Raw genomic sequence first — 71104 nt, 5'->3', positions numbered from 1 at the left:
GTGGATTGGGGTGGAGTTTGGCCCCAGGGAACCGAATGAGAAGCATTTAGGGTGGAAATTAGTGAAGCCAGATGATAAAAAGAAAGGAAGTCTGAACAGCATGATCTGTCCCTAAGGGAATTGGGCTTCGTTAAGAGGTGCTGGCTTTCTGCTCTGCAGAGGTCTGGAGGCAGAGGCTGTCTCCTCAGCAAAGACAGGATTCCCACCCAGCTGTTATGTGTTGAAATTGATGCCAGTTGAGGTCTCCCTCGGTTCTGTAGCTGAACAGCTCTAATGTTAGAGATTGTTAGGGCTAAAAAAGAATTGTAAATTCCATCTTGTCCAGCCCCTTCATTGTATAGATGAAGAAACCGAGGCCAGGAAAACTCAAATGATTTGTCCAAAGTAACTCCTCACATGTGCCCTCCTTATAGCTTCTAACGATTTGATTTCCTTCCCCTTCATTTTCCTTGCCCTCTCTCCCTACCCTGTTGCCTAGGAGAGAGCTACCAGGAAGTGCCCAGGTTCAACAACATCTGGGAGCTGAAATCTCTCCAAGAAGATGACCTGAGTTTGGAAGGTGTATCTGGTACCTACAGATTTCCAGCCTCTAGCCCAGAGAAGAGCCAGGAAGAGGCTGGTGTGGCCCATGTCGAGGCAGTTGAGGATCAAACCCCTCAAAATTCTGGGAGACCTGAGCCACAGTTGTCTGTCCCTTTTGTCTGGCCTGACCAGGACCCAAGCCCCTCGAGACCAGAATCCCATAGTTACTACCAACCCTTTAAGCATTTGGGGAAGGCAAAGCAATTAGGTGCCAGATGGAACAATGAACAGTCTAGTGTTCCAGAGAAAGGGATTGAGAACGATTCTGGCAGAGACCAGGCCAGTGAGGAGCGGAGACTTATGGAGGTGGAACTGGGCAAATGCATTGAGGATTTTCGCAAAATCAAGATCCCTTGCACTTTCCCTAATAAAAAAAGACCATGGCAGAGTGAGCTTCTCCAAAAATACCATGTCTGAGGACAAAGGGAAATCTCACCTCCTGTTACCACCAATTCCATCCCAATCCAACCTGTTGTTGTATGTAAGGTCTCTGGAATTATCCCCCTCTCTTTTCAATGTCTTCATTGCAGGGGCTAGGCAAGGGGGTCAAGATCTTTTCGGAATGTACTAGTTGATTTCTACATTCCCCGTGGACAGTTTCTGACCTCCGAAACACTGTAGTCATGTTGAAATAAACTCCTCTGCCCCACCCCAAATATGGTGTAATTACTTAGCCTCTTAATGTGATGATATGAATTCTAGAAGGCTAGAGACTGAAGAGATTTTAGAGACAGTTTAGTCTAGCTCTTTTTTTTTTTTTTTTACCAGAAACAGGGAGGAGGAAACAGAGGCCAGAAGAAGGATTATGGAGCTTGGAGATCATCTAATTCAATCCCCTGATTTTATATAGGACCCAAGGTCCTAGGTCCCCTGGCTCTAGGCTCACATGGACCAGGGCCAATTTAGGGGGATGACCTAAAAGATCTTTGGCTTGTACTGGTTCCACCCATAGTTTATTCTGGGAAATCTCCAAATATAGCTCATGGCTAGGGATCCACAAATACAGGCAATGGCTTCCCTCAGGTCCATGTAAAAGTACTTATTGTAACAATGCAGTTGTTGCATATAGCGGATTTTATTTGACCTCAGAAGGAATCTAAAGGAATTATAGGAACCCAGAAACAATGCAGAAACACACAAAGGACTCACAGTTATGAATAATCAATACAGTTCTCCAAACCTCCACAATCAGCACTCAAACCAGGTTTGGACTCCATTCAGAAGGAAAATGAACTTGCTGTCTTTCCTCAGTGGGTTAAGACCAAATATTGCAATGAGTCCCTCTTTCCCACAAGTTCTTAAACAGTCACCCATGAACTCATAATGCCACCCTGTGGTTTATTGTACTCCTGGAAAGGAATTGTACTTTGAGGCCCACCCATCCCCCTTCTATTCCAGTGAGTCACCCTTTCATCCCAGAATGGAAATAGACTTGAGTCTCTCTCTCTCTCCTCTCCTTTCCCCCATCCCCGTCTCTGTCTGTCTGTATCTGTGTCTGTCTCTTTCTCTCTCCCCTCTCCTCTTCTCTATTTTTCTCTGTTGATCTCTATGTTTGTCTCAGCTTGATCTATTTCACACCCATATCTATGTGTCTGTCTATATATATATACTGTATCTTCTATCTTTCTATATGTATTCAACCTCTATCTATCTATCTATCTATCTATCTATCTATCTATCTATCTATCCATCCATCCATCCATCTCCACATCTTTATCAAGCAATTAATACAGGTGTTTGCTAGTAAATTTTTAACAACCAGCCTCACTGGAAAACAAATAAAGAGCACACATACTTAATAAGTTAATCTGCATTATGAAGCCTTTCTCAAGTCTTGTCACTCAATAATGTAATCAAGTCCTGGCTCTCCTATTTCTGATGTGTAAATGCTCGCACCAAATTTCACTTTTGGTTCTCACCAGCCAGAGTTGGCTCCGACAGACCCTTGACTGGAAGCAATAGGGACTGGGTCTGTGATCTCATTGGTCTAGGGAACCCCCCAGGTGAGCCTACTCCCTCTTGAAGTGCAGCTTAACACTTTCTCTGTAACTCAGAGTCTCAGAGACTTGCTGGAGGCCCTGAGAGTTGCAGTGGCAGGGGTTATTCAGCCAGTCTGTGGCAGTAAGAGATAGTGCTGGAATCCAGGTATTCCTGGCTCTGAGGCCAGCTGTCTCACCACTATGTCTTACTCCCTTTCAAGAATTTGACAGAAACGACTGAGAAAACTGGAAGGCCATTTAAATGAAATTAGATTTAGATTAGATCGATGTCTAATATAACGTACCACAGTAAACTCAAAGTGGGCACATGACATGAATATAAAATGGTTACATTATTTAAAAATATTAGAAAAGAATGAGATCAGATCATGAGGTTTCAGAACCTTCTTGGCCAGGGGGAAAATTCTTAACCAAACTTGGGCTAAAGAAGATGGTAAAAGACAAGAGGGATGATTTTGACTGCTGATAGCAGTTCCTTAACAGATGAGCGGAGAGAAGATATAATGCATAAGAATGACCATATGAAAACATCATTTGAATCTCTCATAGTGAAAGAAAAACAAATGAAAACCACTCAGGTTTCAGCACATCCCAGGCAAACTGGCCCCGACTATGGAAGCCGGGACTGGCCGATGCTGGAGGGTCAAGGGCAGACCATGCTGGGGAGGCCAGACGTGGGCCAGCTGCTCCTGATGTCATAGGTGACTCTTTGACCCAATGATCCCACTCATGTCAAGGAAGCCCAACACAGAGATGTAGCCTCATTCTTTGTGACAGCAAAGAACCGAAAACAAAGTGGCTGCCACCCACTAATAGACTGAGGTATAGGAATGTACTAGAATATTGTGCAGATGAGAAATTCAGAGAAACAGCCCCTGCAGGGGCTGACAATGATAACATTTACAGAGAATCACCATGTGCTGGGCACTGTATGTCACTAATATGATCTCCTTCGATCCTCACAACCACCCTGGGAGGTTAGTGCTATTATGATCTCCATGTTCCTACTGAAGAAATTGAGGTAAATAGGGGTTAAGTGACTTGCCCAGGTTGAACTCCAGTGCACTGTGGATTCCCCTAGCTACCAATCCCCTCCATCTGAGGAAGGAACTGAGGCTCCTTGGAAGCCACTGAGTCCAAGGCAGAGAGGTGAGTCGGGGATGAGGTGGTGTCCGAGCCAAGGCAGCTGCCTGGAGTCCTCTCCCTCCTCCTCCTATTCCTTCTCCTCCTCCTCCTGTAGTAATGGGTATTTCCCACCCTCACCCCCTACCCTTTCCTTGCTCTGTCATGCCATGTCTTGCCATGGTGCAGCTCAAGGAACAGACTGTGCACTTGATGGGCAGACCTGGCCACACTCAGTATTGAGTGGAAGGCTAAAGTGAGATCGCCAAGAGCTTTATGAAGTCACAGACAGTAGAAAAAAGCCCTAGCCCTGTGACAGAAGAAATGGATGAGGAAGCCAGATGGAATCTTCCAGGAGGTGACTACGAAATGGCTGTGATATTCTGTGTACTAGCATGAATTTATGTAAAGAGTTGCAAAAAAAAATTTAACCAATTGTCTTGATGTTTAATATTGAAATTATGTTATATATTCCTTTTTTTTTAAAAAAAGGAGCTCAATGGGGGAAGTGTCCCAGTCCAGTTACCATCAACAGAGCCCATGAATACACAGGGCAGCACCTGTCCCAGAATCACAGAATTCCAGGGCTTCAGTCCAAGGTACAGTGAAAGATAATACTGTCTTTGGCATCCCAGGGAGTGGTGGGCTGGGCTGATTCTGGATTCCCAAGGATAGACTCATCTCTAATCTAACTAGGGGGCTTATTAATAGCATAACAGCAGAAGGGGCACAAAGGATACAAGGAGCCCTGTACCCTTTTGGGTTCTATTCTGGGAAAAGAAGCTTCTCACAGAATCCAGAAAACTGGCTCTCTCCATAATTCTAGAGCAATCAGGATCTCTCCTCTTTTGGAGAGAGTCAAGGGAAGGACAGAACACTCAGCCATGGCCACTCTCCTGCAGTCTCCTTTGAAGGGGGGGGGACCAGATGCCAGATCAAACGTTGACCAATACCACACACAGGTCCAAGCTGTCTTCATGGCAGACAGCTGCCATACCTCCATATATGTTCTGTACTTACTCATATGCACACATGGTTCCCCCTCCCCAGAGAAGGTAATCTCCTAGAGGTCAGGGATTGTTTTCTTTGTATCTCCTAGTGCCTAGCACAGTGCCTGGCATGGAGTAGGTGTTTTATAAATGTTTGACTAGGTTTTCAGTTGATTGGTTGATTGGATTAGAAAACCACAGTGCTAAGAGAATTACCCTGGGAAAATATTTTTGTGCTTTTTTTCCTTCTATAGGCAGTAGCAGCCTCAGCAGGAGAGTCAGGGAGAGTAAAGATCCAGGGGAGGGTTCAGACTGGGGACAAGCCAGGGATGAAAGGGCAGAGAAAGCTCCTTCGGATAACCCAAGCAAGCTCCCTGTATTTTTAGAAGATGGAGGATGATGGAGAGTAGATGCTAGTCTCCAGAAGGCATGGCCCATGTCATTTGGAGGCTGCAAAAATTTACTTGTTGCAAAAGTGCTTTCAGAAATGGAAGGAAGCCAGGACTAAGTACCCCAGTGAGGAACAGTCCTCAACTTTTGGGGACTATCTGAGACATTTGCCAGCATCCATACCAAATTGTGTGGGTCACAAGCCTCTCTGAGCTGTACTTAACCCATAATTAGTAGCTAAACTGGGCCATCACAGAGCCTCATTGTCCCAGTTAACATACTCAACCACAGTCAAACCCAAGCCTGGAGAGCTTCCTACTGGGAGGCCAACATGGATGACAGCCTTCTCTTTCTGCCTTCCCCTTCCCAGCAGACAGGCTGACATTATGATAGACTGCGGGCTTGCCTAAATGGGTAAAAAAACACCGCAGAGGAGAATTTATAGAAACAGAGAGAGACCCTTCCCATTCAGCTGGTTTTTTAGGTTGGGAACCTCCTTCCCTCTCTGTTCCACACCCAGATACTCTACCTCATTTCTTGACATCTGGGAGAATGGTTGTTCAGTTTTAATGAGTCGACAACCAACAAACATCAATTAAATGATGCCAAATTCCAAAGATCATCAGTTGACCTTGGGATGGCTAAATGAAGGCAATTATGAAAAGAATCTTCTCAATCAAATTTACCAAGCAGTTATTAAATACCTATGAACTGTAAGGCATCAAATATAGCCAGTGGGGGACGATAGATGAAGCAGATCACAAACATCATCACAGCATTGCTAGGTTTGTTTTTAGCTTTTTTGAATTTATTTTTAAACATTTTTTCTTTTTCAATTTTGAGCTCCACATTCTCTCCCTCTCTTTTACCTCTCCCCACCCATTGAGAAGGCAGACAGTATAACATCAGTTACATTTGTGACATCATGCAAAACAACTCCATATTAGCCATATCACCCAAAATGCAAAAAATAAAGTGAGAAAATTATGCTTCAATTTGCACTCAGAGTTCATTAGTTTTCTCTCTGGAGGTGGGGAGCATTTTTTCGTCATGAATTCTGTGGAACCATTTTGGATCAATGTGTTGATGAGAGGAGCCAAGTCTTTCACAGGTGATCATCATTTAGGATTAGGGATTCTTCTCACTTCCCTTTGCATCAGTTCATGGAGGTCTTGCCGTGCTCTTTTTCTGAAACTACTCCTGTCTTCAGTCCTCATCATGCACAATAGTATTCCATTACATTCATATACCACAACTTGCTCAGTCATTCTCCAATGGATAGACAACCCTCAATTCCCAATTCCTGGCCACTGCAAAAAGACTCTATAAATATTTTTGTACATGTGGGTCCTTTTCCTATTCTTATGATCTCTTTGGGTTACAGACCTAGAAGTGGTATTGCTGGATCAACAGGTATGCACTATATTATAGCCCTTTGGGCATAGTTCCAAATTGTTCTCCAGAATGGTTGGACCAGTTCACTACTCCACCAGCAGGAATGTACCTATTTCCCCTCATTCCCTCAGAAATGTCATGTGTGATAGATGTGAGGTGGTACCTCAGAGTTGTTTTAATTTGCCTTTCTTTAATCAATAGTGATTTAGAGCATTTTGTCATATGATTAAATAGCTTTGATTTCTTCTTTTGCAAACTGTCTTTTCATATCCTTTAATATGGTGGATGGCCCTTAGCAATTGGAGAATAGCTCTTTTTTCCATAAATTTGTAAGAATTTTTGATATTACTTCATTGTTTATGGTACCTTTTTTAAGCAAAATATAGGCCCTCTGATTATCTCTTTTGGTTAGTTCTATTTTTGCTTTTGCTTTGTCCAAGATCATGATTGCTACCTCCTGCCTTTTTTTTTTTTACTTCAACTGAAACATAATAGGTTCTGCTCCAGCCCTTTATTTTAACTCTGTGTGTGACTTTCTATTTTGTGTGTCTCTTGTACATGACATATTATTGAATTCTGGTTTCTAACCTATTCTCTCTGTTTCCATTTCATGGGTAAGCTCATCCCATTCGCATTCACAGTTATGATTAATGTGTATTTCCCTCTATCCTATTTTCTTCTGTTTATCCTTCTTGCTCTCTTTTTACCTTGTCCCTCACAAATCTATTTTGCTTTTAATCTCTCTCCTCCATTTTATCATCCCTCTCTCCAGTATCTTTTATCCCCCTCACTTCCTTTTCCTATATTGGGTAAAGTAGATTTCTATACACAATTAAGTATGTGTTTGTATATGTGTATGCATATATGTATATATATTTTATGTTCTTCCTTCTTTGAATCATTTCTGATGAGAGTAAGTTTCAGATATTGCCTGTCACTTACTCCCCTGCATTTTCCCCTCTACTATAAAAGCTCTTCCTTGCATGTCTCTTTTATGTGAAAAAATGTTTCCCATTCTACCTTTCCTGTCCCCCTTCTCCTAGTGCATCCCTCTTTCTCACTGTTACATTTTTTTTTTGGAGATCATTTCAACATAATCATTTCACACTCATGCCCTCTGTCTATGCAGACTCCTTCTAAGTGCTCTAATAATGACAGAGTTCTTAGGAGTTACATGTATCATCTTCCCATATAGCAATGTAAACAGTTTATTGTTTAACTTTATTATTTTATATTAAATAAAGTTTAACTTTATTATTTTATCTTTCATCTTTATCTTTGTTTGCTTCTCTTAAGTATTGTGTTTGAATGTCCTATTTTCTATTCAGCTCTGATCTTTTCATCAGGAATGCTTGAAAGATCTTGTTTCATTAAATATCCATTTTTTCCCCCTTAAGGATTATACTCAGTTTTGTTGAATAGGTTATTCTTGGTTGTAATACTATCTCCTTTGCCTTCCAGAAGTAAAGCCCTCCACTTGTTTAATGTGGAAATTGTTAAAGCTTATGTGATCCTCACTCTGGCTCCATTATATTTGAATTATTTCTTTCTGGCTGCTTGCAATATTTTCTCCTTGACCTGGCGGCTCTGGAATTTGGCTATAATATTCCTGGGAGTTTTCATTTTGAGATCTCTTTCAGGAGATGGTCAGTAGATTCTTTCAATTTCTATTTTACTCTTTGGATTTAAGATATTATGTTGGTTTTCCTTTATAATTTTGTGAAAGATGATGTTTAGGTTCTTTTCTGATTGTGGCTTTCAGGTAGTCCCATAATTCTTTATTTCTCCTTGATCTGTTTTCCAGGTCAGTTGTTTTTCCAATGACAGATTTCACATTTTCTTTTTTTTTTCATTGATTGTTTCTTGATTTCTCAATTTTCTAATTGTCCATTTCTAATTTTTAGGGAATTATTTTCTTCAGTGACCTTTTCTACTTCTTTTCCCACTTGGCCAATTCTGCTTTTTAAGGAATTCTTAAAAATGTTTTTTGTTATATTTTGAGTTCTGAGTTGTCCATCACATTAGAGAATGCCAACACTTGACTCTCTCTCTCTCTCTCTCTCTTCATATATATACATATACACACATGTATACACACATATATGTGTGTATATATGTATGTATGCATATGTATATATATATGGAACCATACAATACATACTTCCATGTATCAAAGAGGAGGCTCTGGAAATGGATAGCATCTTCCTTCATAAGTCCTTCATAGTTGATATGAATAATCCTATTACTCAGAATAGCTTAGTCATTCACAGTCACTCTTTGAACAATATTGCTTTACAGTATATGAGGTTCTCTTGGTTCTGTTTGTTTCACCTTGCATTATTTCATTCAGGTCTTTCTGAAATGTGCCTGCTCATCATTTATTATAGAACAATAGTATTCCATTAGTCACATACCACAACTTATTCAGCCATTTTCCAATTGATGGGTATGCCCTTAATTTTCAAAGAGAGATGTTATAAACATTTTAGAACATATAGGTTATTTTCTTTTTCTCTGATCACCTTGCGAAACAGGCTTAATAGTGATATCTCTGGGTCAAAAGGTATACACAGTTTTATAACTCTTTGGGTAGAATTGCAGATTGCTCTCCAAAATGGTTGGATCAGTTCACAGTTCCACCAACAGAGTATTAGTGTTCCAATTTTTTCACATCCCCTCCAACATTTTTCTTTTTTTCCCCTCCTATCATTTTAGCTAATTTTATAGGCATGAGATTGTACCTCAAAGTTGTTTTAATTTGCATTTCTCTAATCAATAATGATTTAGAGCATTTTTAAATTTGACTACTTGTAGCTTTGATTTCTTTTTCCAAAAACTGCCTATTCATATCTTTTGACCATTTATCAATTGAGGAACGACTCACATTCTTATAAATCTTGTACATCAGTTCTCTATATATTTGAGATACAAGGTCTTTTTCTCAGAAATTGTCAATAAAAATTTCCCCCAATGTCTGCTTTTCTTCTAATCTTAGCTACATTGGCTTTATTTGTACAATTTTAAAAAATTTAAATAATCCATTTTGTATCCCATAATGCTTTCTATCTTGTTTATTCACAAATTCTTCTTCTACCCATAAATATGATAGCTGACACATTACATGCTTTTCTAATTTACTTATGATATCTCCCTTTATGTCTAGGTCGTGTATCCATTTTGACCTTATTTTGTTATATGGTGCAAGATGTTGGTCTTTGCCTAGTTTCTGCCAGATTGCTTTCTAATTTTCCCAGCAGTTTTTGTCAAATCGTGAATTCTTGTCACAAAAGCTTGAGTCTTTGGATTTATCAAATGCTAGATTACTGTGGTCTTTTACTACGGTATATTATGCACCTAATCTATTACACTATTTCTCAGCCAGTGCCAGATTGATGATTACCACTTTGTAATGCAGTTTGAGATCTGGTACAGTGAAAGCACCTTCCTTCACATTTTTTTCTCCATTGATTCCCTTGATATTCTTGACCTTTTGTTCTTCTAGGTGAATTTTGTCATTGCTTTTTCTAGTTCTATAAAGTATTGTTTGCTAGTTTGGTATGTCAGTGAACAAACTAACTTAGGTAGAATTGTCATTTTTCTTACGTTGGCTTACTAGCCTATCCCCAAGCAATTAATATTTTTCCAATTGTTTAGATATGATCTTATTTGTGTGAACTGTTTTGTAATTGTGCTTATATAGTTCCTGGGTTTGCCTTGGCAGTTAGACATCCAAGTATTTTATATCGTTCACAATTATTTTTAGTAGAATTTCTCTTTCTGTCTCTTACTGCTGAACTTTGTTGGTAATATATAGAAATATTGATGATTTATGAGGGTTATATCCTTGTTAAAGTTTTTAACAATTTAAACTAGTTTTTCAGTTGGTTCTCTGGGTTTCTCTAAGCATAACATCATATCATCTACAAAGAGTGAGAATTTTGTTCCCTTATTGCCTATTCTAATTCCTTTAATTTCTTTTTCTCCTCTTATTTCTATAATTAGCATTTCTAGTACAATGTTGAAGAACAGTGATGATAACAGACACCCTTGCTTCACCCCTGATCTTATTGGGAAGGCTTTTAACTTACCCCCCTTACAGATAATGCTGGCTGATGGTTTTAGATAGATACTACTCATCATTTATATTCCTATGCTTTCTAGTGTTTTTGACAGGAATGGAGGCTATATTTTGTACAAAGTTTTTTCTGCATCTATTGATATGATCATATCATTTCTTTTGTTACTGGCATGGTCAATTAAGCTGATAGTTTTCCTAATATTGAACTAGCTCTCCATTCTTGGTATAAATCCCACCTACTCAAGGTGTACTCTCTTTGTGATATTGCTGTAATCTCCTCGCTAGAATTTTATTTCAATTTTTTTATTTAAAATCAACATTCATTAGGAAATTGGTCTATAGTTTTCTGTTTCTGTTTTGTCTCTTCCTGGTTCAGGTATCAACACCATATCTGCATCATAAAAGGTATTTGGTAGGACTCCTTCTCACCTGTTTTACCAAATGGTTTATATAGTATTGGAATTCATTGTTCTTTGAGTGTTCCTTTTTAGTAGAATTCATGTGTGGTCTTGATGAATTTTCCTAGGGAGCTCATTGATGGCTTGTTCAATTTTTTTCTAAGATAAAATTATTTAAGTATTCTGTTAATCTGAGAAACTTATATTTTTGTAAATATTCATCCATTTCACCTAGGTTGTTAGAGTTATTAGCATATAATTGGGCAAAATAACTCCTAATAAATGCTATACTTTCTTCTTCATTAGTGATGAATTTACACTTTTCATTTGTGATACTGGTGATTCAGCTTTCTTCTTTCTTTCTTTTTTAAAATCAGATTAACCAAGGGTTTATCTATCTTCTTACTTTCTCCCCCCAAACCAGACCCTAGTTTGATTTATTAGTTCAATGGTTTTCTTACAATCAATTTTTATTAATCTCACCTTTGATTTTCAGAATTTCCAATTTGGTGTTTAATTGGTGATTTTAAAGTTGTTCTTTTTCTAGTTGGGTTGCATGTCCAATTTACTGATCTATTCTTTTTCTATTTTATTGATGGAAACATTTAGAGATATAAATTTCCACCTAAGTACTGCTTTAGCTGCATCTCATAAATTTTCTCATATTGTCTCATTGTTGTCATTCCTTTTAAGGAAATTATTGATTATTTCTATGATTTGTTGTTTGACCCACTCGTTCTTTGGGATTAGATTATTTAGTTTCTAATTAATTTTTAGTTTACACACATGTATAACTTATATCAGATTGCTTGCTGTCTCAGGGAGGGGTACAGGAGGGAGTGAGGGATAGAATTCAGAACTCAAAAAAGAACAGATGTTAAAAATTGGTTTCACATGTAATTAGGGAAAATGAAATATTATTTTAAAAACCACTTAAAATTTTAAAATCTATGTTTCCATGACCCTTTATTGAATGTAATTTTTGTATTATATTATGATCTGGAAAGGATGCATTTAATATTTCTGCTTTTCTGCATTTGCTTGTGAGATTTTTTGCCCTACACAAGTATCTATCAGAGCAGCAAGAACTTTGCCAGATTCCAGAGCCTCAGTTTCTCATTTGTCCAGTGAAGAAGTTTGAACTAGATGGGCTGCATACTTGTGACTTCTTCTGGGGTCTCTATAAAGGGGATTACATCACATGCCTGGCTCCAACAGGTTTTCCCCCAGGTCATCTGGGGTTAGACAGGTGAGTGAGTCTTATCAACCAGGAGCTTCCATTATGATGGATCCACATAGAATGGTTTATTTTGATTCCCAAACTCCTAGCCCTGGACCTCCAGCCTTCCACCACAATGATATATATTTTAATTTAGTTCAATTTTATTTTATTTTCAGTCCCAAATTCTCTCCCTTCCTCCCCTCCCCTATTCATTGAGAATGCAATAAATCTCTGCATTAGCCATGATTTGGCAGGTAGACTCTCAAATATTTTATACTGTCTATTGTTATTTTAAATGAAATTTCCCTTTCTATCTCTTCCTACTGGATTTTGTTGGTAATATACAGAAATGCTGAGCATGTAATAGGGAATGGTTAAGAAGAGGAGAATGGTTGGGGGGAAAGATGAGAAGCTCAATTTTGGACAGGCTGAATTTAAGATTTCTGTCTCGAAGACTTAACCTCTGTCTGCCCTAATCCCCTGGAGGAGGAAATGGCAAACCACTCCAGTATCTTTGCCAAGAAAACTCCACGGACAATAAAGTCCACGAGATCACGAAGAGTCGAACACCACTGAACGATTGAACCACATCAACAACAACGAGGCGTCCAGTTTGGCATTCCCAATAGACTGAGAGATTAGGTCTGGCCAAGTTGATCTGAGAGTCATCTGCATAGAGATGCTAATTGAAATCATGGGAACTGATGAGAAGACCAAGTGTCTGGAGAAAACCCCAGGAAGCAAGGGAAGAACTCTGTATTGGGCAGAAACTGCCACAACAGCTGGACAGTAGTCTGTCAGAAATTAAGTTGAGACCAGGCCCTCAGACCACATACCAAGATAAGCTCCAGATAGATAGATAGATAGCCTAGATTGAAAGTTTCACACCATAAACAAATGAGAGGAGCAAAGAGAAAATTGCCATTTATATCTATGGATGGAGAAGGGTTTGTCATCGGTCAAGTGATACAGAGGGTCATACAAGATAAAATGGACAATTTGGATATATACAAAATTTAAATTTTCACACCAACAAATCTAATGTAGTAAAATTTAGTAGGTAAACAGAAAACTAGGGAAAAATTTCAGCAAGTTTCTCTAACAAAAGCCTCCTTTCCTAGATAGCTAGGAAACTGATTCAAATTTGTAAGCCTCAGAGCCATTGTCCAATAGATATATATTCCAAGGATATGAACAGGAAGTTTTCAAAGGAAGGTATCCAAGCCATCATCAATCATGTGAAAAAAAAAGTGTCAGAGCCAAACAATTAGAGAAATGCAGATTAAATCCAACTAGGGGAAAGGGTTCCTTGCTTTCTTAGCCACCCAGCTGCTCTCCCCCCTTCTCCCTGCTCCCTGGTCTTGGGATGAGAGAAGGGGAAGCCCCAAAGTCGTGTAACCCAGTCTTTTGTTGGCTTGGGTCCTGATGGTGGGGAGCTGGGGGAAGGAGGGCAGTGCCATCTGCTGGAGACCAATGAATAAAGCTACAGGCTGTCTTGCCAGCCAGAGGAGCAATAGGTGCATTGAAGCTGTGGTTGATTCGATTCATCAAGCTTTGAAGAGGCACTTACTATAGTATGTACCATACCTTATGCAAGGCCAAGAGGATGCAGAAATGACCACTAAAGAGTCCCTGCTTAGGGGTGGAGTGTTTGTGGCAGAGAGATGAAGGGTTAGGGCAGGCTTCATCCTGAGCAGAGACCTGAGCTAAACCTTAAAGGAAGATGGTGGAGGGGAGGAGGAAGGTGTTGAGGCACAGTCTGGCTAAAGGCGCATCAATGGGAGATGTGAGAATGGAGAGTGTGTAATGGGAAAAATGCAAAATAAGCAGGGAAGATGGGATAGACCTGGACTGGGGAGAGATTTTGATGTCAAACTAAAGAATTCATATGTTATTCTAGAAACAATAGGAAATTACTGGGAAACAAAACATAAGTAGGAGAATAACATGGAAGATTTAGGGTTAGAGGGAGGATTGGGGATGAGAGAGTAGAATAACTGGCCAGGTTATTGAAGGATGGGGACTTGCACCAGGGACAAACCTCAGAGGCTGGGATCCAGATTTGGGGGACCAAAACAGAAACAGAGAAGTCCAGAGGAGCGGTGGCATTAAGGGAGAAGATATTTGACAGACCAAGTTTGAGATGTAGGCCTGGACCTCAAGAGTGAAAGGAGGATTGACTATTGAGATTTGAGAATCAAACCCATGGGAGCTGATGAGGCCATCAAGATGGAGAAAAAGGAGGAGAGGGACCAAGATAGACCCTTAGGATCCCAGATATCAAGCTGGAAGAGAGTCCCCAGAAGCCAACGTGTCCAATCTTCTTAGTTCACAGATGAGGAAACCAAGGCCTAAGGAGGTGAAGTGACTTGTCCAAGGTCACACAGGGCAGGAGTGAGAATAAGGACTGGGGTTAGAAGAGTGAGGCAGAAGGAGAGGTGATGAGAAGAGATGGGTGAGAAAGAGAGACACAGAGAGAGGGACAGAGAGATGTAGAGATGAAAGAGAGAGAGAGATACAGGGGCAGAGGAAAAGAAAGATGGAGAGAGAGAAAGAAAGACACAGAGTCAGAGACAATGACAGAGAGAGACAGAGAAAGAAAGAGAAACACAGAGAAAGAGGAATGGAGAGAAAGAGTGAGAGTGAAAGTGTGTGTGTGTGTGTGTGTGTGTGTGTGTGTGTGTGTGTGTGTGTGTGAGAGAGAGAGAGAGAGAGAGAGAGAGAGAGAGAGAGAGAGAGAGAGAGAGAGAGAGAGAGAATTCCCTAATTGATACATGGTCAAAAGATATGAACAGGCAGTTTTCAGATGAAGAAATGAAAGCTATCTATAGCCATGTGAAAAAGTTCTCTAAAACATTATTGATTAGAGAGATGCAAATCAAAAAAACTCTGAGGTACCACATTACACTTGTTATATTGACTAACATGACAAAACAGGAAAATGATAGATGTTGGAGAAGATGTGGGAGAGTTGGAACACTAATACATTATTAGTAGAGTTGTGAAGTGATCCAACCATATTGGAGAGCAATTTAGAACTATGCTCAAAGGGCTATAAAACTGTGCATGCTCTTTGACCCAGCAATACCACTTCTAGGGCTGTATCCTAAAGAGGTCATACAAATGGGAAAAGGGCACACATGTACACAAATATTTATAGCAGTCCTTTTTGTGGTGGCAAAGGACTGGACATTGAAGGGATGCCCATCAAGTGAGGAATGAGTGAACAAGTTGTGGTAGGTGACTGTGAGGGAATACTATTGTTCTATAAGAAATGACGAACAGGTGGACTTCAGAAAAACCTGGAGAGACTTATGAACTGATGCTGAGTGAAAGGAGCAGAACCAGGAGGGCATTGTATACAGTAACAACAACATTGTTTGATGACTGACCTTGATAGACTTAGCTCTTCTCAGCAATGCAAGGTTCCAAAGGACTCATGATAGAAAATGCTGTTCACATCCAGAGAAAGAACTTTCGGAGTCTGAATGCAGAGTGAAGCATGCTATTAGCTCTCTCTCTCTCTCTCTCTCTCTCTCTCTCTCTCTCTCTCTCTCTCTCTCTGTTTCTTCTTTCTCATGGGTCCTCTCATTAGTTCTAATTCTTCTTTATGACATGACTAATGTGAAAATATGTTTAATATGAATGTATATGTAGAGCTTATGTCAGATTGCATGCCATCTTGGGGGGGGAGAGAAATTTTAAAACTCAAAATCTTATAGAAGTGAATGCTGAAAACTAAAAATAATAAAAGAGAGACTGAGAGAAAGAGACAAAAACAGAGACACAGACAGAGGCAGAGAGAAAGAGAGACAGAGATAAAGAGAAACAGAGACAGAAAGATGGAGAGATACAGAGACAGAGAGAGACAGAGACAGAGATAAAGACAGAGAGAGACAGAGAAAGGGAAAGAGATACAAAGAGAAAGAGATGGAGAGACAGAGAGAAAGAGAAGCAGAGAAAGAGAGATACAGAGAATGAGAGCTGGAGAGAGACAGAGACAGAAAGACAGAGAAAGAGAGACAGAGAGACAGAGAGAAACAGAGACACAGAGGCAGAAAGACACAGAGAGACAGAGAGGAAGAGAGAAAGAGAGACAAAGAGAAACAGATACAGAGAAAGAGATACAGAGAGAAACTGAGAGAAAGAAATTTCAGACGTTGGAGCATGGGCAACAGCACAGTGGTTGTGAAAAGAGTTTACCAAGTGAATTAGCTGATGGTTTCTGTCCAGTCGGGGACTGCAGGGAGAGGACGTTCTGGGTGTGAGAGGCCCCTGTAGCTCACAGGGCTGCAGGACCTTAGAGATGGGAGGAGAGCCGTGCCTGGTCTCCCAGTGCCCCAGCACCTCCTCCAAGGAGCGTGAGCTATGACGACTCTTTCTGGTGGGAAGTGGTGTCTGTCTTGGAGATGACAGAGTCTTCGGTAACATGGGAAGAGAAATCGCAATTCTGTTTGCTTGGGAGTGCAGTGAAGAGGGAGGAGCTATTTGAGGTGACACAGTCAGAGCTTTGGGTCCCCAGTGAGGAGGCCATGGCCATAGTCAATCAAGGGAAGCTAGAGAAACAAGACTGGCAAAGCTGCCCAAGAGGCTCGTGCTTGGCCCAGCTCCCTCCTCTGTCCAGAGGATTCTGAAGAGGGTTGGGGTTGGGGTCCTCTGGGACTGCTGACCAAATGTGAAGGGCGGGGATGGGCAGTGCATCAGTTAGTATACTCTTTCTCCAGGTTCCTGAACATCGAACATTGCTTTCTAGGAGGTTCCTCAAGGCTGCCATCATGCAGTCACGCCAGCAGGGGGAGCTGTGATTTTGTCTCCCTTCACCACTACAAATGACCACCTGTTGCGCAAATGAAAATCCTAGTCAATGGCCACAGCATTCTAGATTTAGAGTTGGAAAGGACATTAGAGGTCATCTAGTTCACCCCTGTCATTTTACAGATGAGAAAACTGAGGTCTGAGATTGGGGAAGAGAATTGCCCAAGAGCACGCAGGTAGGTAGGGCAGGGCTGGGGTTGGAACCCAAGCCCTTGGATTCTGAATCCAGTGCTCTTTCCCTTGGATTGCTCCTAAGTTAAGTGACCTGCTTAGGGTCGCCTAATCAATAAGCACCCTCCTGATTCTGAGGCCACATCTCTACCCACTATGCAACCCCACCTCGCAGGGAGAGCAGACACCTTCTGGTTCAGGTAATAATTATACTCCACTGTACAGAAGAGCCCCAAACTTGAGTTTAATTCAACTAAAATATTCACTTTTAAATCAAGTCAACAAACCTTTATTAACTGCCTCCAATGTGAAAAGTACCATGTTAAATGCTGGGGTATGAGATATGAGAGGCAAAGTTCCCATTTGTACAAGTGGTAATGCATTCCACAGACAAATCACAAACCAAAGCAAACTAAAATGACTTGTGTCTATGTGGAGGTGGTAGAGTGGGGGGTGGAGGAGATAAAAGGAGGTTTAGAGGCAGGAAAGCAGATACAAGATAAGAGAAGGAGGAGGCAGAGGAGGAAGTGAACACATGCAATGAGGGGGATGGGAAAGACTCCTTGTAGAAGGGGTACCCTGGGAAGAAGATGTAAGTATTGCCTCTCCAAAGGAAACTGAGGCTCAGAGAAGATAGGTAGTTATCCCAGTGTGGCATAGTTAGTACATTTCAGAGACTGGATTCAAAACCAGCCATCCACCATGCTGCACTGCCTCTTGCATTTGCCTTGGCTCAAAAAATTTTAGCTTCTCCTTCAGCCAAGGCCCCTGTCTCTCCCACTGTCTCTCTATGCTCTGCTTGTGAGTAGCTATTGCTACTCTGGTGCTGACCTTTTACATGACAGTTCCTGCTTCTAGTAGTCTCTGTAGGATCTCTTCAGGATCATCATTCTTTCTCATGTATAAATTCAGCATGTTAATATATGGACCTATATGATATTTTATTAAACCAGCAAAAATTTGCTTTCTCTCCCTCTTACCCCTAACACCTCCACTCGCCTATTGAGAATGAAATAAAAACCATTATGAACATATATAGTCAATCAAAACAAATATTCACGTCAGCCATGTTCTAAAAATAGGTCTCATTTGGCACTCTGAGTCCATTCCCTGCCTATTAGGAGGTGGGGAGCATGTTTCACCATCAGTTCTCTGATCATTACACTGATCAGAGTTGTTATTCTTTGAACATTGTTTGTTTTTACAGTGTCAATGTCAGTGTATACATTGTCCTCCCGGTTCTGCTCACTTCCCTCTGCATCAGTCCATATAAGTCTTCCCAGTTTTTCCTGAAACCATATCCTTCCTGATCTCTTACAGGAAAATAGCATTTCATCATATTTATAGAACACAGTTTTATTCAACCATTCCCCAATTGGTGGGCACCTCCTCAGATCTCCATTCTTAGCTATAAAAGAGCTAGAAATATTTCTGTATGTCATCATAATTTGTTTTGCCTAAAATGAGTCTCTCCCTTAATCTGCCCTCCCTTTAACTCTCTGCAGTGTTGGTAGGACCTACTCCAGACCTCCAAAGAGCAGCAATGGGCACTACGTGGCCATCCATGCCTCCTCCGGTGCAGAAAGCAAGATGGCCCAAAGCCTTCTCACCTGGGGACTAGGGTGGGTGAGTTTTGGTTATTCAGTTGGGCCGTTAGCTGGGTTTGGTGCCACATACCCGTCTCTACCTGGGTCTAACTTATTTGTGTCGCTCTCTCAGAATCTCTTCAGAAGCTAAGCCAAAAGGAAGATTGACCCCAAATGATGCGAGTGCCCTCTTCTGTGCCGGCACAGAATGGGGAATCCTTCCTCAAACAGTCCATTCTACAACATCAGAAGTCATACCTAATTCATCTTGGAATGGCCTCATCAATGACCTAGATTCTTCAGGAGGTGCAGTGTCCTGGCACAAGACTCCCTCCAAAGTCCTCAATGGAAGGGCCCCCTCCAGCTTCTCATTCATCTTCATACATGCCATCTGTCTGGCACACTGGCTAACCCCAGGTGTTCTCTGGTCACTCCTGGTACTGGCCCTCCTTCTTGCTGGGCTGTCACCCTTTACCTGGCTCTAGACTTGTTGCTTGGGCAGACCCTTAGTTGGCCCAAGGCAGGTGACATAGTCTGCACCAGGTTCTGCTGCATATGGGAAATGGTGTGAGTGACAGAGTTTTAAGGATCATCTGGAATAACTCATGTAAAGTGCTTTGTAAAGTTCTTTCTAAATGAGAGCTCCTATCATTGTCAGGTGTTCATGGAAATGAGGTCTTCCAGGTTACAGTATGAATGGTTAGGCCCCCTCATCCCAGCCAGTTCCGAATGCATGAATGCACTTTCCATTTTCCTCTCTTAAGGACATCTAGCATTCCCATGGAAACCTCAGGTGAGAGAGTTATTGAATTGGGAGGGAGGAGGAGGAGGGAAGGAGTAGAAGGCTCATGGACAGGAATGAGGGTCATTGGGAGCTAGACTGAGGGTGGTAGCCAGAGAAGTCTGCCTTTTATCCTGGAGCTGAGAGGAAACTGCCGAGGACTGTCCTGGGCAGACTCATTTGGGGAGATTCTTGGAGAGGAGAATGGAAATGGAGGCATTTGGGGCTGGGAGTTGGTTTGGGGCTTTGCTTCCCTGACGCCTAGCACGTGCATTCCAGGAATGCTTGTTGGCTTGAACTGAACTCATGTGAGCAGGTCCTGAAGTATGAAAGGGGCTGCCTGACTGAGCTTGAGAAAGACTGTGCAAGTAGATCCAGGAGACTACAATTGATTGGCTATTACTGGGGGAGGGGGATGGGGAGAGAAGTGAGGAAAGGGTCAAGGCTGATTCCCAGGTTGGGAACCTCTAGGTGCCTAGAAGGACAAACAACAGAAATAAGTCCATTCAGGGGAGTGACATTGGCTGTTCTGGACTTTAGGAAGATTTTGTCATCTGCTGCATGGTGCACAAATGGGAGAAGGTCATTCCTTGGGAGAGATAGTGTTCCCTTTATTACTGGATCATTCCCACAGACGCTGAGCTTGAGGAATGCCTCATGGGACAATGGGCACTGTCCGCCAGCTTGGAGCTGGGGAGATGGAACCTGCTCCTAATGCTGTCTGACTCCACAGCTCGACTCAGACTTCTCTGTAGCTTGCCCACTAGAGGAACCAAATGACTTGTGGAAACATTGCTCTAGGCACACTGGGTCTCTGGCATTGGCTCGATACACTGGTCCAGGACCTGCCAAGTCAGTTAAGTCAGGGCCCTTTTAGACTACCTACTAAGAAAGGATCAATGAGTGGAACTGAGGATAGGGAGAGATTTTGGGCTTGGTGTGGTGAACCTGGCCCCCCTCCCCCCCCCCCCCCCGCAATGCTCCTTCTCTACCCTCCTCCAGCTGCTACAGTGTCTTCTGTATTGGAAGTTTCTGGAGGGCAGCTAGTGGATCTTAGTCCTCTTGGCCTCCTTCTCTGACCCCCAGCACAGCCCCAGTAGGCTCTTAGTAGGTGGACAACTGAAGTGAGGACACCTGGGGATATGAGGGGCTGCTAGAGACAATGGTGGGACCCCCTCTGCAGCTTGGTGCCTCCTCAGGGCAGCCTCTCTATTCCTCTCCCCAAAGGCTCCAGAAGACACTCTCACCAGAGCAATGAACTTCAAGCTTTATTCCTTTGCCAATCCAGAAGGCTCCCATGTAGCATAAGCAGAACTTTCAGAAACACACCAGCCCACAACTGAGCCTTGATCATGAATGCTAGTGTTGGTTACCACCTTGCACACACCTTCAGTCGCATTCACTCTGTTGTGTTTTTTGGGGTGTTTTTCTCCCTTTTTATTTTTTGTCTGAAAAAAAAAAACATCTGTCAACTTCTGGGGCCAGTTCCTTTGGCCTCCAGTGACCTGAGAGACTCAAACAAGTGAATGCCTAGGCAGGGCCGGTGAGCTTTGCTCAAGGAAAAGGGAAGGCACATGCTCACTTGGTGAAAGATGGTGGCAGGTGGCAGGTGGCAGGAAGCAGGGAGCTGAGGGAGAGCAGGTGGCTCCACCTGGTCAAAGGCACTTTGGTATGATAGACATGCTGGAGTTTCTGTGCAGGGTTGACGAGGTGGAGGCTGCCTGGCAGGCAGCCTTTGTCATTTGGCCCAATGGGAGCTGAACAGCTCACCTTGTTTGGGCATTTAGAAACAGAAGTGAGGGCTGGGATGGCACATTCATTTTGGCTGCTCTTGGTGCCTGGGTTCAGTTTTGTAAAAAGATGTTTTCCCCTTATGGCCTGAGCCCCATGTCACTGTTTCTGTGGGGAATGATCCCCGATCCCAGGGAGAAATCTGACAGCCTGCAATGCTCCTCCCCCACAGACACAAGTGCTCCAGTGGGCGCCAGCTGCCTCATGGGCAGCAGATGGATCTTTTCTACATGGGGCATCACTCTCCAAACACGGCAAGAAAATGAAAAACCAGCAAGGAAAGGGGCAGTTGTGCTGAAAGGAAGCCATCCCTACTCCTTCTACTGGGTCTGCTGGTTGCCGTCCAGCCCGCCAGCTCTGCACAGCTCAGGTCCGCAGACAGCCTGCGGGGTCCGCAGACAGCCTGCGCAGTCTGCCACACAGAACACAGCAAGAGCAAACTCAAGCCTGAGTCAGGACAAGCACTCTCACTGGGGCTGATGGGAAAAAGGGCAAGTCTCCTGGCCTGGTGGGATGAAAGGGAGCTCAAGGCCTGGGAGTCTCATGTTTGTCTTTAATTGTGCAGAAAGTATCTGGCAGGAACGTGTTCCATGTTTCCTGAGTCACTAGTCACTTACATACATATGTACATACATGAGCCACATACACACATGTGTACATACATACACACATATTGGTTCAATGGCCATCACTCGAGGTGTTGCCCATAGAGGCTTTGCTTCTCAATTATTTAATCATTTTTACCTCCATAGGTGCTGCCTCTCCCACTCCTGGAATGCCTTTGTTTCAGCCCTGAATTTGGCACGGCAGGTACACGCTGCCCTAGCCTTCAGCTCCTGTTGCCAGGCTGCCTGAGAGGGGCCATCTCTCTCCCCACCCTGTCTGCTTTGTATCCATTGTGGAGCTTGTCAAAAGGAGTGAAAGGAGGTAAGCGGTGGCATGCACGGAGTCATCTATTCTGCCAGGTACCCAGTTAGAGCTGGCCCTCAGGCTGCACATTTAGTGCACAGACACAGGCAACCTGATGCAGGGACCTCCCTCAACAAGAAAACCTGGCAGGGCATTGTGGGGGATTCTAGGCCTCTGGGCTCCTTTAGCAGAAGTGAAACCTGTGAGTGGTGGGGAAGAGGAAGGTTTTAGCCCAGCTCACCCCGGAAACCACCAATGGACCCAGTCTGCCAAGAACTAGTGAGGCATTTGAGGTAATATAATGTAGCCATTACATTGTCTGGTTGGGTTTTTGTTTGAGTAGCAAGTGCCATGAAAGGGCCGAGATACCCAGATTAGCCTGGGTCAATTATGATACAGACTTGGGACATCCCATCTAGAAGAGCCTCAGCCTTCTGGGCTCATTCCCAGCCACACAGAGGCACACAAGGCACATAGAAGTGGGGGAGCTGTCGTCATGCCAGTCCCGATAGAGCCAGAGCTCCATGCCAATGGCGTCTCCTGCCCATTTTGTTCTGCTCTTGGCAAATCAGTAAAGCCCCCTTGCCTGTTTCCTGTCCCCTCCAGACCTCCTCAACTCCCTATCCTCAGCACCAATTCAAAGGAAGGGCGTTGGGGAAGGTGGCCCCCAGGCCAACTCTACCCAACTCTACCCACAAGCAGCTTGGTCTGGGCCTAGCTTGGCTCCAAGGGGATCTTCTGGAATGGCCTCTCTTAGACCCACAGCACTTCCCACCATGACAACACTCTCTCTAAACTGGCAAGTTCAAAGCAGCACAAGGTTATCTGGGAGCCCAGCGGGTTTGGAGTCAACTCTGCCTCTTGCCACTCCCCATGTAACCTTGGCAGATTCCCTTGCCTTGCCTAGGCCTTAGCTGAATAAAGGGGTTTGGAAAGCTGACCTCAAAAGCCCTGCCCATCTCCAGATCAGTGACTTCCCAAACCTGGCAATGTAGTGATACACATGTGCTAATGAAATCCCAACACCCAAACATCAGGAGCCACAAAAGTCCCATGTCTATCCCAGGCAATGGTGCCAGAGTGTTGGCCAAGGAGTCCCCAAGTTGCCTTCCATGGTACCCCAGAGCCAGATGGGCTAAAAAGAGAGAAGCAGCTTTGGGCCTAAGCAGAGTCATTCTGGGGCCTCCTCCTGGGACTTTGCTATTAGATACCTTTAGCACATCTTTTGGGGGAGAAAAATGGGATGTGGTGAGGTAGACCCCAAAGAGGGTGATGCCACCCTCTAAAACCAAGCTTCTCCATACATGCTCCCCCAAGTCAGCAAAGTCGAGCAGAGGAGGAGCATGAGCTGCCTTCAAACTAGGGAAAAGGGAAAAGATTAGGGGCTGAGAAGGGTTCCAGAGGAATGGGCAGATGGAAGATCTCTGGGGTTCTCCTGTGTGCTGGGGAATGCCCCTAATTCTGGTGCCGCTTTACGTGCAGGGACAGGTGATCTGAGCGGGAGAAGCAGCGGTCACAGGTGGCACATCTGAATGGCTTGACTCCAGTGTGCTTGCGGTAATGGCGGGTAAGCTCATCCGAACGGGCAAAGCGCCAGTCACACCCATCCCAGGAACACTTGTACGGCTTTTCACCTGGAGAGGGAAAGGGATGGAAAAGGAGGGAGAGAGAGAAAGACAGAAAGAGGTCAAATTGGAAGATAAACCCAGGCTGACTTTGGCCAATCCTCTGCTCTCTGGATGCTGAGTGACCTTAAGCAAGTCACTGAATTTTCCTTCCCTGTAAAATGAGAGGACTGGGCCACAGGAGCTCTGAGTCCCTCACCAGCCCTTAATCCATGACCCTTAGATCCCAGCTTGTCAAGAGGCCTGTATCAAGCTCTCATCCTGGGCTAACTTAGATACAAAGAGAAAATGAAGGCAGTCTCTACCACCCCATCAAGGACGGAGACAGCCCATACATGTCTGGGTATCTAGTGGAAAAACATGAGCTCAATACAAGGGGACTGAGTGGGGCACTAACCTCCCCAGAGGTGACACTGACTGACCAGACTCTCCAATTCTGTGAGGAGACTGGAGATGAAGAGCCATGGCTGAGGGTCAGGGAGAGGACCCCAGAGTGCATAAAGGGGAGCAGTGGAATGAGATCCGCTTGAGAAGGGCTAAGGAGGTGTCCGTATTGGCTCCTAGAGTCAACAGGAGGCAGTCACATCTCTGGAAGTTTTGAGGAGGCTGCATCCCAGAGGGCAGGTGAGAGAGCACCAGGGCCTGACTGCGAGCCAGCTGGGGGGACGAGGAGGGGAAAGTGCTGACTGGGAAAGAGGCCAAGGAGATGAGGGGTGGGGTGGGGACGAGGAGCAGAGGGGGCCTGGATCATTCCTCTCTGACCCCACCCTCCTTCCTCTCTCATCACCCCAAAAAGCTGGCACAGGAGAAAGGGTGGCTGAGGTGGGCAGGCGGCTGAGGTGGGAGAGCATCAGGCACTCAGGGGAGGCCAGGGATCCATGAACACTCTGGTCAAAGGAGGCTATCATGGGGCAGACCAGGCCTGGGAAGGACTTTCCAAGCTGGGGAAAGAAGCTGGGTCTTCAGTCTGTAGCACCTAAAGCCTAAAACCTCATCTTCTGTAGCCCAAGGAATATGGCATCCCAGATGCCAAGAGGACTGGGAGCAGATCAGGGCAAGGCTAAGCCAGGCAGGCCCAAACAAATGCCTGTGGGCAATACCTGCTTCTTGGGGGGAGATGGAAGGAGAAGGGAACAAGGATTTATGTGGCTCCTACTGTGTGCCAAGAAACTTGCTAAGCACTTTACAAAACAACCCTGGGAAGTAAGGGCTGTTATCAACCCTATTTTATAGTTGGGGAAACTGAGGCAGACTGAAGTAAAGTGACTTGTCCAGGGTCACCCAGCTAGTAAGATTTGAACACAGGTCTGTCTGCTGCCACTCTCTGTTCCAGGCTGCCTGAGCACATCAGGAATGGGCAGATGGCTGCGCTGCCAAGCTCCTTGGGTCTTCTCAGCCTCCTCCTCACACCCTTCTGAACACCCTGGGTAGCTCCTGTGGGCAAAGGGAAACCCCGTCTATCGCGGAGGCCTTTTGAGCACTGGACTGTCATGAGGCAGCATCTCCACACTGAGCGTCACTGTCCTCATCTATTCACAAGGACCCAGTGCACCTTTCTCCTAGGGACCATGGGAGACCCCCCTGAAAGAATACAGGCCAAGGCCCCTAGGAAGGTCAGCCTCTAGCCTCTTGCCTGGGCCAGGTCCTCCAGAGCTTGAGTCTGGAATGGTGGAGAAGCTGGGGGCAGGGGGCAGGGGGAGAGGGCATAATCAGAGGGACCGGCCAAAGGCGAAGTATGGAGGCAGAGGCTTCTCTGAGGGAAGGAGCTGACACTGGTCAGGGTGGGCGCAAGGTTGCCAGGTCAGCTGCCTGAGACAATGGTATCTCAGTGGACATGGGAAGAGACCGTATCAGAAATTGAGGGCAGCTGGAACCTGCCAAGTGAGTCAGGCTCTCACCTTCCTTTCCAGTCAACTTTCCTATTACTTCCCTTCATGCACTCCATGCTCCAGCCCAAATGGTTTCCTTTCCTTGGCATTCTTACCTTCACCCTTTTGCCTGGGCTGTTCCCCATGCCTGGCATACCCTCTCCTCTGCTTCTCAACTTCCTCCTTCTCCAGGAGCCCTCCCTCACTTATCTTCCCACTCAGGTATTGGGACTTTCTATCTTCCTTTGCCAATCCCCTTGTATTTACGAAGCCAGGAAAATGTATATGTTCTATCACTCAAGTAAGATTCTCCAGAGGACCTGCTTCCGCATCAGGGACTCCTGTGCCTGTGCCAGGCTCCTCAGCACCCAGCACTGTGCCTGACACATAGGCAGAACTTCAGAAACACTTGGAACATCCAGTGGTGTGACTCTCCAACATGGAGCCACTGTAGAGACTTGGCCTCAACACCTATACTTTGGGGAAGCGCCACCTCATGCCCACAGCTTGGGCCCAGAGGATCACAGACCATGGGCTTTCGGGGGCCTTTGGATTTAGCCCCCTTCTTTTACAGACAGAGAGGTCCCAGGGTCCTAGAGCTAGTCAAAGTCCAAGAAAAAGAGCACTCCTTCCTGGGAAGGCTGGATGTGGCTTCACTCTTGGGCAGAACTCCAACAGTAGCAAGGCACCAAGTCTCTCCAAGGCCTGCTCTGGTGTGAACAAGCCCAAGGGGGGCAGCTACTGCAGAAAGGGATGAATTAGGAAGCAGGAGTGCTACTTGAAGCCCAAATCTGAGCTGGGCCAAGTTGGGCTGGGCCAGGCTTTGCCAGAGGAGGGTGTGGTCCCCTCTACTATCAGTCCTAACCTCAAACAGCCTCCCTCCCTGGCCTCGCATGTTTGCCATTTCTCCTGCCAGATAGCTCCTCCAGTGCATGCACATGTGCAGAGAGTATAATCCAAACCCACACAAGCTTTTCGAGCCAGCCTCACCTACTGGCATACAGGAGTAGGTCTCTAGAGCAAGTTCTGGCCTTGTGCACATGTGTGCAGGCATGCACATGCACACACACATGCACACATGTACACACACACATACACAGGTGGCCCTGGGCACACACATGAATGCAGCCTGAAGTGCTGAAACACAGGACCTTCTGGGCAGCTTTTGGCCCTGGCATGCACGTCCCCCACCCCCAGCCCCAAGACAAGACAGAACCCACTGGGCACAGCTGGTGTGTTCAGACTCCTTGTCAGTGTTACAGAGAACAAGGGATGAGAAAGGAGAGGGAACAATCCCCCCCCTGCACCCCTGGAAGTATGAGGGCACCCGGCCTGCTCACGGGGTGGGGCAGGGGCAGGGGGAGAGGCCCTTGGACGAGGCTACACTGGCTGTTATTGGCTCAGACAAAACCGGGCCTCAGGGCTGTGGGACAGCATGACCCTAGAGAAAACATGCTGATACTTTCCAGTGTGCCCCCTTCAGCTGGGGCATTGTTGGCACCAGGTCAGCCATGCTTGGGGGTGGGGGCTCATAACTCCAGATACAAGTGCTTTCCATTGTCCTGGGACCAGCAACCTTTGCTCAAATGACCTAGAGATGGCAAGGGCTGTGGCAGCAATGTGGGGCTCTCATTGGCAGTTCCCTCTCTCTCACCTGGACTCGCTCTGTGCTGGGTCTGCACAAGAATTCCATTTCTGAGTGCCTGCTCTATGCATGGAGAACAGTAGCACAGAACATCCCAACCAAACCTGACCCAAGGGAAGTCAGCTAGTTCAAGGTTCTTTCATCATTCAAGGCTGTGCTGGAGGTGGGCATCAGCTGCCATTTCCCTAGGCCCCCAAGCTGATTCTCTTGGGGTTCTGCACTGAACTGACTGGACGTGCACCTTAGGGAGATCATTTTGGTGGCTGAGTGGAGCATGGACTAGAGTTGGGGCAGGTGGATCCCCAGCAGCTATGGCCACAGTTCAGGGGTGGGGATGATGAGGGCCTGCAAGGGAGGGGGAAAAGGAGGCATGTTCTAGAGCTGCTGCAGAGGGGAAATCCACAGGGTCAACAAAGATTAGCCAGGGGGCAGGAGGGGGGCAGAGCGAGGAACCAAGGATGAGATCTGCCTTATAAGCCTGGGCCAGAGTGGATGGGGTTACCCTTGACCAGGAGGTTAGTGAGAAGGTGATTTTGCAGGGGAAGAGAATGAGTGTGTTTTGGACAAGCTGAGGTTAAGATGTTGTCCAGTTCAAGATGTCTGCTAGGCAGGTGGAGGTCAGCAGAGCTGAGGAGGTCACTGTGTGAAGGAGTACAGAGGGAGAAGAGCAGAGGGCCGGGGACAGAGACCTGACTTTTGAACCCAAGTGAGAGACATTCCAATGACCAATGAAAGTTTGATTTCATCTGTCCAATGTTCTAGCACCAAATGGTTCCCCACTGACATCTGATTCCTCTTTGGGTTCAGCCAGGCCAACCCCTTACCTTGATTTTACACTGTTATCTGGGGCAAAACTTGCCCAAATGTGTCCCAGGAATATGCCACAAGATGTTGGATGCTTTGCTCTCTGAGATCCCCAAACCTTGCTCCATGGAAGTTCACTAACTGTCTCTTCACTCAAGCCTTCTAGAACATGGTCAGCCACCCATGCCTCCTGTCCCATGATGGACTGTTCTCCTTCCTTAGTGGAAAATTCAAACAACAAACATCTGGCTCTTCTCCCAGCCTTTGTGAGCACCCTTCCCTCTCTCCCTGGACTTAGTGATCTCCTCAACCAGTGCTTTGGGCTCTGTCCCATCACTAAGTTCACTCAACTTGGTGGAGACCTGAGCCATCAAGTCAGACTGTGGCAGCTCAGCTTCCCTGGTACGGCCCACGATCATCATTCCATTACTTTAGCAAACAGGAGCTGCCGTACATCTGCAGCTACTGTCTTCATAGGACCACTTCTATACACATACCATTGCTGCCATCATCTCTCCCTGTTTTCTTCTCTCGAGCCAACTTCCCCCTTCTCTCTGACCACAATGCTTTATTTTTAAACTTAAGAGCACACAAGAGATGACACCTGGCTGTAGTGTATCCAAATTATTCATCGAAGTGTAAAAGGATAGAGTGAGAACAGAGCTAGGTGGCACTTCACTGGAGACTTCTATACAGCTACTCCCACGTGCTGGCTGGGCACTGCCCCATGCCGGCTCTTTCCCAGTGCTTGCCAAGCCAAGAACCTGTTTAATCATGGACTCCAAGGATGAAGGGCAAGATTAGTGGGCTCAGACTGAAATCTACCCTTTTCCTTCCTGACCCACTAGAAGTCCTGAATGTCACCTTCTGTCCTTGAGCCAGATCTCCTCTGCCAGATCCTCTCAGTCACGAGGCCCTGGTTTTCTTCTGACTGCCTCTCACCACCAATGGTGGCAACGATAAGTATAAATGTAGGGTCTGATGACCCCAACCACGACAGGGCCCATGTGTGTGCGTGCACATACCTACACGTACACACACAAACCAGTCACTAAACTGAGGGAACATCCCTCAAGTCTTTAGCAGAGCCTCTGCAGACCTCTGCTTGTTCGCATGGCCATCTGCACTTGGACCTGTCCGATTCAGACAGTGTCTACACAAGACTAAAAACCACCAATTCAATAACAAACAGCAGTGATCTCAAAACCCAGCAACAGTCACAAACTTACCCCACATGTGTCTTGGTGACTGGGTTGGATGCCACAACTCACACACCGTGGCCCAAGAACCAAAGGCAGAGCCAGAGTCGGCTGGTCTCCTGGCAGCTCTTGTGCCCATTCAGAGGAGTGTATAACAACAGGGCCAGGAGCAATGCCAAACAGAGGAGGTGGAAGGCGATGCTTGGCCCTGCCTCTCTCCTCCCTCCCCCCCCCCCTCCCTCCCTCTCTCTCTCTCTCACTCTCTCTGTCTCTTTTTTTCTCTCTCTTCTCTGTCTGTGTCTCTCTCTATCTCTCCCATCTCCTCTCCTCTCCTCTCCTCTCCTCTCCTCTCCTCTCCTCTCCTCCTCTCCTCTCCTCTCCTCCCCTCCTCTCCTCTCCTCTCCTCTCCTCTCCTCTCCTCTCCTCTCCTCTCTCTCTCTGTCTCTCACTCTCTCTGTCTCTGTCTCTCTCTCTGTCTCTCTGTCTCTCTCCTCTCTTCTTTCTCTTCGCCCCTCTCTCCCCCTCTCTCTCCTCTCTCTCTATCTCAGTCTCTCTCTCTCCCTCCCCTCTCTCCCCCCTCAGTCTCTCTGTCTCCTTCCCTCTTTCTTTCCTTTCCCTGTCTCTCTCAGCTCTCTCTTTGTCTCTGTCTCAGCCTTGCCAGGCTCCATGACCTCCCTCAACACATAATCAACCCGCATTTCTCAGCACTTCCACCTGGTTTCCCGGGTCAGAACATGAAGGTCATTCAGCCCCTGTTCACCTTTCCCTGACCATGAGCCCATGTGGCATGAGCCGTGAAACACACAGCTGGACACTCTTCCACCGTTGAATGAGATAATATCTATAAAATACTTTGTGAACTTCTAGTGCCAGAGGAATGCGTGCTGTTACTCTCCTCTGAGATGCCTGGCAAAGGAGTTTTTATTCTAAGCACATCTTGTCCTTGCCTTTCATGTCTTTGCCCATACAGGAAAAACAAATGAGTGAGTCATATGTGTTGGCGGCCAGCCTCTTCCCCATCCGAAGGGTGAGCAGCCCACTGAGCTAGGCCATCAGAGCGCAGGCTTTGGACAGGCTTGGCAGATGGCTGATGAGCTGGGTCCAGAAGTGAGCCCAAAAGAGAGTGAGCTGGACCCCACGGGCATTGGGGCTTTGCCTTCAGTGACTTGAGGCTGACCCTGAAACTCCAATCTGAACAGTCTTTCCTAGATGTTACATCACTACACATGATGGAACACCAGAGTCTTGGAAGAACCAGTCTGGGTGACTTTTTAAAGAGTTGCTTGTTAGGTGGCAGTATAGGCTGCCAACCTTGCCATTGTTACCTTGGGCACAGAAGGTGGACAGGTATGTCACACAGTATATTACAAGGGCACAGCAAGGAGAGAATTCCCAGCTGCCAGCCAGCTGCCGCCAACCAGCTGCTACCAGGATGGCAAAGCACCACTCTGTACCCCCCTCAATGAGACCTGGAGCCCCCAAGGCACTGGTGCCACCCATTTAGAAGGCGGTCTCTTTGGGGGTACCAGGGAATCTGTCTGGAAATTCTCTTCACGTCATTCTTCCTGCTGGATTTGAGTGAGGACCAAACTTCTTGCCTCTTCCCAATGTGAATGAAGATGGGCTCTAGCTAGGTGGCAGAGGCCGGCCAGCCCCCAGGGATTCAAGAGACTAAGTCCAGTTTCCTGACTGGAAGGACCCTTCTGTGGGAAGCTACCCTTGGGGAGCAGATCATACCTCTTTTGGAGGTGGAAGTGGTTTGCCTGGCAGGCCGGGTATACCCATGAGGCCTCACTTTGGGAGATGGGCGGCCATTGGACTACACAGACCTTGGGCCAGAACCAGCTTCAGGAGCTCCTTCCCTTGTCTGAAAAAATGCCCATTAGGACACCAGGGAGGTGCCCAACTGAATGGCAATGGTCTGACCCTATTCTAGTACATGCAAAGTAGATTTTCACAAGGGTGGGCACATGCCCTGGAATGCTTGGAACTCTATGGCAGTGGCAGGTAGAGCCCACAGCCCAAGCCAAACCCTCTGAGGTCTTGGTACCTACCTGTATGGGTCCTCTGGTGAGCCTTCAGGTGAGAACTCTTGGTATAAACCTTAATACAACCTGGAGACCAGAGAAGATGAGAGTCATTTGGCTGAACGTGACATGGGAGGCCACTCACAAGGCTACCAAGCTCGGGGCTGCCTGAATGTGAGATGCCCTCTAAGTAAAGTCAGAATGTGAAGGTCCCAAATTATTCTCCAGTTCTGATTCTCTTTTGAGTATTGCCAGCTGCTAGATCCATTGTCCTTAAGTACTAGTCAGAGCATGCTTGCTACTCCCCAGCTCAAGAACCTGGACTGGGTCCCTAGCACCTATTCACTCCAGCCTAAAGGCCTCTGTTTTACTTTCTTTTTTTAAAAAAAAAAGTATTTATTTATTTTCATTTTCAATGTTCACTTTTGTAAGATTTTGAGTTCCAAATTCCCCCTTCCCCCAAGATGGCATGCAATCTGATGTAGGCTCTACATGTACAATAACCGTAAACATTCCGTTCTACTTCCAAGGCCCTGTACCATGCAGTCTCTCTTTTTTGCCCTCACTGCTCCCTCCAGTCTTCCTGCGTCCACTTGGCCCTTTCAAGTTGCAGCTTCTCCAAGGCCTTCCCCTCCCTTCTTCCCTTCAGGGGCTCTGGATGGCTTCCTTTTCTATGTGGGAACCTGCACTCCTCACCTGCCGCTTGTGCCTAGAGGAGTCCCCAGTAACAGCAGGTCTGTGGGCTAAAGGAAGAACACTGGCCCTGGCCCTAAGACAGCCCCACCTTCCAGTGGTGACTCTGCCTTTTTCGGCCATCTTGCTGGGTCCAAATAGCCCCATTTGTAAAACATGAAAATGAGTCTTGTTCTCCCCATCCCAGCCTAAGGTTGTGATGGGCAAAGTGCTGTAGCAACTTTCGTTGGCATCAATGTGATGTGCTGGATCTGATGTGGACTGGGATGACCTCCTGACCTCTTTCCTGCCTTACAAGACAGGCTCTACCCATCACCCCCTAGAGTGGCTCGCAGGAAGGAAAGGAGATAGTACCTGGATAGTCACAGTGGTGAACACGCCTCTTGTCTACTCCTGGGTTGCCCTGTGGGTTGGGGCTCAACTGGGCCGCTTGCAGAATGAGCTGCCCTTGGGAGAGAGTACTCAGGCCGCCGGGGAATGTGGTGATCTGAGAGGACTGGAGCAGCTTCAGTCCAAAGGCCGTCTCATAAAATGGGGGGTGCTGATTTTCAGGGCTACCAGGCTGGGAGCTGGGAGGGGATGGGGGCAGAGTGATGCTTGGGACAGGGTAGAACTGCCCAGTGAGGCTGAAGCTGCCTTGCCCTTGGAGGACGTTTGGAAAGGACTTCTCCTCTCCCTCGAGCCTCAATGGCTGCTGAAGGATCCCAGCCAGGGAGGTGCCTGCCTCCAGGCTGATGCCGTTCAGGCCACTGAAGGCCGTGGCATCACTCATTGATGGCATGGCCATGGAGACATCGATGCCCATGCCAGTCCCAGCCATGGGCATCTGGCACAACTGGGCTGCCTGCATGCCAGCAGCCACGGGCATTTCTCCAGGCAGCTCCTGCTTAATGAAGATGTTACTCACAGCCATTGATTGTGGTGCGCTGAAGACGCTTGTGAAATCTGGCAGGGTTGGTGGGGAAGGAACAACGGTAGGGCAGGCCTGCGCAAAGCTGGTTCTGGGCTCACTTTTGATCTGGGGGAAGACTGCCAAAGCCTTGGGAGCTCTGTAGAGCTCTGGGCGCAGGTGAGTATTGTCAGGAAGGATCACGTTGATGTTGACGTTGTACGGTGTAGGGGAGGACTTGTCCAAGGCCGAGAATTCATCGCACACGAAAGCGCCTTCCAAATGATGATTCTTTTCCACATTCACAGGCTCCAGGGATACCTGTTTGGAGAAAAGTTTGTCATTTGGAGAAGGGAAAGGCTCATGGCCACGGTGGGGAAAGGAATAGGGGGAGCAAGGAAATCTCCAAAGCCTGATACACTGGAACCTGGTGGGCAGGCAGGTGGAAAGGCAGGTGGGCAGGCAGCAGGTGGGTGGGCAGGCAGGTGGGCAGGCAGGCAGCGAGCATGTAGGCAGGGGGCAGGTGACCACATCCAGTGAATGCCTCCACAGAGAAAGTCAGAAGTTCATCAAGCACAGGAGCTGTTGAGCTTTTGGATTGCCCATGGCAAGGCTTAGCACAGTGTCTGACACCCAAGTAAGCCCTTCTTCATTCTCTTGTTGGGAAGCAATGTGGTACATATAGCAGGACTAGCAGGTTTTGCCCCTGGGACCTTAGGCTTTTCCACTGCAATATGGAGATAAGAAATGGGGCCTTGCCCACCTCCTAGAGCTGTTCCCAGAGGTGGAAGGGACTTTAGAAGTTAATTGGGCTCAGAACTTGTCCAGATGAGGAAATGAAGTACTCTGCCTGAGGTTACAATTAGTCGGGCTTTGGTTTCAGGTGTTTCTAACTCTGAGTCCTGGGTCTTACCTATGAAGCTGTGACTATGGCTTACACGTTTACATATCTATCTGGAAACCAAACAGACATGTAAGCATGTAGACTATTGTTAGGAGAAAACATGGTAGAGGCTAATAATGTCTAATGAGGTATGTCCTGAACAAAATTTCCAAATCTGCTTCTGGGTAAATCTCTTAACCTCTCTGTAGCCCTCAGTTTCCTTATCTGTAAAATGAGACTTGATGGTCTCTATCAAATCTTTGATCTGAAGACTAATTAAAATGCTAAATTAACATAGAAGTTGTATTTTGGGATGAGTTTTGGAGCTATCTCAAATGATTGAAGCCTGCTGAGGACATCCTTGCATCCAAAGGAAAGGAACTTTCTCTCCATCTCTCTGCTTCACCAATCACCCCCACCAAGGCAGATGACCGAAATTAACCCAGAGCTGACAAATCAGTCACTCTGAACCTGCAGAACCTCCCAGTGAGCTAAGAGACACAAAAGGAGACAAGCTCAGGTCAGACCTTCCCCCGACAAGTATGGCAGAGCCCAGTCTTAACATCAAGTCTAAAGTCAGGACACAGGGCAGAAGAATGAGCAAACAAAAGAAGTCAAACATGACGAGCTAGTACAAGGACAGTGACCCTTAAAGGCACAGTCCCACAAGTTAACTGCTGACTTGGAAACGTCTACAAGGAAATTTACAGAGAAAACCATGGCCGGGATACAAGGGTAACAAAAATTCTGAAAAGAGAAGTTTAAGAAAGAGGATTTAAAAATTAATTTCAAAGTAAATGACAACAAGAGGGACAAATGGGAAAATCAATCAATCAATGAGAAAAAGAGGTAAAAAGCCCTCCAGCATCCTCCCAATGGGCCACTCAGCCAACCCTCCACCTACTCATACCCTCCTTGGTCTGAAACATTCTGCTCCAAAGGCATCATTCTATCCTAGTGAGGAACAGTTTGTCTCACCTCCCAGTACTAAGGTCCTCTAAATGACACCCCATGGCGCTGCCGCGAACGGAGGGCCAAGCCTGTGATCAGGAAGACGCATCTTTCTGAATTCAAATCCCACTTCAGACACTTCCTAGCTCTGTGACCCTGGACAAGTCACTTCACCCTATTTGCCTCAGTTTCCTCATCTGTAAAAATGAGTTGGAGAAAGCAGTGGCAAACCACTGTAGTATCTTTGCCAAGAAAACCCCAAATGAGATCATAAAGAGCGTGACCTGAGAACGACTGAACACGAGTAGCCGAGGGATTCACTGCAGCCTGTAGGAGGGGCAACTCAATGAGCACAGCCTGGTATAGCCACCTTCCAGCACTTAATGGGTTGACTTTGTTCAGCTTGGTCCAGAACAGCCAAACCAGGAGCAAGTGAGGAGATGGGAAGCCATTGCAAGGAGGCCAATTTCACTTCAAAATACAGAATAATCTCCTGCCAATTCAACATGTGCCCAAATTAAACAAGCTGGCTCAGAAACCAGTGATTCCCACAAGTATTCAAAGGATTCCAATACAGTTCCTGGATAACTTCCCATGTCACAATTAGTATTGAACAAATAAGAAGAAAATCATCCTGAGATGCCCCAAAGGCAAGATGACAAGCAGATTCCTGCTTTAGCTAGCCACCAGATTGCATATGTGGACATAACATCCTAGGCTGCCACAGGAAGACATCATAGTATACGGAGACAATCAGGAACGTCAGAGTCACAGCGCTGTGCATACACCTACAACACTGGCCTCTTATTCAGCAGCCATCACAAAAGAGTCTCTTCATTTCATGAATCGGAACTGATTAGAGAGAGCTTGGAATCATGGGACTACACACACACACACACACACACACACATACACGTACACACATTCATACACACTCACACACATATTCACACACATATACACATACACACACATGTGCACACACACTCACACACACACTCACACATACATATACACACAGATACACATACACACATACAAATGTACACACATCCCTACACACACACTCACACACATACACAGTTCACACACACATACATACACATGTACACACATACACATATAAACACATTTATACACACATACACACATTCACACACACACTCGCATACACATACACTCGCATACACATACACACATACATTCATACACACATATACACATACACAATTCACACACTCACACACACATACACATACACACATAACATACACTCATACACATACATACTCACACACACGCACAACTTTAGCCCTGTGTCAGAAGGAGCCTCAGTAGTTAGCTCTTCTAAATCCTTTGTTGTACTGAAGCTCAGAGAAGCTGAGTTGTTTTCCCAAGGTCAGCCAGAAAACAACAAGGAAGGGGGAAGATTCAAATTGAGCTTGCCCCCCACCCACTCAGCAATGCCACCACCAACCAGGGTGGTCTGAAATGCAAAGTTACCCCAATTCCCTCCCTGCTCTGAACTTTGCTAAGCATTATTCCCCAAGCACTGGGGCCACTGGGACCCCATTCCCTTCCTCCCCAGAGTTCAGGAGAGGAGCCTAAGGAAACTGACAGGGTCCATGAGAGGAGAAGTGATCCACAGCGGCAGAATCCAACTTTCCACCCCTTGATCCCATTTAAAATTGCTGAGAGTGTCCCCCAGGGAAGGAGAACAAAACCAAATGGAAGCACCCTACCCCACCCCCAAGCCAACCTGCCTGCCCAGAGAAGCTTCCTTTCACGGGGATATTCCTTAGGTAGCAGATCGTCCATATCAGGCCAAAGCATTATCTAAGGTTATTGTCCCTGAAGTTAAACATCAGCCCTCCAGCTCATTCAGCCTCCGTAAGGGCCTCACTACGAGCCATCATCTGCCTTTTGTCCAGTTTCTCAAGGTCAACACCAAGGGGGTCCCACTGCCTTACAGAGACTTCCAAGAGAGGGTCTCTGACTTCAAGAAGCTGCTCTGATCCTAGGAGGGGGAGGCCACAGAGCAGTGAATGGATTACCGAGTGGGGGGAGACCACTGAGGGCTGGACCATCATAGGGGGGACCACCGTAGGGGGAACCATGTGGGGAACCACCATGGTTGGGTTACCCCAGCCACAACTCTGGGAAGACAGCTCCTGTGGCAGCTGCAAGAGATCACAAACCCAGACAACCAGAGTGTGCAGTCCAGGTAAGGGGTGGAGGAAGAAGCTGGGCCAGGAAACGGAGAAAGTGAGCCACTGAGGGGGCTGGGACAGGCCCATGTGTGCCCACCTCTAACTTCCCCCAGGGCTCCCAGTTCTGTGCCCTTTGGAGTCCAGGTCAAGCCAGCCAGGTCCTTCTGCTCAGGGACTCGGGCACACCAAGTTTCTCATGGCTATGGAAGCTTTTCTAAAAGTGGCATTTTAGGGGTGTCTGGTCATGAGTAAGTACAACCAATGCCCACAGGCTGATTGCTGGCATCGGAGAGTTTGGCAGCCACCTTGTTTACTCTAAGCAGGAAGGGCACATCTGCAGTGTGCATTCCATTAATTTTCTGAGAAGGGCTCCCCTCAAATCCAGTCCTGCTCTGCCCCCAGATTCCCAACTGCTCTCATGAGATTTTGTAACATGGAATTAATTGTAAAGTGTTGGTTACCACACCTCCCCCCTCGAATTATTGTCTTTCCCATGAGGCTGTTAGCCAGATCAATGACACATCATTGTCTCAAGTCATTGAGAGGCCAAACGCAGTTAGGGAGCATCTAGGCCAGTCCCTTCCTATTCCTGAGGCTAGAGAGGCCACATGAGACAAAGCAGCAACGCTGGAATCTGTGCCCAGATCCTTCTGGTCTGTGGCCTCCTGCCCACTCATCTCACATGGTCGTCATTCCTCATGCCCTGGGATGCTGACTTGGAGACCCCCAAATATAGGGAAAGGTAGGCATGGCCCAGGGTGGCAAAGGAGAATGTAGAGGTGAGGATGGGATGGTTAGAAGACTGCAAGGTCAAGACAGTGGACCCCCATGACTTGGAATGGCAAAGGTGAGAGTTATCCACCCCATTTCTGAGGGAATCCTCACCCTAGTAGGCCCACCACAAGTTGCTGCCAGAGGAGCTCATGTATCCTCAGGCTCCATTAAGGCAGGGAGCCTTGTCACTTCCCAGGCAGACCCTCCCAGCTGACACACTCTGGTTGGGATACTTCTGGAGCACCAGAGGAGGGCCCAGGGAGGCTGAGGGACCAGGAGACTGCACTGCTCAAGTAAAGGCCAAAGGAATTGGGGTATCTGAAAGGCTGTGAGCCTTGACTAGCCAACTAGGGCCACCACAAAGTTAGGCTATCAGCTGTCATTGAGCCCTTCACTGCAGCCTACCCTGACTCAGACTAAGCAGCTAGACTCACACTTGAACTTGAAAATAGAAGTTGCTCCCTCAAAACTCCCCTTCCTCCATGGCTCCCAAGGCCATGAAAAGACCCCCCACGTACTCCTCCTTTACTCTGGTCTCAGATGAATCCCTGTCCCTTGTGGCCCTGGGTAGCCTTCCTCATCTACTGGTTCTTTCCCTGGCTCCTTCCATCCCCTTGAGCTTGTCCAAAGTCCCCACAGTCAAGTGGTCATTTCTTAGGCCTCATCCTCTTCACTATCTCTGTAGCCTGTCAGTGATCATCACTGTCTCCTCTGGGTTTTCTTTCTGGGTTTTCATGATACTGCTCTCTCTCCTGGCTTTCCTCCCACCTATCAAACAGCTCCTTCCCAGACTCCTTTGCACATGTCCCAGAGAACTTATTTAGCACAGTGCCTGACACACAGTAAACCCTCATGGTGCCCCCCAACCTCACTCCCAAAAGGTTCTTCCAACTTCAAATCTGTGAGCCTTGAGTCAATATGTTGGTCACTTAGCATTCGAGGGCAAGGGTGCTGGTGTTTGGGCCTTCTCTGTATCCTTGGCACTTGGCACACAGTAGGCACTTAATAAGTGCCCATCTTAATGGCCCAGAAAGGCCAGTGGGGGTGGTTATGTTGAGTGGTGCCCATTTAAGGGGTCACAGGTCAGACAGAATGGCTTTCAAGGCCCCTTCCAGTTTGGCTCCCTGCTCTGTAGAATCTGGCTTGCCTTGAGCTTACTCTGAGGGTGGAGTCAATCTGATGGGGCAGTCCCTATGCCAATTAGTTGGCACTGGATGCACACCTTTCTTTGGCCCTTAATTTTCCTTCCTCCTCATTTCCTTCCTTCTTTCTACTCATTTAATGGGGAAAGAACCCTTGCCTCAGAGTTCAAGCCTTTGTTGTCTGTGTCATCATGACTGAGACTCAGGTCCTTCCCTTTCAACGCTGCTGTCATCTCCTTCCCCCCACCTCCACCTCACTGTCTAACAAAAAGTCATCAGTTCAACCAAAGTGTCCAATGAATGACTTTTGAGGACAAAGAAAGTGCTCCTCCCTAGGGAAATTCCAGAATACTTTGTGGATAAACCAGCATTTGAGCCGCACTTAAAGAAAAGTGCTATTTTGGCAGCTGGAAGTGGAAGGGAGTCTGTTTAATGGCCCTTGAAAGTTTGAAAAGTGTTTTACAAATATAATCTCACTGGATCCTCTCAACAACCCTGGGAAGGAAGTGTTGTTATGACCCCCATTTTACAGATGAGGAAACTGAGACCATTAGGTGACTTGTCCAGGTTCTCCTCTCCAGCCTGTGATGTCACTTAGCCGGGAGACAGGAAAACATCAAGCCTATTCAGGGAAAGGCCAATAAATTGAGCTGGAGATTTGAAGTGAGGTGGGCCAGAGGATGGGAAGTAGGACTGCAGTGAGGTTCGAGAAGGCCTTGAATGCTAGGCCAAGGAGTTCGGACTTTATTCTGTTGAAAGTGAGGGAAGGAGAGATGCCAAGATAAGCTCTGTCACTCTTGGCTCCACCCCCCACCACAATGTGGACATCATTCCAAGCTCCATTGCCTACATCTCCTTCTCTATTCTCCCTTCCCAGAAGCTTCAACACAAATTCTCTGGCCTCCATTACTTTTCACCTGAACCCGTTCCCATCGGATCCTGTTTTCGGCCCTGTCCAGTATGTCCTTCACAGTAACTTCCTAGTTCCTCCCAGATCAGATACAAATTTCCCACCTTGCCACTAACTCTGTGCCACTGACCTGTGATGAGAGAGTCTGCCAGTTACTGTGGAGTCTCTAACCAGTGGAGAAGAATGAAGAAGCAGATCAGAAGCTAGGACACCAGAGCTGCCCTGACAAGAGTACCCTGTGGGACTGGGTCCACATGCAAGATGGTCAGAGTGACCCCTTTCTTCAGGACTAGAGCAGATGCTGGAAAGCTCCTGGAGTAGAAGAGTGGGCCCCTCCCTAGGCCTGTGAGGGAGGAGATCCTGGGCCTTCTCTCTAGGCTAGTGTCCTCCTTTTTCTAAAAGCTTCTAGATGAATAGGCTTGGCAAGCTAGCAGGTCAGGCTCAGGAGGCCAGGTGGGGGCAACAGGCCAAGAGAACGTTTCCTCCCTGGAGGCAAGAGGGGCCAAGAAAACAGAGACCCTGAAAGTGGCAAGTGACTTGCTCAAAGTCACACAGCTAGTCAGTGGTCGGTAGGGTTAGCACAGTGCCTGGAACACAGGTGCTTATGGAACATTTATTGGCTGCCTCACCAACTGAGGTTCATCACACCAGATGAGCAGCCTCCTCAGTTAGCATCCTTGAAATGAGGGGTCACTAAGAGTCAAGAAGCTGGCAGAGGCAATGGTTGGCAATGAAGAGCCAGTGATGTAATGAAGCTGTCTCATGGAGCCAGCTGTGGGACTGACCCCAAGCCATCCCAAACACAACTGACCATGGCCTTCCTGTCACCACTTGGCCAAAATGAAGTCAACAGCCGAGAGGCTAAGAGTACTTCTGTTTACAAGTACAGAGGGAAGTTAAGTGAGTGACTTGATTAAGAAATGGGACAATCGTTTTTTTTTTTCTGCCGCTAGCCTGACGATCTCCTGAATCTGGACTCCCTGGCAGAGCCCTGGACCCCAGGCAGAACAGAGGTGCCCAGAATTCCTGCTCCTCCAGAATCTGGGGGGGGGGCGGGACTGCTGACTCACAGTGCTCCCTGCTTGGGCCAGGCCAGTGCAGGGCTCAGAGAAGGAGGGGCTTCAAATGCCCACCTGGAAAGGTCTCTGCCCATCAGCATTAGTTTAGCTGTTGATGCTCTAAATGTGACATCTATGTCCTAAAGCCACCAGGTTGCCACATTCCTTGTGGAAATGAACGAGATCGATATTTAAATATTCACTATAAATGAAGCCAGAAGCCAGAAGGAAGTTGTAGCAAGGCACAGGGCAGAGCTGACCCAGCTGGCTTGATCAGGTGCCCAAAGGTACCAAGGAAGCGCATTTCCTGAAAGACTCGGCCATGTTGTGCTGCAGGGCTCAGGAGTGGCACAAGCCCGAGCGCCACAGCTACTCATCTCCCTGGATCATCCCCTAGACTCAAGAGGGACTGAGCACACAAGAAGAAAAAGGACTATACTTAGTACACATGAGGAAATGATTGGCTCCTGTTCAAATACACAACTGATGCTGAAAATTGGGAAATGAGCAAAAGGAGAGATATCTCCATAGATTGCTCTCATTTTCCAAAAAGCTTGGCATGAGCCTCAACCTCCACTGCAGTACCCCATGCCCATTTCCAGATGAACCTGGAAGGAGGATGACAAGGAAGTGGAAAAGATGGCTGTGTCTCCAGGGAGTTTAGAATCCTAGCACCATTAGGAGTCAGATGCCTTAAGGCCTGCCATGCCATGCCATGCCATGCCATGTGAAGAAGTCAAAATCCTAACAGAGGAGGATGCCAAGAAGCTCGAGTACAACCTGCATAGTGTGGGAAGGGCTGGACATTAGTCCTATTGAGACATCTGATTGAGCACGACCCCCAAATCCCAGGTGCTGCCATTACCACACAAAGACCCTTCAACAGCCACTGGCCTACAGACCGACTTTCCCATTTCCATCAAATCTCAATGAAAATGTTGTTCACACACAGCCATAAGCACCTAACCCCACTTCCATTCCCATACATACTAATCACTCCTATTCACACCCCATACACTCCCTCCACAACTGAAGGCACTCACCCTACCTCCCATACATACCGACAGGCCCCCCCACACATACCCACCACTCCCTACATACCCAAAGGCACTTACCCCCCCCCCCCACAGACACATGGCCCTCCCACCCCCCACATACCCGCAGACACTCTTCCACTCTCACTCATTCCCCACCCCCCCACAAGTGATATGAGAAGTTCTTTGATATGAAAAGGAAGGCTTTTGAAAGTGGTTGTGCACAGCAGACAGCATCTTCACAGTCACACGTTTGACCAAAAAGTGAGGAGAATGGTTAGCAATTGATGATTTAAAACTACCGAAGTTCATCTGACTCAGTCAAGAAAAACGTCTGCTTACAGGTTTTCCTCTCCCAAGTGTCTATGATACGTGAGTTAATGCCATCCAAGGTTTCCTTACAAGGGTAAGAAACACGGAGATCTAGACTTGATGAACACCAAAAGTGAGGCATGAAACAGACTCAGGCTACCACAGCCATGGAGGGATCCTCCAAACGGTAGAAGTCTCCCTACAGCTCTGGGGGTCCCCCACAATCTCCCATTTGCTGCTGGGAGCAAGGCTGAGAAAACCTGTCCAAAGAGAGCAGGCTGAACCAGAGGGACCCTGAGCTGGGCCCAGACCTGAATGGGGGGGTGGACAATGGGAACTCCCGGCTTCCAATCCTGCCTCCTATGTGACCCTTGGCAAGTGACTCAGCCTCTTTCAGGAGCTCTTGCTCCTTCAACGTACAGCTTTTCCAAGGCTCCCCAACTAGAGGAAAATCAAAATGCAGTCCTTCTTGTGTCCAAACTGGGCTTCATTTCCATGCCCTGAGGTTGACCTCTATGAAGTACCGAAAGCAAGAGGATGCCATGATCGTTTGCAACTGGGTATGGCACAGAAGCATTCTTACTACCTGCTTACTTACTGCCCAGAGTTGGCCATTCCTGAGGTGCGGGGTGGGAAGAAAATAGCGAAGTGTACCCCTAGGCACTCCCTGGGAATTTCCATTGCTTGGCTCTGCTCCTCAATCAGCCAGAGACACAAAGACACTGAGTCAGAACTAGTCCTGATTTATGCTTTGTAGGGAATGAGGAAGGCTCATTTCATGCATTTTCCTGGAAAAGTGGAGTGTGAGGAGCTCCTGAGTCAGGAGTGTCCTCAGAGGGCACCCAGTCCAACTCCCTCTCCTTTGCCAGAGGAAGCCAGGAAGCAGTCCAGAGAGAACCTCAGGAAGATGCCTTAGTCAGTCTCCTTGGTCACATTCCCAGTGAGGAATCAAGGCAGCCTCCATGGAAGGAGCTCCATGGAGGAGAGGGGGCTAGTGGTGGGAAATGTCACACATGGTTCCATGTCTGTTGGCTTAGGTAATCCTTTTCCTTTGCTACGAGGGAAGGATCACTGGGTGGTAGTCGATGTGGCAGGGGGAGAGGAGGAAGGGAGGGTATCAAGAAGTAACTGATATCAGAAGAAAAGATATCTATTCCCCAATAGATAAATGATCAAAGCATAGTTTTCAATGGATAGTTTCAATGGATAGCCAAAGTCAGTTTTCTGAGGAAGAAATTGGAGGTGATCTCCACTCATATGAAAAATGCTCCGAGTCATTCCAAGTTGAAGAACTGTCCATGACAGCAAGTAGAAGTTTCATGATTGACAAAGTTGACATAAGAGGGAAATGACAAATGTCGGAAGGACTGTGAGAAACCAGGCACAAGCATGCACTGTTGATGCTCTGAGTTCATTGGTCTGGTCGTTCTGGAACCATTGGGGACTTGCCCCTGCATTCCTAAAGTCTCTGAACTCTGCTATCCTCTCAACAATTAATAACCAGTCCTGGGCCAACATCTCTAGGAACAAAGGGCCCACCTGGACAGAATTATTTGTAGCAACTTTTTGGGGTGTCTGTATGTCAGGGAATGACGGTACATGGATGCAACGGAAGACTAAAGGGGACAGCTTCAGAGAAATGCGAGAAACGTTGCAGAGAAAAGGGAGCAGCCCCAGGAGAACGATTTCTACCAGAACAGCAACGTTGTGAAGACAAATTCAGAGCTCTGACCAATGCGATGACTGGCCACCATTCCAGGGAACCTGCCAGCCTTTAGACTTCAGATGGGAACCAGCCCTGTTTGTGGACAAGGCCAAGCTGGACTTTTTCTGGAATTTTTTTAGTGGAGTAGGGGAAGGGGGATAAGTAGGCAAGAGGAAAGAAAAGGAAAAAAGAATAAATCTCCGTGGCATTTTTCCCCAGAAAGTAGGAGAGACTGAGCAGCCCATTGCGTGGTGTCTTCTCAAGGCTGAGACTGTGAGTAGCTTACAGAGCACAGCAGGGCACAACAGAAATCTGCCTTCTCTAGGTCAAGCCTCTCTTCTGCTGCCCACTTTGGGGGGGGGGCTCCAAGCAAGGAAGGGGTTTCATAACTTTCTAACAAACCAGAAATCAGGCGTCCATGAGCTAAGGAAGAGGCTCCAGGCAGGGGGCCCTGACCCCAAGAACTACTTCTTTTCTGATTGACTGGTGAGGGAAGGCTTGGCTTGGCTTGGCAGAAGCTCTTTGCACCACACTCAGGTCCCAGGAAATCTCTTAGCAGGTCTTGGGCTTGTTCTCACCTGAATGACAGGTCTTCCCACCCTTCCAAATCATGGCCTGGCTGGGGACCTCTGCCAACCCCTTGAATTCCAGGAAAGCCCTAAAAGAATATCTTGTGTGGTTCCTCCCAGGACCACCCCACTGACCTTCTCAAACCCCTCCCTGCCGGTAGCCCCATTCTGTCCCTCATTTCACAATCTCTGAACTTTCTGTACCGAGGCTAAGGAGAAAGGATGACAGGGAGGGAGGGGGGAAAGGAGGGAGGCAGGCAGGGAGCAGGTAAGCTGGGCTTCTCTATGGCCTCTGCCAGTTGGGCCCATCACCTCAAAGCTTGTGTCTCCTACTTCTAACCCTCAGGGGGATGGAAACTTGGTTCCTCTCATGCTGGAAAGCAGCCCCTTCGGCTCTTTACCAGAGGGTGGCCTCGGGAGCTAACCAGCTTTCCACCCTCTCCTCAGCCCAGAGCTCTCAGAAGACTTGGGGGTGAGAAGAGCCACTGGCTTAGACCCAAGTGCATTTTCCCAGACTGCTGAGAACAAGCCAGTGGCCAAGTGGAACTGTCACTCCTAAGCCTGTGGTAGTTGGATTCTAGGACTCATGTCATCTGCAGTCTCTTTTCCTACCTAGGGACTCCATGCTCCTGAAAGCCAGGGCATCCTCTGGAGGTTGCAGGGAGAGTAAGGGAAGGTTCCATCTTGGGAAACTGTGGGGAAGCAGCAGAGGGTAGAAGAAAGAGCACCACTTTGAGAGGTAGCAGCCCAGAGTTCAAATTTGGACTCAGTTACAGTCCAGCTGTATGACTTTGAGCAAGTCCCGTCTCCTCACCCCACCTCAACTTTCTAAGCCTCACTTTCCCCTTTGTAAAATGGAGGACTTGGCCTCTGTGTCCTCCAAGGCAGCCATGAATCCACCCTCTGACCGGGGCCTCTGCAGGGGCTCCAGTGATATGAGAACTCTACTCCTGGCTTCAGCGAGGCCACAGGGCAGCCACACCTCTCTGGCATCACTCCCTAGGCCTTGTGGCTGCCAGCTCCTCCTCAGAACCCCTGCAGCCTAATGGTGGCTGAAGGAGGGACAGTGAACAAGTTATCTTTGCTTGCTGGTCCCAAAGAAGAGTTTCCCCTTGACAGTGGCATTAGAAACAGACAGAAAGGGTTGGGGGCCTAAGAAGGAAGAGCCAGGGGAAAAGGCTAGTAGGGAGACAGACAAGACAGACAGGTAAGCAGTGTTACAAATTGTCTAATGGCCTAAGGCCCCACTGCCCACAGGACACCATCTTGCTGTCCCAGGGCATGACTGGGCAGCAGCCGCTGGCTATGGAGTCAGGACTCTGCCTCTGCCACTTACCTGCTAAGTGGAACCTCAGTTTCCTCCTCTGTAATAGCCTATGACCAGTCATAGTGTCTGCCTCACAGGGTTGGTTCTAGGTTGAAAAGCTCCTTTGAGGCCAATGTGACTTGCCTAAGGTCTCATGCATCAGGAGCAGCAGAGCTGGGATGGAAAGCCTGCCCCTCTCTGCCTCAGGATCCTGCCTCAAAGGAGTTGGCAGCTTCACGGGGAGCTTTCCAGCAGGAAAAACCCTTTCTGAGACTGAAAGGCTCCCAGGAATGCCAGCTAGCATAGACTGATGGCTATCACAATGATCAGTGCCAAGTCAAGGGCTTCATGTACTCTCCTCCAAGCAAAAGGACCCGTCTTTTCCTGGTGAACCTCAGGGGGCCATGGGCAGGGGTAGGGCCAGGGCCTTCAGACCTCTCCTGAGGTAGCAGGCCACACCAGGAATCAGAAAGGGCTGAAGCTACCATTCAAGTTTGGGGAAGAGGTGGGAAGGCCTCCAGGAAGAGGGCGCCAGCAGTTGACATTCTCTGTTCAGTGCCTGGCACCCCAGTTCAAGGAGAACAATGATAAGGTGGAGAACGTCTAGAGGACGGGACCAAGCTGAGGAAGATAGCGTGAAGGCAATGAGATTGTGACTCCAGGGGGCTCAGAGATATTTTCAGATATTTGATGGATTCTCATGCGGTTCTGCTTGGTCTCTTGAGGGCAGGTCTAGGGCAGCCCTAGGGACAGAACCAGGCTGCTTCTATGAGAACCATCCTCACATGCTGCACTTAGACTTCCAGGGTTGGAGTGGTAGTTTCCTCTCCTCAGAGAAGCTGGGACCAGTTAGTAATGTCCTGCTAGGCATCCTGGTAGGGTCTGGCTTGGGCTAAATGGCAGCCAAGGTCCTTTTATAGGAGACACCTGGCACACGACACATATGGCATGATCCAGGAAGACAGCCCCTTAGAAAATAGCAGTGACCAGAATAAAACCAGAGGATGCCCAAGGTCAGAGCTCTCAGGGGCCTCAGAGGCCTGCTCTCCCAGTACCACAGCCCTCACCTGAGAATTCCCATATTGATAAGGTAAATCTCAAGTCCCTCTCCACCAGGATGTGTGACCCAGCTCTCTCTGGAGGCAGCCCCCTTCCACTCTGGCACAGGGGGCATTGTGAGTCTGCCCTTGGGTTGCCCCCTTGTCTGCCCCTGGTAGCCTAAGCCAGTGGCCATAGGACTGCCTTTCGGGTATTGGGAGCCAACCATCAGGGCCCCAGATGAGCCTGCTCGACTCCAGGCTAAAGGCCCCCAAGTCCTTTGAACAATCCTAATTTTCAACTCCACTTAACAAACATTTGTCTGGCTCCAGATGTGGGGCAGTGTCAGAGACGCTGGATTGAGAGTGTCAGGGCCTGGGTTCAGATCTTGTCATTGACATTAGCTGTAGAAGTCTGGTCAAGTTGCATTCTCTCAGGGCTGCCTCAATTTCCTCCCTTGGCAAATGTGTGTTTGTGTGGCATGGGGTGGGGTGGATTTGATGGCCTTTGAGGTCCCTTCCAGCTCTGTGACATGGATTCCAGGGCCTTCACCCCCCCACCCGGCTGACCCTCTGCACACTCCCCTGCTTACCAATGTCCTCCTCCTTGAAGTCCAGTCTCCACTTGTGGCCTGAACAATCTCAAGGACCCGGGGCTGGTCCTGGTCTCATTCCTGGACATTCTCAATGCAGCCTCTAACTCTGTTACCATTTGAAGTGCCGTCACTCCCACCCAGGGCCACTAAACCCACCTGCCCAGCCCCAGTTTGATGTGTGGGTTGTTTGGGTGTTGTTTTTTCTCCCCTCTTCCCCCCTCTTGTACTTGTGAAGCTGATATTGTTAAAGTGTAAGACTTCTCATTTGTCTCAATCCCACTTCAAACCATAACATCAAGCCCAGTGTTTGAACCTAGTGAAGTGTCTTTGGACTCTCATGTTACCCAGCCTCCCTAGCTGGGTCCCTTCAAGCTATGCATTCAAGTGTGCATTCTAGGCATTGCTCGAAAGGTCTGAGCATAAAGCCCTGGGCCCCTCACTAGAGACCTCCTTCCAGGTTACCATGGAACTATTTATGCCACATACCTTTCTTTACAGGGAGAAATAAGATGGCCCATGGCCCTGATCATGAACAGATCATTCATAAAGGAGGCGCATAAAAGAGAATTTTCCCAAATGTTTCAGGAGAAGCTCAGAGTGCCAGAGACACCAGCTGGGGTCTTTCTGCCCAGAGATGGGGCCCAGCTTGCAGGCTGTGGGTTTGGATGGGCATCCTCACCCCAGGACCATGACCAAGTGTGGAATGGAAAATGGTCAATCCCTTCCTAAGTGATCCCTTGTGGGCCGAACATGAATGATAGGACATAAAGGAGTCCATCAACCTTTCATTCTGCATGAATCACAACACCTCAGCTCCTACTTCAGAGGGTTCTTGCAAGGCTGCAGTGGTTGGGGGCAAGGGCACACTCAATTATAATGGGGTGACTCCTTTCTGTGGTCACCACACCAAACTCCAAAGGGTCTCATTCTTCTGGGATTCTAAGTGATGCTGCTGTTCCCCTGTCCTATCTGTCCACCACGCCAGCACAGGTAGCACAGAGAGTTTCCGTCTGGGTGGAAAACAAGCCCACAAAGTTAATTATTAGCCAGCGACCAGATCTACCAGGCTGACAGGAGCCACTGGGATATGGGGCATTGGGGGCTCCATACCAGGAGACAGCTGTCATTAGCTTTGGACATCTCACTGTCACTCCCTCCACGTCTCCCCAAATATCTCAGGTCAGAAAACCTCCATAGTAAACCGAGGTCTGAGAGGAGGCTGGACGCTGCCCTGAGTTCAGCTGAGAAAGTCCTAACTACTGTGGGCTCCGTTGAGCTCCCAAGTTCTCTGGCACAAATCAGAGTCCTCTTCCCCATTTCTCTGAAGGGACTTGGGACCACTGAAGCTGAAGGTGTGGGTCCTATCTAAGGAATCTTCCACACTGCCAGGCTTAGTACCCTGAGAGGTGGTTACTCCCAGAAAACACATACACATCAGACAGAGACAGAGAGGGAGGAAAGAAACACACACAGAGAGAAGGGAGTGGGGGGCAAGGAGTGGAGAACTGCAAAGCCAGTGCCCATCTTTGCCCTTGACAAAGGAAATTTGGGTCGTGGTGCCAGGGGCTCTGGCTCAGCTGGCCTTCCTTCCTTTCGTTTTTCCAGCCCCAGGAGGAAGCCCCCGGGCTGGCCAGGCTACAAGGCCTGGCCCCTAAACCTTCAGTGCCAATTGGGGGCCCTGAATTGGAGACTGGGGCTAGTGGGCTCTAGGGCTGTCCTCCTTTGTCCCTACTACCACCAGCTGCCTCCCTCCCTCCCAGGCTCCAGGCTCCTATTTAGAAACAAGACAATGAAACTGTTCTTCAAGCTTGACTTAGGTGGCAGGAGAACTGCCTTGTTTGCGACCCCACCGCAACACTTTCTGCCTGCTCCCCCTCCCCTGGTCTGGCCTTGGGTGCACCCCAGGCTAAGTTGGGAGCCGCTTACCTGAGCGGGGGAGGGCTGCTGATCCCCCAAAGCCCTGCTGGCCCCCTTGCTGTCCTCCCAGTGGGTTGGGCTTGCCCCAGGTGCTCGGGCCATGGTGACTGTTTTGAACTGGGCAAACAGTGCCCCACCTCCGCTGCTACTGCTGCTGCTGCTGCTGCCGCCGCTGTTGCTGCTGCCCGGGTCACTGGCAGGGCCAGTTCGTAGGGGACCACTAATGCTCACCCCCCTGCTGCCACCAGTCTTGTTGCCAGTCTGCCACCTCCTTCCTTGGGAACGTTTCAGGTCAAATCTACAAAGGAAAAGGAAGAATTGGGGAGGGGGGCCCAGGGTGGGAGAGCTGGGGAGCTGGAGCTGCAGTGGAGGGGACTGAGTGAGCTGTTCAGGCGCCCTACTGCTAATCCCCAGGAATCCAGGTGTGTGTGTGTGTGTGTGTGTGTGTGTGTGTGTGTGTGTGTGTGTGTGTGTGAGAGAGAGAGAGAGAGAGAGAGAGAGAAACTAAGAGAGAGAAATTAAGAGAGAGAGAAAGAGAGAAACGGGAGAGAAATAGGAGAGTCAGAGAGAAAGAGTGTGTATGTGTGTGTGTGTGTGTGCGCGCGCGTCTGTGTGAGAGAGAAACTAAGAGAGAGAAGAACAGAGAAACAGAAACAGAGAGAAACATAAAGAGAGAAAAGGAAAAAGAAACAAGAGAGAGAAACAGGCAGGAGAGTCAGAGAGAAAGAGTTTGTGCATGTGCATGCATGTGCGTGTGTGTGTGTGTGTGTGTGTGTGTGTGTGCAAGCAGGCACTAGTGTTGCTGCCTTCTGCAGCAGGGGCTGCCAAGGACCAGACTCACCTGTCTTGAAGCAGGAGGCCCACCAGGCAAATAGGCTGCACTGACAGGTCTTCCAAGTCAATGAGGGCCAAATTTGTGGGCACCAATTCTATAGGCACCAAATCTTCATCCATCTCTTCAGATAGATGCCTAACTAGCCAGCAACAGGCTCCAGATGGTGGGGCTGGCTCAGCTCTGTAAGATGCTGCTGCTGCTGCCTGGAGCTGGGCTCCCTGTGGGGTCCCTGGCCAGAATGAGGAAGCAGGGGGTGGCATTGCCCTGGTTTCTTCTGGGATCGAGCAGGACTGTTTATGATGCTAAGTGCTTCCTGGGGTGGGGGCTGGGCTGGTCTGGTCTCCCTGACCCTGGGATGCCACTGTGACCTAAGTACTGAATCCAGGGGAGCCTTCAGGCCTTCTCTAAGAATAGCAGGCAGTGCCAGCTGACCAAATGCCTAGGGAAGCCGTATCCACTTAACCATGCCCCTGAGGGCTGTACATGATCTTAGGCACTTCTTTACCTGCTCTGCTTAGCAGGGAATATAAACTTATGCAAACATGTACACATATACATGTACTACATGCTACACATTGAAATACATATTCATACATATGGGCTAGAGTTCTATATCATATACATAATCCAAAGACACACGTGTATATGTATACATACATATGAAGTATAGCTATATAACCTACAGACACATGAATGAGTGCACACACAGGATATTTGTCTATGTCACACCAGCACACAATACTGTACACATGTGTGCCCATATTTATCTGTATAAATGCACATGTGTACATGCACACACGTGACCATCTGCTGCCCTCAGCGTGTTGGGTAGGGTTCCGAGGGAGAATAAGGTAAAAGTCATCCAGGGTGGGCAGCCATGGCAGGCTTGTGAGGTGATCATCACATCCAGCCCTGAGACTGAAGGCCTGCTGGAGTACTAGCACACATACGTTTCCATACATGTAGCTTTCTCCTTAAACTTGTGAGACTTCCCTACATATGTCCGAGACACCTCCATCCCTCTGGCTCCCTCAGTAACAATTAGGACATTATCCCAAAGCCCTTTTGCCTCGTTTTGATCTTGAAGGACCTTCAGACTTTGGCTCCCCTTTCCCACACTCCTCTCTGACCAAGCATCCTCCCTTCTCACCTCAATCTAGTGGGCTCCCAGGCCCCCTCAAAGTACAATTGCTCAGGTCCTCATCCCCTCCTTCTTTAAGTGACTACACCAGAGCTTGGGTCTACCAATGAAATGGCCTGTCTTTGACCTGTTCAAGTCCATTACAGTGATAAAGCATATTCTGGGGGCCCCAGAGGGTAGATCCACCGTTCGGAGAAGGCTCAATTCAATGGCACTCCTGCTTCTCCAGGGGACAGTCAGCTTCTGGGGTGCTCTTTCCAAAGCTAAATGCATCAAGGTCATCTTATATCAGGATTTGTTGAAAGAATCGGGGATGGTTCACCTGGAAGATGGGCCAGTGCTGCCTAAGCCTGGGGGCTAGAACCTAAGAACCTCCATTGTTTGTTGATGCTGCTCCCAAGGGTGAAGGAGCCCAAGTTCTAGCAGGTGAGTCTCCCATATTTTCCCACTGTGAGCCCTAACTTGGCACCCTGGGGCTTGGCCACTTCGAAATCACGGATGTTCTCCCCACCCTGAAATGGCAGCCAGGTTTCATGTCAGTGCACGACAGGGCCAGCAGCACACAAGCCAACTTGACTTCAGCTGCTGCTGTTTGCCAACCCACAGTACCAAAGCAACACACACACACACACACACACACACACACACACACACACACACACACACCCAAGAGTGCAAGCATAGAGTCAGCCATCACTAAACTCAAAGGAGAGCCTGGAAGAAGCTGCACTGGGCACAGTTCTGCTTTCAGAGACATGCTCGATGGCATTCCCAACACCTCCTAGTAGGAATAACTAGCCTGGGCAAAATTGGGAGGCCAACCAAGGCTGGTGAGAAGGCCATCCTCCCGTTGCTCCTTTCCTTACTTCTGGAGCCCCTGCATGCTAGTGGCAGAATTGTGCCTGGACATGAGCAAGGCCCAGGAGGACTGCGTTGGGGGTGGGCAGGAAGCGTCCAAGTTAGTCCAAAGGCACAGCTTTAAAAGATGAGGAAGGCAAAGTCCTCACGATGCTGAGGAATCTGGGAAGCAAGGAAAATGAGACACTGGGGGCTGAAAATTGACATATGTACGGTTTCAGTGTGAAGCAGATCCACTCAGACTAGAGGAAGCCTGCTAGGTCTCTGACATCCCTCCCCTGCCCCCATCCCAGAGCACAAAGCTCACACATTCACAGCTTTAAAACAGAGAAGGCTGCCAGAGGGAATCCAGTTCAAACCCCAAGTTTTCTAAATGTAGAAACAGAGGCCCAGAAAGGGTCAGAGTGAGGGAATGAGCACTTGGAGCATTTTCTTGCCTCTTTTACAGATGGTAACTCTTAGACTCAAGGGAAAGGGACTTGCCCATGGTCATACACCTTTTCAGTGTGGCTATGGTCATCCTCAGGCACTTGGCCTAAGTCCTAGCCCAGAGCCCTGTCACAGGCCCCAGGCCCCTCAGTGGATTGGGTGCTATAGGGGATTCAGCAGTCTTCCCAAGTTGATTGAATAGCATGCTCTCCTCATGGAGAAGCTACAGTTTCTAGGCTAAATCAGTCAAAGCTCTGTTCCCTTCTGACCCCATTAGCCTACACTGCACAGCCATGCTGTATAGAGACTTTCCCAGCCCACCCCCATCCCACTCTCCCAATGCACCCCGCCCCAAACTCCTAGCATGCCCCACCCCCAGCCCAGTGCTGCGCCGCTGAAAGACAAGACCTCAAAACACCCTGATATTTTGAAAAAAAGTGTCCAGTTTTGTGCATGCTAAACTGTCATTAGTCAGGGCTTGTGGCCAGGACGGGGGAACAGCTTTGTTCTATAGAATTGTTAGTTACAACAGCATTGTCCACAATGGAACTCCATCACTGGTCCAGAAGGGGAGAGCTCTGTCCTCTGCCTAGTAACCCTTCTTACCCAGAAGAAGCCGCACAGTGCTTCCTCCAGCGAGCATTGCGTAGCTTCACGTACTCTTCTGGTAATTATTAGAACTCGTGCCTCCTAGAATAGCCATAGAGACCATTTGATCCGACACTCTCATTAGGTTCCCAGGGAAACAAGCCTGGATTGGTGAGGGGCACCATGCCTACATTCACACAGGGTGGTATCAAACCTCCAAATGGAGAGAAGGAAGGAAGGAAGGAAGGAAGGAAGGGAGGGAGGGAGAGAGGAAGGGGGGGAGAGAGAGGGAGGGAGGGAAGGAAATTGCAATGTGCTGAGCACTGTACTAAGCCCTGGGGATAAGAAGAAGCAAAGGTAAGATGGTTTGAACTCCCAAGGAGCTCCTTTTCCAATGGTAGAGGCCACAACTGGCCAGTTTAGGTCTAGATGCAAGTTCAGAGGAAGAGTCTGTGGTCCTTAGGGTGCAAATGGAAGGGGAAGCAGCTTCCCCAGTGGCCCTGCCATTGCATAGTGCCAAGGATACTTGGTGGGCAGATCTTTTGTTCTGCTCATTGCCAGGTGCCATCTCCGCCAGGGTTATTCCTTTGGATGATGTTTGTGGGGCCCTGGTGGGCAGAAGGGGGTGGTGGTAACAGAGGTGAATGAGGGTTGTGGGAGCAAAGCTGGAAGGAAGGTCAATGGTCACCAGGGAGGGGTTGGTAGAGAGTGTGATCTGCATGTCCCATCTCCTATCTTTTCCTCAGGGGGACTTAGCGGTTTGTCTGCCATATTGGTGGCAGCACAAGTAGCAGCCCCTTTTCCACGGGGAATAATTAATAAAAACAACACAGCAAGAATAGCTACCATTTGTATGATGCTTAATAATAATAATAATGCACCTTATGTTTTACAAATGTGCTCTCATTTGATCTTCACAACACCCCTGGGAAGTAGGTGCTGTTATCATCATTTTACAGATGAGGACACAGAGGTGGAGAGAAGTGAAGAGACTTGCCCTGGGTCACAGGTCTGGTACTCTATCCCCTGCACCCCCTAGCTACCTAGGAAGCAGGATAGGTGGTATGGGAGGCATTGCCAATCCTGGGACTTTTGACTGTCCCTACCAGGGTTGCAAGAGAGGCAATGGTGGTGAATTGACCCTGCCTGGCACATGATGCCCTCATCTCTCCCTCAGGGTGCTTTACCGCTTAAGAGATGAGCCAACCATTATTGATACAATTATGATTTCTCTGTTTATAATAATTACCCAATTAAAATCCATGCTCACATGCACAAAGTTGTCACATATGTCCACACAATTATTTCCTGTCACGGTGAGTTTCTGTGGTGGTGCTCGTTGTTCGCCATGACTAGGACCTGGTGAACCCCCTGCCTCCCCCCCCAATCAAGCTTGGGGGGCCTGAGGAGAAGGGGAGAAAATAGCTTCAGGGAAAGTGCAAGTCTGAGCGATTGGTGTCTGTGGTAGAGAGAGGAAAGGAAAGAGTATTATCCATTCCTTGTGATGATCACCATAAAGAGGGTGAGTGCGGAGCAAACTGAAGAAAAAGTAGCAGGTGACACTATGGAGAGATACACAACGAACAATCACAACCCATAACAGGACGAGGATGAAGTCACCCAGAAGGTGCAAGAAGACAGCGTGATGTATTGGGAAGTAGAATTGAATGTGTTGTTTACAAGAAGCTTATGTGGAACAGAGTCACATAGAGTTAAAATGTGAAGTTGCAGAAGAATTCATTACACCTCTTAAATTTTTAAATGGCAGGGCTAGCTATCTTGATGTCAGACAATAGCAGAAATCAACAAGGTGAAAAGGAACGAAAAAGGAAACTACAATATGCTTAGGGGCAACATAAATAATGAAGTCAAAGTGTCACAGGAAACGCTATTTGAATCAAAGGAAGAAATAGAACTATAGCGCCCAGGGGCCGCAATATGTTCCATTCAGACTTAGGCAATTTTTACAAAAAGATGAACAAGAAAAGGGTTAAGGACCTAGAAAAAAACGTGGAAAAAGTTATATATGACAGATGCCTGGAAATTACTGGATGCGAATTGAAAAGAATACAGCTATTTCTAACCACGCATGGCAACTTAAGAAAAACTGACCACATCTTAGGGCATAAAAATCTCAAAAAAAATATGTAGAAAAAAATCAAACGCATCCTTTACCAACAACAACGCCATGGAGTTAGAACGAAATGGAGTCTAAATGATTTCATCTTAAAGCACTGGTGGGTCAAAGAGCAAATCAGTATATAATTTCATCAAAGAATGCGACAGCAATGAGACAACATACTCCAAACACTTTCATTAGCAAGAGAGAAAAGGTACAGATCAATGAACTGAGTGTGTAATTAAAAACACTAGAAAAGCAGTCACTCAGAAAACCGTAACTAAACCTAAACATGAAAATTCTGAAAATCTAGGAAGAGATAAAGGAAGTCAAAAATAAAACAGCACTGAATTATATGTAACAGAGGGATGGCAAGTGAACACAAGGGACCTGCTGCTGCAATCTTTGCATGGAAGAGGCATGATAATGTGGAGGAGAAGGTTAGGGTTCTGCTCACAGGTTTGTAACCAGCTTCAGTCCACAGATGATGCAGTGAAGGGGACACTTTTGATTGTCTCTGGAGCCAAAACTGACAAGGGCTTGCTCCATTCCTGTTCCTCCTTGGTGACATTTAAAGAGAGAGACATTCTGTGAGCCTGTAGATAGGGCACAGGCCTCCTGGGTCCAGGAAGAGGTCTCCCCATCCAAGGCTTTCCTATTGCCTGGGAAAATGAACCGCTGTTCTTTGCTGCTGTTTCTGTTCTGACTTCCTTTAGGGGAAGTAGATTAGAGATTCCTGTGACCTTATGTACGAGATTTGACAAGTTGGCTGAGGTCTGGGAGCCAGAGATCATGGCAGGTTGTATGGTGAGTGGGCCAAAATTCAGGACTCCCATAAACAAGCCTAGGTCTAGGCCAGCAGCAAGGCCCTGTGGAAAGGCCTGAAAGATTCAGTTGGGCATCGACTGAGATGAAGACTTCTACAGCCATCATGCCTCATTTGGAAGTGAACTTGGTGGGATCTCTTCCCAGGGATCAAACTGATAAAGGGGAAAATATGCCCTCAAACATTGTGTATTTGTGACTTCTTGTTTTGCTATGCCTTTTCAATATAAATCTCATCATTAAAAACTAATTAATGTTAATTAGTTCAATGGAACTGAGGCCATAATCACTGATGGTTAACTGAGGGTGGGGGTGACAAAAACATGCACCAGAATAGAGGTTCAAGCTGATTACATTAGAGAAGTTCACCCTTAGCACTCAGGGGCATCCCTAGAACCCTATGGAAGAGTGAGTTCAGTGTTGCCACAAATAACTGAAAGTAGGAGCTTTAAAAAAATAACTAATTAAAGATTGACCTTAGTTAACTTGATCCAAACAAAGAGACAACAAATAAAATATCAAAACAAAAAGTGACAAAGGAGAATTCACATCAGATGATGAGAAAATGAGGGAATTCTGGGAAGCTACTTTGCTCAATTACATAAAACTGCTCAAAGAAATGAATATTTACAAAAATATAAAGTATTCCAATGAACAAAACAGGAAAGAGAATTTCAATAACTCTGTGTCTGGAAAGGAAATTAAGTCAGACATAAGGCAGCTCCCAAGGAACTGATTTCTACTGGCAAATGGATTTACAAGTGAATCCGAGCAGACACCCAAAGACCACCTCACCCCAACAGGACAGAAGTTGTTTGGAAAAGTTGGAAAAGAAGGTATTCAACCAAGCGCTTTCCAAATTTTGGAGTGTGCTACAGTCTGAATGAGCAGCTGGTTCAGACCGTTTCTGACTAAGAATCCTTTCAAAATGGTTACCTTGAATTCAGTGTCTTCCTCCAGAAAGACCTGTCCATTGGTTCTTCTCTCTGGCCACTGGGCCACCACTGGGCACAGACAGCTGGGCTAGTCATGAAAGCTTAAGTTTGAATTTAACCTCAGACATGTAACCACTTGTGGGATCCTAGGCAAGTCATTTCACTAACTGCCTGCCTCAGTTTCCTCAACTCCATAACCTGGATCATAATAACTCCTACCTCCCAGGATCATTATGAGGATCCAATAAGATAATACTTGTAAAGCACTTGGCACTGTGCCTGGCACACAGTAGGAGGTAAATAGATGCCTTTTCCCAACTCTCAACTCCCTTCTATCAACTCTGTGGCCAAGTCTAAATGAAAGGCAAGTCCTGGGCCCAGTGAACCATTGGGCTTTTCCCAGTTTTTTTGCTTTTCCCATTTTGGAAAAAAAAGTCCTGCTCAAAAATATACAAATCTTTGTCACAGCAAAACCCAGAAAATAATGTGTGTAGCCATGACCTGACAAATATCCGGTCTGTTAAAAGAATTGGATACTAAATAAAGTGCCATGAAAATGAAAGCTAGGTAGCAGAAGAGATAATGTGGCAAGCTCAAGGAAGGCGGGGGGGCAAAGAAAGAAAAGAAAATTAAATTGACATCAGCTGTGCACATACACAGACCGCGAGCAAAATGTCATAAGGAATTCTCAAGGTGGTTATGGGGAAAGGAATGGGTGTGTCCCACTGAAGAGAAGCCCCTCCTTCCCTCTCCAGGACCTGACCAAGGTGTTGCTAACAGTGGGAGGCCCTCGTCCCCCCCACCAGACTGGCTGCTCAACTCCCATGGATTTCAGGACCATCTCTACGCTGATGACTCTCCAATCCAGCCATCCTGCCCAAGCTTCACTGCAGACTTCCCGTCCTGCATTTCCACCTACCCCTTGGACATCTTAACGGAATGTTCCACATTTCCAAAATGGAAGTCATCATTCCCTGGCCACCCCCCCTCACAATCCTTGCCTTCTTCCCAACATCCCTATGCCTGTCCAGGGCACCACCACCTCAGGGGCATCCCAGGGTCCTCCCACATCCAGTCTGTTGACCAGTTTGTCTCACATACACTCTCTTATCTCCTCTGACATTGCCAAGATCCCAACCTATGCAATCAATAAACACTTATTATTCACCCATTCTGTGTCAGGCACTGTGCTAAATGCCTATGCTATAAAGAAAGGCCAAAGACAATCCCTGCTCTCAAGGAGCTCATGATCTAACAAGCAGATAGCATGCAAACAAGTATGGACAAACATACTATAAATGGAAGTAATCAACAGAGAAATAGTAGAATCTAGAGGGATGGATGGGGAAAGACTTCTTGTAGAAGGTGGGATTTTAGTTAGGCTTGGAGGGAAACAATGGAAGCCAGGAAACAGAGATGAGGAGTGAGAGCATTCCAGGCATGGAGAAAGAAATACTTCCTCACTTCCTCTTCTAGGGTGGGGGATGGGGGCTACCTGCCTCAAGTCTCTCCCTGCTCTAGTCCATCTCCCATTCAGCCACCAAAGGGATTTTCCCAAGGCATAAATCTTGTCATCCCTCCCCACTCCCACTCAACAAACTGCTGGTTCCCTGTTGCCTCCAGGATCAACAATCCTCTGCCAAGGTGGCTAAGAGCAATGGACAAATCACTGGGCCTGGAGTCAGGAAAATCAGATACTTCTTAGCTGTATGACTCTGGGCAAGTCTCTTAACTTGTTTGCCTCAGTTTCCTCATCAGTAAAATGGGGATAATGATAGCACCTACCTTGTAGGGTTGTTGGGAGGATTTATGAAAGCACTTGGCACAGTTCCTGGTACCACATAAATGCTTCTTCAAATGTGAATCATGAGACAAACTCATCTAGGCCAAGCCCTCCATGAAAGGCATAGCCCCTCTAATGTTGGGATTCAGTCTCTGTCTGGAGACCTCCAGGGAGGGGGAGCCCACCTCCTCTCCCAACAGCCCTTGGCTTCAATGCACCCATTTCCAACAGCCACTGATTTCTCTCAGTTCTGCCCCGCCCATGGCCAAACAGAATCAGACCAATCCCTCTCCCACCTGAGTACAGGTCCTTGAAGACAGCATGGTTCTTCTCCCTTCGGTGTCTTCTTGGGGCTAAACGTTCCTAGAAGTTCTTAGCCATTTTGCCCTGGGTAAGTGAAGCTTCAGACAGTCCATGTCTTGGTAACCTGAATGCCTCCAAGGAAAGAAAGGCCTGTGGAAGCTCAGAGCTACAGAAATGGGCTGGGGGTTTATGTAAATAGAAGGAATGATTTTTATGACTTTCCCCCTCCCCAAGGACAGCCTCCCAGAATACCCTGGCTGCCATATTTCAATAGCAAACTGCTCTCTTATATCCTAAAGAATTCCCATGAACAGTTGACAGGTGGGTTTTGCCTTCACATACACGTGGGTTTCTGGGAACCATGAAAATCCCTGTCACAGCTTTCCCTCCTATTCCTCCCCAAAGAAAGCAGATTGGAGATCCAGCTCCATTTAAGCCTTGACCCTGGGGATAAAGCTTCAACATACTGGTTCCTAAGAAGCAAACCTGTTTGAGGCTTCCAAACACTGAAGCCTCAAAGGCAGCTCATGAGAACCTGACACAACAGGTCCCTGAGTGAAAGTGAGCCAGCTCCCTCCCAAATCTCCTAGTTGCACAATAACAGACCCACATCTACACAAGGGCCAGCTCAGTGACGATCTCAGGCTCCTGGAATGTGCCAACAATTTCTTTCATCTCACTCTGGTGTATATTAAGAGATTTCAGTGGGGGAGTGAAGAGACTGGGCCAGTAACCCTGGGCATCCTCTCAGCAGACCCTGGTCTGTGCCAGGACCTGGGCACCCTCTTGCTGGGGGAGCCAACAACAGAGCTGAGTGAATGGGACACATGATGATCTCGCTGTACACTGGACAGGGGAGGAGGGTGGTGGCAGGAGGAGAAGCCAACCGAGCCAAGAAGACTTGTGGTTGTCTAAAAGTGGACCTTATCCTAATCTGAGTGGACTGAAGAGAGGCAACCTAGCCTAGAGGAATGGCTAGAGTGCTGGGCTTGGAGTCTGGAAGAGCTCAAGTTCAAATCCAGCCTCTGATCCTTCCTGACTTATTAGCTCTGCAACTAGTAAATTGCAAGTCAAGTCACAGAACCATTCTAAGCCCCAGGCAGTTCTTTGGGCCTGTGTCAGCAGAGCCACATTCCACATCAGCAGAAATCCCCACCCTAACAAAATCATAGGTCCTTGACATGCCAGCCTGCGCTGTCCATGCCAAGGAAGGCAATTGTCCTGCTGCTCAGCTAGGGTCTGTGGGTTAGCTCTGGATACCACAGCTGATGAAGGGCATTGATATGCCTTCTCTACAGGATGTCAACACAGGAGGAGATTGCCCTGGGTTCTGGAAAGCTTTGAGTACAGGCCCACTGTGGGACAGACCAGTAGAACTAAGATCAGCCAGACTCAGTCCTAAGGTGACATTGACAGGAGGGGTTACTCAAGACAGTGAAAAGCCTTGAGAAAAGAAAATGGGAGGACTGCCTTTAAGTATCTGCGGAGGTTGAGCCAGGAGCAGTTGGGAGGGCAGGAGGGCTAGGGGTGGAGGGGGGAGGTGCCAAGAGGTAGATTTAGGCTTGAAGTCAGGACAACTTGTAAGTCCTCAGGGCTGCCCCAATGGAAGGGGCGGCCCCAAGATGTGGGTGACCACACATTGGGTCTTGTCCAGGCAACGGTTGGACTGTGGTGTCAGCGGCTTCCTCCAGCTCTGAGATCCTGAGCTCCTCTCATAGGTTTTGAGCCATGGGAATGGCTAAGGCACCGACTGAAGGATAAAAGGGGAGAGAGCACCAGGTAAGAAAGGGGAAGGGAAAGAATGCTCTGAAATGAGTCATGGAAAATGGTGTCTGAGACTGTGATGTTACTATGGATAAGACTTTGACTCGGTGGCAGCCATATCAGAAGGTCAAGCTAAAGTCAGTGGGCACTGAGAGTCAATGTAGAGGGAAAAGCTCTGTATCTGGAGGCAGTGGAGAACCAAGGTTGAATCCTGCCATTGACACTTAAAAGCTGTGTGACCATGGGTAGATCATCGCACCTGTCTGAGCTCCAGAATCCCACGTGTACAACACAGATGATATTATCTAGAGGCCTTACCTCATGAGGCTGTTGTAGGGATTGGTGAGATATGCAAAAAACTTGGCAAATTCTGAAGTAATACCTAGACACAGACTCCAAAGAGCTAGAAGCTGAGGAAAAGAGCCACGCTTTCTGTGATAACAAAGAACTGGAAACCGAGTGGGTGTCCATCAATTGGGGAATCTTCATCACCCAGCAGCGGCTCAGCTTGGCTGGACTCCATAAATGTCCTACCTGCCCAGGATCAGCTTGTCACTGGGAATCTCACCATCTCCGACAGATCGTGCGCATCCTCAGTTGCCTCTCCTCTCCTATTAGAGACTCGCCCTTCAGAAAAGGCCCAGAATTGGCCTTGCTTCATGCCCCTTGGCTGCTCGCTTAGGGCTCTGCTCTGTGGAACATCATTTGCCCCCAGGCAGAGACCCTCTGTTTCCCCACCCCAACCTTACTTTTAGGGATTATCTCTCTCCCATCCTTATATTGAAAGCTCCTTAAGGGCAAGGACTTTCTTTTTCTTATTTGGATCTCCAGCATTTAGCATAGGACCTGGCACATAGTAGGCACTCAACAAACCCTGTGGGCATCTAGGTGGTGCTACGGTGACTAGAGCTCTGGGTCTGCAGTCAGGAAAACTCCTCTTCCTGAGTTCAAATCTGACTGTAGACACTTACCAGTTGTGTGACCCTGGGTAAGTCACTTCATCCTGTTTGCCTCAGTTTCCTCATCTGTAAAATGAGCTGGAGAAGGAAATGGCAAACTACTCCAGTATCTCTACCAAGAAAACCCCAAATGGGGTCACAGTCAGACACACAGCTGAACCAGAAGAACAAGAAAATGTTTTTAAAAAAATTGGGGTTTGTGATGGGCTGTTACTCTACCATAAGGATTCATAAATAAGGAGAATTGAGAGGAACCTGGGAAGACCTGACTGGACTGATGCCAAGTGAAGGAATCAGAACCTGGAGGACACTGAGACCAGGCCTTCCTGTGTGGAGAGGAGACACTGAGAACCCTGCTCAACACCATCATCTGGAGTGCTCTAGACAGGCCCCAACTGGTTGGCTTTGGGCAATGGTAAAGGAGACAGGGAGGAGTCCCAGGGAAAGAGCAAGGCTGAGGCTGCCTAGAATTGTGGAGGGAGGGCCTAGCAGAGAGCAGGTGAGGCATCGAGCTGGGAGGAGCACCTTGGCTTTTGGACTCACTCCGTGCCTGGCTCAGCTGTCCTTGGCTGCTCCCCCTTCCCAAGCCCTTGGGTCCCACTCACACACTCTGATGGAACCCAGGCAATCTCTCGGCTGAGCTGGATGAGCACATGCCAAACTGCCTTTATCTGAGCGCGCTTAGTTCCAAGGTGGCACGAGGTAATCCTTGTGCTCCACTGAGGCAGCTGGGGTTGTGGGGAGGGGTGAGGGAAAGAGTTTAAACTGAGGCTTCACCTCTGCCAGCCTCAGCGACTCCATCTGCATGATGGAGATAGCAATAGCACCATCATGAGGAGTGCAGTGCCTGGCACATAGTAGGTACTCAAGAAATGCTTAATTCCTTCCTTCCTTTCTCCTTCCCTCTCTCTTTTCCTTTCTCCTTCCCTCTCCTTTCTTTTTTCCTTTTCTCTTTTCCTTTCTCTTTCCTTCTCTCCCTTCCTTTCTCCTCCCTCTCTCTTTTCTTTTTTCCTTCCCTGACTCCCTATCTCACTCCCCCCAAAAGTTTTTCTGAACCTTGTCTTCTCTTCTCAAGCCCCTTGCACCTCCCTCTTGTTTTATTGAGAAAATGGAAACCATTTCTGAGAGCTCCATCTTCTCCCCTCATCCCCATTTCCAAGCTCCCCATCACTGTCCCACCCCTTCTCCTCCTTTCCTGCAAGCTCTGCCAAGGAAGTGGCCCTTCTCTTGGCCCTGGATCCCATCTGCTTACTTAACACCTTGCCCCAGGTTACTGCAGTAGCCTCCTTCCCTCCAATCTGTCCTCCATTCAACTGCCCATTCCCACTCAATAAACCACTGGCTCCCGGATCACTGCCCTGCCCCAACTTCTCTTCCCAGGGTCATGGGATGCTCTGGTGTACCCATAGATGCTTGAGATGTCTCCCTGTTGAGCCTTGACTTTTGTATCCTATGGTTAGAGTTGGAAGAGTTTCGAGTTACAGAGGAGGAAACTGAGGCCCAGAATGGGCAAGTGGCTCACTTGCTAGGTTTCAAACCTAAGTCTCTCTTGCAGGAGTTTCACTCTTTGGTCACTATTACACCACCCAAAGTTCATATGATGTGGATGCCAGGCCTTTCCCACACGGACTGCCCTCCTCTGGATCCTCTCTTACATCCTGAGGCTGTAGTGCCCTGACTTGAACACTGCCTTGAACACTGCCTGCCAGGCCAGGTCAGATGAGGGTGGAGAAGGGCTTGGGCTAGACCAGGGTCAGGAACGGAGTGTGTGGGTGGGGGAGGCAACAAAGAAGCGGACTGAAGCTTGAGGTCAGGAGACAATTCGCCTCCTAAATGGGTACTCTGGAAAGTTGGCAGCTTCCTCTTCTCGGGCAAAGGCTGCACACCACCTTGGTAGGTGCCATCCCTGGGGACTCCTTTCAGGATGTCCCGTCCAACTCACAAGTTTGGTGATTCAGGAAATCCCAGGCCTGCCCTCAATGGGGGTCCTGAGCGTGGTGATTAAGTGGCCCCAACCAACCACAAGGTGAAAGGGCGTCATAACATCCCGAGTGGGGGAGGGGAGCTCCCACCTTTTAACCTTTACCCCATGAGATCCCACCTGGTACTCCATACTCTGGGAAGGGTGTCAGTAAGCTGCAGCCTGGGGAGCCAAGACGAGGAGACTTCGCAGGGGACACAGCATCGGTCCCCAAGCCTCTCCGCTGTTAGAGGGTTGTGGCTCCTGCTCAGCCCCCAGAAGCAGAATCAGGAGCAGCAGCTGCCAGTAGGGCTGAGGTGGATTTCAGTTCAACGGCCCAGCGGGCCAGCAGAAATGCTAGCGTGAGGATTGTGGGAATCATGGGAGATTTGGCACCTACATCTTCTGACTCACAGGCTTCTATGTTTGTAACTGGCAGGAACCTCCAAAGTCATCTAGACCAACCCTCATTTTCTGAGGCTCAAGGAGGAACACGGAGATTTGAACCCAGGTCTTTTGACTCTAGCGTCAGTGTCCATCCCACTGTACCAAGTGTGCTCCCTTTCTCCTTACAATGCTGAAGGGGATAGACCAGAGGGCTCAGTACTCTGGACCACTCTGGAGACAGGACTCCTGGATTACTTGTCACCTTCTCTGCAGCCTACTGTCCTAGGTTGATCTGGAGCACATAGAGGTGAAGACACTTGCTCAGGGTCACACAGCCAGCAAGCATCAGGGGCAGGACTCAAAACCGGGGCTTCTTAACTCGGAGTCCAAAACACTGCGTGTGTGTGTGTGTGTGTGTGTGTGTGTCTTTGTGTGGGTGTGTGTGAATATGACTGTGTGTGTGTGTGTGTGTGTGTGACAGAGAGAAATAGAGAGAAGGAGGGAGGGAGAGGAAGAAAGAGAAAGAGACAAAGAAAGAGAGACAGAAAGAGACAGAGGAAGTGATGGAGGGAGAGGGAGAGAGTGAGACAGAGAGGAAGAGAGAGAGATAAAGAAAGAGAGACAGAGAGATATATAGTGAGACAGAGACAAAAAGACAGAGAAGAATGGAGAAAGGGAGAGAGAGACAAAAAAAGGGAGGGAGAGAGGAGAAAGAGACACAGAGACAGAAATAGAGATACAGTGAGACAGAGAAAGAAAGAGAGACAGAAAGAGACAGTCAGAGATACAGAGAGACAGAGAGAGGGAGAGGGAGAAAGAAAGAGAGAGACAGACAGAGCCAAAGAGACAGAGATACAGCGAGGGACAGAGAGGGAGGGACAGAGAGAGATAGAGAGGGAGAGACAGAGACAAACAGATACAGAGAGACAGATAGAAATAAAGGTACAAAGAGACAGAGAAAGGAGAGAGAGAGAGAGAGAGAGAGAGAGAGAGAGATGGGGTCAGACTGTTCTCAAAGACCCTCCCAGCTCTCCTGAAGCAGCTTTTCTCTCCACAAGCAAATATCACTTGAAGGATCTCCGAGATCAAGTGGCCTCACCCAGAGTGGGACATGACCTCCCACTGCATCAGCCCTGAGAAATGGGCAGCTAAGTTTTGCTCAGTGAATCCCAGCAGGTCCCAGCACCTTCCTGGCACCTGGGCATGGACCAAGAACACGGGTTCTGCGTATGCTGAGGGACCTCCCCCCCCCCCGAGGAGTGTAGTGCTCAGATCTAGCTCTCAGGACAGCTGGGCAGCTTCCTGGAGCTCAAATGCTCATTAAAGCATCTTGGTTTCCCCAGTGTGTTCAAAGGCTCCCCAACAATCCATTTCAAGCCATCAAGGGCTTCTTCTGGAGACTGTTAGCACCTAGAACAGGCTCAGAGTGGACCTGGAACAAACAGGAGCTCCAGGTGGAGTGATCAAGCCAGAGGTAGTGAGCTGATCATAAAAACCTGCAGAATTGTTATTGCTAGCGTTTTTATAGCCCCTTGGGGTTCGGAAAGAGAGTCCCATTGTCTCATTTGATCCTCAGCACAGCTCTGGGACAGAGGAGCTACTTGCTCTTTCCTGTTTTATAGTTGAGGAAGCGGAGGTAGACAGAGGTGAAGTGACTTGCTCAGGGCCACACAGCTAGGAAGTGTCAGGGGCTCCATTTGAACGCAGGTTTTCCTGACCCCAGGGACATAGACATGAGGCATCCCTTTATCATAGTAACACCTCATACTTACCTTCTCAGTTCCTAGAGGGTCAGAGTTGAAAGGGACCTTAGTAATCACCCAGTGGGATCCTCTCATTTTACTGACAAAGAGGCCTTTATCCCTACCAGATCCCAGGGAGGGCCTTCATTATTTCCTTTTATAGACAGTTTGGCCAAGCCACCATGGGCCCCATCCCAGTCTCCATTTCTGACCCAGAGCTCAAGCTTCCTTCCATCCCCAACCCTAGTTCTGATGAATGGTCATGGAATTACCACCACCATTCCTGGCCCATGACTCTGATCAGCCTCCCCTTGACTTTTCTGTCCATGGCCCATCCCTGCTCACTCCCCCCACCCACATTAGAAGGTAATTTCCTTGTAGGCAGGGACTATCTTGTTTGCTGGTGTTGGTATCCCCAGAATTTAGCAAGCACAGTGTCTTGGACAGAGTAAATGCTCTTTCACAATGTCCTAGAGTCAGGAAGACCTGAGTCCAAATCTGACCCCAGATACTTCCTAGCTGTGTGGCTCTGGGCAAGTCAATTAGCCGTGCCTGCCTCAGTTTCCTTATGCGTAAAATGAGCTGGAGAAAGAAATGGCAAACCACCCCAGTATCTTCGCCATGGCAACCCCAAATGGCACGATGGAGAGTTGGACACGACTGAAAACAAGTGAAAGAGCAACAGATGAGAATGGCAATGCTTAGACCAGCCATGGCAGGGCTTTGTTGAACATTAAAGGACACTACCTGGAAAGCACTCACTGGATGAATCCATGTGTGCAGCTTTTAGCTTCGGGGGCAGTCCATATAAATACAAGCAATTCTTTGTCCTCAAGTCCCCCTGTGCAGCTGCCAGTTACCGTGCCCTAAAGCAAATCCAGCCGAGGGACTGAGAACTACATAGGATCTTAAGGAGTCCCTTGTGGGCACAGTCCCTCCAGAATCTTGTCTGCCATCTGTCTCATGGTGCCCTTGAGCTAAGAGACAGCAAGGATCAAATGGCAAAATGCTCCTGAAAGAAATAAAGGGGGATTTCTAATACTCAGCGCTGAAGGATGGATTGTGCCAACATGAGTAAGACGAAGAGAGTCCTTCAGTCACTTTACAGACAACCAAGGTAGGTGAGGACCATGAGACAATCATTTGGAGGTAAAAATAATGAGACAAAGGGTAGGTGTGAGGAGGGACCACCCCTTATCAGGTAGTCATCATCAAAACAATCCGACCAAAAAATAGTCCAGAAGGTCAATCAGAGACAATTGAATCCATAGCCCAGGGTTGGTTAAGCCCAAGAGCTGCTGGGAAAACCAAGTAGCAGAGGCAAGCGCCAACAGGGGGTGCTCTGAGCCTCTCCACACTTTTCTACCAACACAGACTCCCTGCTCTCCCACACCTCCCTGTGGCTCTAGTACTCATCCATGGTGTTTCTCTGGTCCCATGCACGTATGTCATGACATTTGGTGATGTGTGCCTATGTCTAGCCCTTGGATGCACTCACATGGACATGTGTGCCACACACTTGCACAGTCTTTCTGACACAGCAGCCCCTCTTTAACCCCAGTGGTTCATGCTGAGTAACTTTGCATCAGTTTGCCATAATGACCACTGACCAAGGAGACCCAGCGGGCTCCAGCCAGCTGTTGCCTGTTCCAACCACTGGGCCAGAGACACCCACAAGAGCAAGGTGGGGTTCTAGGCATTTGGCCAGGGTGAGAGGCCTCAAAGGGCCTGGCCTAGTCATGTTTACTGTAAATAGCCTGAGATCGAAAAAGAACCCCAGGGTGGCCTTCAATACATTACATGAACTTTTGAGGAGGATTTAGGGAAACAAATGACATGGGATTTCCAGGGATTAGGGTTCCACAGTGCATTACATTAGTGAGATCCCTGCAGGATTCCTCCGTGGGAAGAATCTCCCTCTGGGATTTCACTGAGAACTTCCCACAGGAAGCCAGCTCTCCTGAAAATCCCTTGTTTACTTAACAAGGAACCAAATCCATAAGAATTGCGAATTTACCCCAGGGCTTCCTTCCCAGGAAAGAGCACGACCTATTTTGGCCTTACAAAGAGTAACCTAAAACTCAGAGGTGAATGGCCTGGCAGACTCACAAGTGTTAAGAGTGGGATTTGAACCCAAGTCCCAGGCCCAGCAGCTGTCTAACTGCTCAGATCTCATTGTAGAATTGCTTCCACTGCTGGTCCAAGGTCTGAGTCAGGTGGTGGGCTCTCCCACCCTCTCCCACCCATCTAGTGGGACATTCTCTTTTAAACAGTTTTCATGTTGCGATGGGCTTAATGCGGGGAGGCATTTAGGGTTATGACACCTCCTGGTTCTGTGGGGATCTGGGAGGCTGTGGAGGCCTTGAGACACATCTCAGTCGACTCTCCTAGAAGCTCCCTATTATTACCCCCATTTTATTGATGGGGAACAGGAAGCACAAAGGCATGAAGTGATTTGCCTAATGTTACATGGCTAGTAACAACCAATGATAAATGGATGATTTAGGAGAAGAGCTAAAGCTAGGATTCACATTCTGGTCTTTGTGACTCTTAAATGGAGATTTCCTTGTGTGTGGGGGTGGAGGGGTGGGTTATCTGTAGGTGTGTGTGGGGGGGTGGGGTCTATGGCTGTGTATGTGTGTCTATGGCTGTGTGTGTGTCTTTGTGTGTGTGTCTATGGCTGGGTATGTGTCCTTGTGGGTGTGTCTATGGCTGGGTGTGTGTTCGTGTGTGTCTATGGCTGTGTGTGTGTCTATGGCTGTGTGTGTGTTCATGTGTGTGACTATAGCTGTGTGTGTCTTTGTGTGTGTGTCTGTGGGTATGTCTGTATGATGTGTCTGTGCATGTCTATGGCTACGTGTGTCTTTGTGTGTGTCTATGGCTGTGTGTGTTTGTCTATGGCTGGGTATGTGTCCTTGTGGGTGTGTCTATGGCTGGGTGTGTGTTCATGTGTGTGTCTATGGCTGCGTGTGTGTCTATGGCTGTGTGTGTGTTCATGTGTGTGACTATAGCTGTGTGTGTCTTTGTGTGTGTGTCTGTGGGTATGTCTGTATGGTGTGTCTGTGCATGTCTATGGCTACGTGTGTGTCTTTGTGTGTGTCTATGGCTGTGTGTGTTTGTCTATGGCTGGGTTCGTGTCCTTGTGGGTGTGTCTATGGCTGGGTGTGTGTTCATATGTGTGTCTATGGCTATGTATGTGTCTTTGTGTGTGTGTCTGTGGGTGTGTCTGTATGGTGTGTCTGTGCATGTCTATGGCTATGTGTGTGTCTTTGTGTGTGTCTATGGCTCTGTGTGTCTTTGTGTGTCTATGGCTGTGTGTGTCTTTGTGTGTGTGTCTATGGCTGTGCGTATATGGTGTGTGTATGTCTATGGCTGTGTGTATGTCTTTGTGGGTGTCTATGGCTGTGTGTCTGTGTCTGTGTGTGTATCTTTGTGTGTGTGTGTCCATGACTGTGTGTGTCTTTGTGTATGTGTGTGTATGACTGTGTGTCTTTGTGTGTGTGTCTATGGTTGTGTGTGTCTATGACTGTGTGCGTCTATGGCTGGGTGTGTGTCTATGGCTCTGTATGTATGCAGTGTGTGCCTATGGCTCTGTGTGTGTCTATGGTTGTGTGTATCTTTGTGTGTGTGTGTATGACTGTGTGTGTGTCTATGGCTGTGTGTGTCTTTTTGTGTGTGTCTATGTCTGTCTGTGTGCATGTGTGCGTCTATGGCTGTGTGTGTCTTTGTATGTGTCTGTGACTGTGTGTGTCTTTGTGTGTGTGTATCTATGGCTGTGTGTCTTTTTGTGTGTGTCTATGTCTGTGTGCGTGTGTGTGTCTATAGATGTGTGTGTGTCATTGTGTGCATCTATGACTGTGTGTGTTTTTGTGTTTGTGTCTATGGTTGTGTTTGTGCCTATGGCTGTGTGTGTGTCTATTGTTGTGTGTGTATGGTATGTGTGTCCCTATGGCTGTGTGTATGTCTTTGTGTGTTTATCTATGGCTATGTGTTTTTGTGTGTGTGCATGTCTGTGTGCCTATGGCTGCATGTTTGTCTTTGTGTGTGTGTCTATGGTTGTGTGTGTCTATGGCTGTGTGTGTGCATGTGTGTGTCTATGGCTGTTTGTGTCTTTGTGTGTCTATGGCTCTGTGTGTGCCTTTCTGTGTGTGTGGTGTGTTTGTCTATAGCTGTATGTGCATCTGTGTGTGAGGTGTGTGTGTGTCTATGGTTGTTTGTGCATGTGTGTGTCTATGGCTGTGTGTGTCTTTGTGTGTGTGTCTATGGCTGTGTGTGAGCCTAAGGCTGTTTGTGTGTTTGTGTGTGTGTTTGCGTGTGTATGTCTATGACTGTGTGTGTCTTTTTGTGTGTATGTGGTGTGTGTATATCTATGGCTGTGTGTGTCTTTTTGTGTGTGTATGGCTGTGTGTGCCTATGGCTGTGTATCATTGTGTGTGTCTTTATGGCTGTGTGTGTCTATGGCTGTGTGTCTTTATGTGTATGTCTATGGCTGTGTGTCTTTGTGTGTGTGTCTATGGCTGTGTGTTTTTGTGTGTTTGGTATGTGTGTGTATAGTACGTGTGTCTATGGCTGTGTGTGTGTCTGTGGCTATGTATGTGTGTCTATGGCTGTGTGTGTGCCTATGGTTGTGTATCTTTGTGTGTGTGTCTATGTCTGTGTGTGCATGTCTGTGTCTATGGATGTGCGTGTGTCTTTGCGTGTGTATATGGCTGTGTGAGTCTTTTTGTGTGTGCCTCTATGGCTGTGTGTCTGTCTATGGCTGTGTGTGTCTTTGTGTGTGTCTGTGACTGTGTGTCTTTGTGTGTGTGTTTCTATGGCTGTGAGTGTGTCATTGTGTGTGTGTCTTTGTGTGTGAGTCTATGACTGTATGTGTCTTTGTGTGTGTATATGGTTGTGTGTGTCTTTGTGTGTGTGTCTATGGCTGTGTGTGTATGGTGTGTGTGTGTCTTTGTGTGTGTGTCTATGGCTGTGTGTGTATGGTGTGTGTGTGTCTTTGTGTGTGTGTGTCTATGGCTCTATGTTTGTCTATGACTGTGTGTGTGTCTTTGTGTGTGTCTATGTCTCTGTGTGTGTGCGCCTATGGCTGTGTGTCT

The 71104-nt window shown here is 47.7% G+C and overlaps 2 protein-coding genes across 4 annotated transcripts in view; one reads left to right on the top strand and one right to left on the bottom strand.

Moving 5' to 3' along the window:
• The window catches only part of LOC140515643 (BTB/POZ domain-containing protein KCTD12-like), a 13814-nt gene extending 12576 nt beyond the window's left edge, over positions 1 to 1238 (top strand). For all 3 annotated transcript variants that reach the window (XM_072626444.1, XM_072626445.1, XM_072626443.1), the window contains exon 4: positions 479 to 1238. In XM_072626444.1, the coding sequence (XP_072482545.1) occupies positions 479 to 999 (521 nt within the window). In that variant the 3' untranslated portion in view covers positions 1000 to 1238. The remainder of the gene's footprint in view (positions 1 to 478) is intronic.
• A 19546-nt stretch (positions 1239 to 20784) lies between these two features.
• Positions 20785 to 50063, bottom strand: LOC140516027 (Krueppel-like factor 5). The gene is made up of 4 exons (XM_072626937.1): positions 49393 to 50063; positions 32445 to 33300; positions 31425 to 31484; positions 20785 to 23863 (listed from the first exon to the last, which is right to left on the bottom strand). Exons 1-4 carry the CDS (start codon positions 49483 to 49485, stop codon positions 23685 to 23687), a joined length of 1188 nt encoding a protein of 395 aa, XP_072483038.1. The 5' UTR covers positions 49486 to 50063; the 3' UTR covers positions 20785 to 23684.
• Positions 50064 to 71104: the final 21041 nt, after the last annotated feature.

Source organism: Notamacropus eugenii, chromosome X, assembly GCF_028372415.1.
Source record: "Notamacropus eugenii isolate mMacEug1 chromosome X, mMacEug1.pri_v2, whole genome shotgun sequence".
In the NCBI taxonomy this organism is placed as follows: Eukaryota; Metazoa; Chordata; class Mammalia; order Diprotodontia; family Macropodidae; genus Notamacropus; species Notamacropus eugenii.
The sequence above is the reverse complement of the archived record's forward strand: the minus strand, read 5'-3'. Positions and strand labels throughout refer to the sequence as shown.

Excerpts from the sequence above, each read along its gene's own strand:
- LOC140516027 (XM_072626937.1), bottom strand. The coding sequence starts at position 49,485 with ATGGCCCGAGCACCTGGGGCAAGCCCAACCCACTGGGAGGACAGCAAG. Across the intron at positions 31,485-32,444 it reads TCACCACTGTGACTATCCAG|GTTGTATTAAGGTTTATACC; the intron begins GTACTATCTCCT and ends TCTGGTCTCCAG. Across the intron at positions 23,864-31,424 it reads TCACCAGAGGACCCATACAG|GTGAAAAGCCGTACAAGTGT; the intron begins GTAGGTACCAAG and ends TTCCCTCTCCAG.